The 72,089-nt window shown below is 35.4% G+C and overlaps 1 protein-coding gene across 1 annotated transcript; it reads right to left on the minus strand.

Moving 5' to 3' along the window:
• Positions 1-2,568: 2,568 nt before the first annotated feature.
• Positions 2,569-43,041, minus strand: LOC123524563 (tyrosine-protein kinase STK-like). The gene is made up of 17 exons (XM_045302850.2): positions 42,908-43,041; positions 41,512-41,945; positions 40,932-41,000; positions 40,472-40,536; positions 34,437-34,551; positions 32,921-33,032; positions 30,151-30,255; positions 29,914-30,005; positions 22,702-22,857; positions 20,330-20,476; positions 19,768-20,024; positions 16,578-16,734; positions 13,962-14,093; positions 11,067-11,276; positions 10,669-10,788; positions 10,266-10,406; positions 2,569-4,295 (listed from the first exon to the last, which is right to left on the minus strand). Exons 2-17 carry the CDS (start codon positions 41,933-41,935, stop codon positions 4,132-4,134), a joined length of 2,466 nt encoding a protein of 821 aa, XP_045158785.2. The 5' UTR covers positions 41,936-41,945; positions 42,908-43,041; the 3' UTR covers positions 2,569-4,131.
• Between the last annotated feature and the right edge of the window lie 29,048 nt (positions 43,042-72,089).

The following is a 72,089-nucleotide window of genomic DNA, read 5'->3' on the forward strand; positions in this document are numbered from 1 at the left end:
ACAAAAAGGCATGTCATGTAAAACACAAAAATGCTCGTGTATAAATATATAAAAAACAAACCTTAAGAACCAAAAATGTACTCAATGCCTTTTCAGAAGACAGAGCAACCAGAGAGACACCCTTAAGGGCCCGACGAAACAGGCCAGAAGACAAATATCAAAACAGTTCAGTCCTGGTAGGATTTAAAAACTGCCTATCATAGAGTCCTCCCCCTCTTCCGTCAGACGCAATCAAAGAGGGAAGCGTAGTGTCCAACTGTAAACGGGTTGAACACTAAACATGCGGTATGTCTCAAAACAGTTGGGTCGTAACCTCTTTTAATAAAACGTTTGATAATCTTTCCAAATACATTTGGAAAATTACCATGACCCAAGATCTTACGAAGTTTGTAAACCACATCCCCATAAAAAACGGGTTTAGAAATACCTTCACGCAGAAGTGTCTTTAAATTACTATTGAATTTTAAAACTAAATCAGAATTACGATAATAAAATTTAGCAAAATATTTACGCAATTTGTAATAACGGTAGCCTTGCTGAAGAAGTTTACCTGTAATATATTGATTACGTTCATTGAAATGCTTGACATGACTACACGCTCTAGCAAACCGAATTAATTGAGAAATATATACCCCATAAGATGTAGCCTGAGGTACATCCCCATCCAAATGGGGAAAATTTACAATCCTAAAATTAAAATCATCCCTCTTGTCATAAATTTTGGTATGTATAAAATTGTCATAAATAGAGAGATGTAAATCTAAAAATGAAGCATCAGTATCCGAATTGTTAGTTTTAATTAACTGAAGCTCCCTATGATAAATAGTACCCACCAATTGACCAAAAAACGGATTATCCATATTAAGAATATCATCTAGATAGCGTGATGTATTATTAAATGCCGTTATAATATCTGCCTGCGTATCTGGAGAGAGGCTCAACATAAAGTCTCTTTCATAACAATATAAAAACAAATCTGCGACAAGGGGTGCACAATTTGTTCCCATGGGAATACCAACAACTTGTCTAAAAACTGCATTCCCAAACCTGATGTAAATGTTGTTCAATAAAAAGGAAAGGGCTTTACAAACTTCGTCACAGGTCCACATTGTATCATGTTTAATAATATTGTTAGTAAAAAATGCTTTATCAAAATTGCAAGCAATAAATGTAGCATTCTCTCTGGCAAAAGTCTTTTGAATTAGGGCAGTTAATATGTCATTTATTAAGTTATGTGGTAAAGTGGTATAAAAAGTAGAAAAATCGTATGTACTGACTGTAGATACCTTGTAATTATTAATTTTCAACTTATCCAGGATTTCACCAGAATTTTTAATCGACCAAAATAAGTGTTTACCAGAGTTTTCGTATACTTTATCGCAGTATCTTTCCACGTGGGCTTTCACAGCAGTTAGACATGATGTTAATAATTTTGAAATATTTGTAGTTGTACAAGAGCTTGAATTAGTGATGAAGCGAGCTTTATATGGCTGTTTATGCAATTTAGGAATCCAATACATGTTCGGTAGTTTAATTTGTTGATCGTCTATGCGAACTTTTAAATTAGAAACTTCAGTGATGTGATCAGTAATCAACTTATTTTCAACAGAAGGACTCAATGAATGAGTGTTAGTGCTATACCCGTGATTGGTGGCGTATCTCAGATCTGCCATACCTCCTTCTATGGCCTCATCAATACCACCTTTCTATCATGAATATATGTTACAACATAAAACCTTGCGTGAACACCAAAAGGTGGTAATAAAGAATGGGACTGTCAGCATGTCCTTAGCATAGCTATAACCGGTTTCAAAATTTAAACAGATGAGAACAAATTACAGTTTATTCTATATTTTCGATTGTGGAACTAACTTAAAAAATCTGAGAACTTAATGCCGTGTAAGAACATGTTAAAGTACAGATAGACTACAGCTTTCTATTGTCTTTTTATAGGAAATTTGTAAGTTATATCAGAAATAAACTTAGAAGCCGTAATAAACAAAACGCAAGTCATATGCCACAGCGCCAACACTACTGAATAGCGTCATTACGGATACGATAGCGCCACCTTTAAAAAAATACTGGCATATTTATTTTTAAGGGATATTTAATTAATTCTAATGTTTATCTGTGTAAGTAACGTACACATTTTGACCATCTGCATGCGCAATAATGTTCTTATAAAATAGCAATGCATCGAAATATAATTTGAATACAGACTGATATCAAAATGTACAAACGTGCTAATCAGGGGAAAAACTCTTGACACCACAGTTTACATAATATTTCAACGAAATTACAGAAAACGTGTTCTTACACGGCACTACATTCTCCGATTTTAGAAACAAGACTTTTCAATAAAACTATAAGACAGAATGTAAATATTTACAACTTAAAACCGGCGGTAGCAGGCTAACGGAAAAGTTGACAGCTTCTTCCCTTATCACAACTTCTTGGTGGTGGCGCTAGGGTTGAGTAACCACGTAGCAGTTACTCGCAATGGCTTAGAAGGGTCGAACCGACAGATTAAAATGGAAAGGGGCGGATTGAAATCCAAGAGTAACACAATTACTTTTCAGTATTATTTTCTGTCCAGATCATATAACAATTATATATATATGCAAAAGTCTGTACCGGATCAAGTATATTATAAAGAAAAAATAAACAACATTACATGAGTAACATTATATTTGCATATATATATATATATATATATATATATATATATATATATATATATATATATATATATATATATATATATATATATATATATCTGTCACCTTCTTAGTGTTTCTTGCTCTTTACAGTCGCGGGTAAATAAAATATTAAAATAACACAGTAACTTGCTGTAACCACTGTACTAACAGAAATTTTATATTATGTTGTGAAACATATACACAATTGAAAAACTAAATTGATAAAGATTTAACTTATAATGCAAAAAAATAGAGTTTTTTTCCGAGTTTGATAGATCTTGTTTTCAGCTAGTTACACAAGAAAAAGAGAACAATATGTCTTCTTGGATGGCCAACACGTGACATTTTTAACTCGATTCAGGTGACATTGTTGCTTGCATTTTTTTCATTACTAGACGGATTTTAATAAGATAAAAAAAGATTCAAAAACAAAAGAAGTAGTGCTCGCTTCGGCACAAAGGGTCTGACACAAATTCTAAATACTCTTTTTTTTCAAACACTTGACAAAGACTCCATGTGCACGTTACTTACGTATTAAGTCCGTGAAAACACGTTTGGGCGAACTGTTTGAGAAAATTTTAAGAAAGTCTGATAGACATTTCCAGGAGGCAAACTTTTCCAGTTTACGGCTCTTTTTAATATTATCTAAATCGGTGAAGTCGTAAAGGGAATTATAGCAAAAATTGTACCTCAATCGGGCCATTTCCCCGTGTATATGTAACAAAATGTCAGGTGGGTTAGCCACCCTGTAGAATAACAAACTTTTTATCGGTTCTGCACGAAAAGCATATATAATTTAAAATCAATGCAAATGTTCGATTTGTTGAAGGATGACAATGATATTAATAAATATATACAATGACAAAACTAAAATAATGACGGAAGCAATGACATCACAATTACAAAAACGAAAACACAATCTACACGTCTATCTTCAAGAATCTATCAAACATTAGTTAAATGTTCAATCGAACCTCATACAAACACAGATTTCTGTGACACCAGCGTTTCTTCATTCACGCAATAAAACAAATTTCTTTAAATATTTACTAGCTCCATGGGGTAAACTGTTATACAACATAGAATACATTTAATGGTTTGGACCCGTAATAACAATCGGCAATTAACGTGCTCCCCCGTATGCTATTTCGGCATGTTCCGTGTTTCTACAAAAAAATATTTGCGCGATGAGCTATATTTACGATCGAAACATGTCGAATGGGTTAACTTAAATACGAAATCACAAGAAAACTGCCATGTGTCCGCTACCTTGAGCTTTAGGACTTTGATAATCAAAATTTGCATAACGTCACTACAAATTATGAAATAATCAACATTATTAAGTAATTTGCATAAAACTATTCTACTAGTAGTTCAAAACCGTGAACAGCTATAAGTTGTATATCAGCAACCAACTGTCTCAATCACAAGTTTACAGTTTTATTTCAGCGTAGTCGTTTTCAAATATTTCCACAAAATTTGATGGAAATAGGCCGCGAGTACCATTTGTTGTTGTTCCTATCCACCAATTTTCGTCTACTGGATCCACATTAGTTACAATGTCGTCCTTGCAAAACGATATCTCGTCGTCGTCTTCTAGATAAGATTAAAATAAAAGTTTGATAAGAAACTAACATGTGACTGAGATATTTCGACTGAGTCTTATTTTAAAATCAGTAATGGTGTAGGGAGTGCTTTTAAATTTTACCGAATGAATTTGGCAAATTTTCACAAACAGACCAACACTTATAAACGAATATACACATAAATTCTAGTTATTTGTGACAAATACATCGTGCTTAATGACACTAGTATGCTACCATCAAGGAAAAGGCCTGCTCCAAATCTTATACACATTTGGAAATCCGCTTAAAACTTAGGGACTTAACTGACTGAATTCGCTGCACAGTTTACAACAACCCACAGCATCTAAGCACTAATTGTAGGAGTGCAAAACAAGAAGTATGAAAGCACAGGCCTTTCCCTAATAAAGAAAGATGTCATAGCTCATGTGAACGAAGCATCCAAGGCTGAAATACTTAAAGAGCAATTCTTGTAAGTATCCAACCATGAAGACGGTTTAACTCTACTTAATCTTGGAAACAACCAGATTCTACAACCAGTAACATCACAATAAGTTGGTTTCGTAAACCCAGTTACCCCAGAATCCATCTCCCCATGTTTTTAAGGAGAACGTGGCACCAGTGTCAAAGGGTAAACCAGCACTACAGGTCTGTATCTTACAGTGTTTCGTTCGGGCCAGCGCCTGCTCCCTGTGAACGCAAAGCGCGACAGGATGATGGTGACAACACGACAGTGCGATGGCGAAGCGTGACAGTGCGATTGCGAAGCGCGACAATACGATGGTGACAGTCCGTCGTTGTGTCGCGCTTCGCCATCGTACAGTCGCGCTTCGCCATCATAGTGTCCCGCTTCGCCATCGCACTGTCGCGCTTCACCATCGTAGTGTTACCATCTGTCGCGCCTTGCAATCGTACTGTCGCGTTTCGCCATCGCACTGTCGCGCTTCACAATCATAGTATCACTATCGTACTGTCGCGCTTCACCATCGTACTGTCGCGCTTCGCCATCGCACTGTCGTGCTTCACCATTGTGCTGTCGCGCTTCGCCATCGTACTGTCGCGCTTCACCAACTTTTTCTGTTTACTTAAGGGTCGACTTTAATGTATAGGATTGTACGGTCAGACAGTGGGGCGTGCATTGGATTTATTTACTTACAATCTTGTTTAACATAAATCTACATTTTTATCCAATACGTTTCTTTTATTAAACCTTTAGGGTCAGTGGTAAAAAGACAGGGTTGGTCGGGTAAGCGGAAACAAACAACTGTATTCTAGACCTAATTAACACTTTTGCATAAAATATACACAAAAGCTTTAAAAGCAAAATTTATACAACAGTGCATTTGTATTATTTTTAGCTGACAATATATACTTTTAACGTTTCATGACTTGAAATATATGAGCTGATTAAACAACAGTTCCTCACAAAGCAAAACATTAATTACATGTAAATACATTTATAATCATCTATTTTTCCACAGAGGTTAATTTTGAATACAATGTTATTTTGTTAATAAATAACCCTCGATTGGGTGATATTCGTTTTTATCATTCCTCAAGTAAACTATGTAAGACAGCCATAGACAATGGAGCCTTTTTTGGAATAATACATTTCATATGAACGTGTGATATATTTTTGATATCATCATGCCGGATGATGTTCATTTGAAAGACACTCTGCCGGGGAATTTTCATTTCATAACGTCAGGTCTGGTGAAATTCATTTCAATAATATAGTCCCTGGCTCGCGGATTTTGCTTTTTCCGCGTTACCACCTGCACAAATATTGTTATGAGTGGAACATCGCGATGATTTTTCACACTGAATCACTACTGAAGACTGTGATAAATCGCGATGATTTTGTAAGACCCCGCGATCTATTATACATAAAGTGTTCACGGCGACCCGCGATGAAAAATCTCAGCGGGTCGCGCTGAAATGCGATGGATCGCGGCGACTGCCGGTGATTCGCCGCGATCCATCGCATTTCAGCAGGTGAGGTTTGCTAAGGCGCATATTTATACACTTAACGAATGATATTTTCGAACTATTTGCAACCGCGTTTATTGCAAATATCTTAAAAACTAATTAATGTGTCTTTATAAACTTTTACTTTTATCAAATACACTTTTATAACTTAAATGCAACAATAATAAAAATTATAATTTGACTTTAATCACGAAAACGTAGATTGTAATAGGAAATATAATAAAGCGGAGCCGTTATTTCAAATCTAGTCTATTTCCTTTAAATTGGTTTACTACAATTATACTTGGTATATAAAAGTAGTATTTTAATTATTTTCATATAAATATAAAGAACGGTCTGCGATGTTAATTTTTTAGCTATAATTAAACAAATCACACATTACAAATTAATGGAAGTTATTCAATAGTGTATCTAGACTTAACATTTAATAGATTTTTATATATACTAATTTAACCAAAATATTATAGTAAGCTAAATTTGAACACCAATTAATCTTTACACTGGTAATACATAATATCCAGTTTATAAAAATATATAGCGTGAGAGTCATTATTGTTGATGATAATTTAAAAAACAAATACTTCAAATGTTTATCAAATATAATATAAGAAACAATGTGCATTTCATACCACGTGTATCATTTTTTTAAATATGATCATATATCGGCAAAAGTTGTCAATTAACAACTTATCTATTGATAACACTCTGCCGCTATTGACACGCGTTAAAACAACATTGAGATATCTCGTCATTGTGAAAAGTAAAACACGTAGCCGGTCTAATGCATGTACAATGTAACAGTACACAGACAAACTTGCAGAATTTACACTTACGTAAATATTATAATATTATTGTTGAATTAATCTATCAACCACGTATTCGGCTAAAAGGACAATTTAACGCCTGCATGTGTCTTACATGTTTTCAAATGAGTATCTGGCACATTAAAAACTTCAGATTTTCTTGCGTATATTCATGCAATTTTTTATTCGTTTTCTTATAATTTTGTTTATCATTTCACCAAGTACTTCTCTATACAAAAACAAAGAGTTTATGCGCCAAATTTAAGGTTTACTTTGTTAATTTATTGCAATAACAAGAAAAGAAAAAATGTTAGACATTTTTGTATTTTACATCCCTTTCTTTCAAAACTTTCTTTATCTTTTAAACTTTTAAAGATTAATTCATTTCGTAATATTTATGTACTACCTTAAAATTTAGTTAATAATATTGTTTTTAATTGTGAAATGTAAATTTTGTAATAGTTTTGATTTGCTTTTGCCCAATTATTGTAAATTTAATTATTGTATTTATACATGTATCTAGCAGAATGTCATTCACCGATTTAATTTTAAAATCTCGTTGACTGTTCCTATTGCAGTTTAAAGCAACTGCATACATATCATTAATCTAAGAGAGGTTCTTTGATATATATGCGATTTATCTTCCCTATTCATTTATATTTATTATCATCAGATTTGACATTACCGGTACAGGTGAAACTCAATAATCTGATTTTATCCTGTTGCGTTATATTTCAATAGCTATGCATGAGCCCGCCCGCTTAGCTCAGTAGGTAAGAGCGTTGGTCTACGGATCTCGGGGGCGCGAATTCGATCCTCGGGCGGGGCGTATGTTCTCCGTGACTATTTGATAAACGACATTGTGTCTGAAATCATTAGTCCTCCACCTCTGATTCATGTGGGGAAGTTGGCAGTTACTTGCGGAGAACAGGTTTGTACTGGTACAGAATCCAGGAATACTGTTTAGGTTAACTGCCCGCCGTTACATGACTGAAATACTGTTGAAAAACGGCGTTAAACCAAAAACAAACAAACAAAGCTATGCATGATTGTATGTTTATGATAAAAACAACATTTTACCATTCTTTGGTAAGTTTTTAAACAAATAAAAAAATGAATTACACTGATATGACATTTTTTCATTATTTAATTATAATACTGTAAAAAAAGTTTTCACTAAATGCAGATATTACTTTTTACATGATACGGCCACACTGAAAAACAAACTTAACATATTATAAATGGTAAAACAAAGAATGCATTATTTTATATAAAGATAGGTGTTATCAAATCTTCAGATAAACAGATAACAGATAAATTATACATTATGAAAACACGTATAACTGAAATAATCTATGCAAAATATGTTTGAAATTATTATTAAAGATGATGAAAAGCCATTTACTTTTCATTTTTCCTCTAAATAATTAATGTTAAAACTCCTGTCAGTTCATATGCATTCTACACTGTATATAGCATTTATATGGTCATTCTCTTACCTGTAATTCGCGGCGATCCACTGCAATTCACCGCGAAATACCGGCACTTCACCGCGATGCGCTGCGATATATCTTCGCAATACACCGCAATCGATTTATTGCTTTTGGTCGCGGTGGAAGCTGTAAAATATATCGTGGGGATGAAAGAAAAAACGCGCATCCCTGCGGCTCATAAAAGTGTACGCACTAGGGTCCAATCGCAGGGGAAGCGCGGACTTAGAAAAATCCTTGAGGTAGGAACTGTACCTGTGCCGAAAAGCGTTCCAGTTATTTGATCATTGGACAGAGTTGCCAATACTATACGATACAGAGTTTAATTAAAGTCGGTCCTTAAGTCAACAGAGAAAATGTAGTGAAACGCAACAGTACGATGGCGAAGCCCGACAGTACGATGGTGACATTACGATGGTGAAGCGCAACAGTGCAACGGCGAAGCGTGACACTACGATGGTGATGCGCGACAGTACGATTGCGAAGCGCGACAGTACGATTGTGACACTACAATGGTGAAGCGCAACAGTGCGTGGTGAAGCGCGACAGTACGATAGTGACACTTCGAAGGTGAAGAATGACAGTGCGATGGCGAAGCGCGAGACTACGATGGTGAAGCACGACAGTACGATGGCGAAGCGCGACAGTACGACGGACTGTCATTATCGTACTGTCGCGCTTCGCCATCGTACTGTCGCACTTTGCCATCGCACTGTCGTGTTGTCACAATCGTATTGTCGCGCTCCGCCATCGTACTGTCGCGCTTCGAAATCGTACTGTCGGACCGTCGCGCTTCGTGTTCACAAGGAGCATGCGCTGGCCCTAACGGAACGCCGTAGTATCTCTCACGCCCATCGTCTGTAAATTCCTAACGCTCATCACATTCACAGAACGTTTGACAAAATTTCAGTAATTTTTTTAACAGTGAATAATTTTTGAAAATGATAATTAACGCGAACAATAAATAATAATCATCAGACAAAAAGTTATCAGACTGAGCATGGAAAAAGACATTTATAATGGAATCTTGATGGATTTGTAAAGCTGTAAAGCTGTGTTCCAAAACAGAAATTTAATTAAGCAGCTTGTTGGAAAAGAGCATTTGATACTCTCCGTAATATCTTCAGGATAAAACTAACAATTAGGACACAGGTGTTTCTTTTTGGATTTACATTTCTCTATGTATAATAATATCATACAAACTAAAATCTATGAAAAAAGAGATGCTTATTATTTCATTATTGTTAATTTTCCCCATTTAGATGGGAAATACCCCCGCAACATTTTATGGGATCTGAAGTAAGAAACTTTGGAACATAGTAGGGATAATAAGTAAGGGATTGCGCGCAAATAATTGGTTTCAGCTCCACAAAGGTTTGCAACGACCGTTCCAAGGCGGTAGCCTTAATGTGTTCCTTAATATGTTTTTTTTTATTATTGCCTATTTAATGCACATACGTACGCTGATGTAGGATTTTATTTTTGGAGGCCACCGGAACATTGGAACAAGGTCACTTTGGCCTTTTTGTACTTTTTAACATGTCTACACGCTTCAGTAAATCTAATTAAATGACTAATATATATTCCATTAAATATTGCACTACAACATCTCCGTCTAAATAAGAGAAGTTTTCTGGCAGTTATAATGATTTGTTTAATAAATATTTTAACTTGCTATTTATGTAGAGAATATACATGTACCTGCTTCATATTCGTAAAAGACTTTCACATCAAATCCACCATTTATTTTAGGCATTCCAGTGTTGTTTCTCAGCGGACTTTGTGCTGTTGATCCTATATTTTGCTCAGACTGCTGTGACTTTTGCGAATCTATTCGTTTGTCTGAAAGTGGCGGTTGATTGTACGCATAATATTTACTGGGATACACATATCACTGGTACTTCAGTTATCTTCAAGTTTATATCAAGCCATTGCATTGGACGTATGACAAACTAAAGACTTTTACTGTCTTAACATTTAATTATAGTCTTTGTTGATTCTTGAACACCACAAATGTCTACTATACATATCTATCTTCAACCTGGGAGTGTACAATATATAAAAATATACAGTAAATTAATAAAAAAATATTTTCATGCCTTACCGGGCCTTATGACACTACTGACATTTACATAAGTATGCATGTCTAAATCTGCTGGCACTTCATACGGCTCTTGTCCCTCTGCCAAAGTTCCTCTCCTGTATAGGTCTTGTATATCGGCATCTCATGAAATAAAAAAACATGTTATTCTACAAGTTATGCAAATATCTCAATACGTTTATAAAATGAATATGAGTACATCTACTTGTAAAATATATATAAGTATATCTACTTGTACTTTAAGGGACGAATTGTAACTATAAATTTGATTTTATTGTAATTCAATTTGACTCACATTAATTGTTCTTGAATACTTCAATGCGATGCAATTCGGTGAATGTGGTGAATTCTAATTTGAGAAAGAATTAAACTAATTGACATAATATGATAATATCTTGTACATTCCAAACGAGTTTCAGATTCTACAGCAACATCAAAATAATGAAGAAATTCTCCAAGGAAGTCAAATGTTGGACGACATTCCGGACGACGATGCCAACATTCTAGCATTGTAACATAAAAAGCGACAGGGCAAAGTTCAGGACCGCCCTTGGGCTCGGGTAGTCTGAATCCTTCTTGCAAACGGCTTATCGTATCTTCTTCAACCAAACCTAAAATGCATATATAAAACATACAGATAAAACGTAAAATATCAACTTAAATCAATTGAGGTATTAACTGCTACGATACCGACCTTGAGGCAACTGACTTTCTGGCGTACATTTAAGCTAGAATTATTCAAATTGAAACCATCCGTTAATTATATTAATAACTACACTATAAAATATTTAAAGGTTACGTAAAACGCTTCATGAAGTTTCATACGCTAAAATGTTCCAAGAGTTTTATCTACATTGTAATTAATTATATTAAGACAGTATGTAATTCTTTATTTTCTTGGAAAAGTCTATTAAATTTTCACATTAGTGGTGATATAGCCGATAAATTAGAAATAAGAATATAGAAAAAACATGAATGCGTAAATTCATACACTACAAAAATAAAATAGTACTTGAAAAACAGACATCGTTTTACTTAATTCTTTTCAATAATTGCAGAATAAGGCATGCAAGAAAATGAATCTATTACTGGCTGAAAGTGAGGAAGGAAATATCTGGCTCTCCGGAAACTACATGTTGTACGTTAACTCGGAAGAGCCTCGTTACCGCCTAAACTGTTACCATCCATCAAAAGATTTCCATATGAACATTCATCCAGTTAAAGTTTCTTCTACTCTGCTCGTTTACGTAACAAAAACATAAAAATATCGAAAAAATATAACAAAACCATGTTTCATATAATATCTTAATATTACGAATCGGTTACATGCCACGTGTATAATTCACTCTGCTGCACCATTGTGAAATTATTCCGCAGGCATATAAACTCTTGGTATCGAGTCGATACAGTAAATCATGGTTCTGCGTTTTAAGTTTGCCAGTATGCACTGAACGATTACGTTTTTCAATTAATTTTGAATGAAACGTGCTTTACTGTGGTTGCCAAAGTAAATATACTCTTTTCATTCCATTAACATCAGTGTCACTAATTAAATGGGGTTTTAAGTGTGTCATGCTTATTACGCAGTCAGTAATTATGTCTTAATAAGTTATTTGTAAATTATATATTTCAAGAATGAAGACACCTAACTGTTTTCAGACACAGTGTTTAGGGGTCCGATTACGCCTCCCATCTAATACAAGTCATTGTTATTTGAGACCACCCGAGTCTTATTTGTATCACTACATATAACAATGATATTAATAGACAATTTGGTAAAAAAATATTGGAATAACAAAAACGGAAATTGGTATATGGTCCCAGGATGGTGAATTTTAGCCCATATTCTATCAATTACTACAAATGAATTCGGCAAATGTGGGAAAATGTCTCATAAAAAGTTCTTTAGTTATAAAAAAATAAACGGAGTTACCGCAAGGGGCCTCAAATGAAAACAAAGTTCTTTAGTTATGTATTCTAACATAGTATAAACACTTTAAAAAATAATCATACAATATCTTGGATTTCAGAGGTACTAAGTACTAAGTAGGTAATCAAGCAGCACTTCTGAGCTATCAGATAAAGGCGGAAACTAAATCCTTAGGTTTTTCCCCAGTCAAAGTTGTATTTCCATGTTTTATGTAACCGAGTTTCTGGTTTTAATTCATTGTGGACCTATATTTGGCACTTTGATAGTTTTTCTCAAAGAAAGGAATGCTTGTTGGAAGTTGATAAAGAGATATTTTAATAGTACCCATCTTCTTTAAATATTCTATAATTAAATAAAAATGATGCACAACTTTCGACATATTTACAATAAAAAACAAGAACAAATATCAAACAAAGTTCGTTATATCTATATTATCATTTACTTAGAGTTACTTGCACTGGATATAAATGACAGAATAAAATGAAATGTAAAGACATCCTAGAGCTGCGTGGTCTAATTTACATTTTAGTTCCCGCATACTATTTATTCTCGTGGGAATGCCAGATACATCATCAGCACGAAAACTTCAAGGCTGTTAAAAGAAAGATGATTAAGGTTTTTTACTTCTCTGAAAATGATTATTGATTCTGATTTAAATCCGAATAAGATATTTATCTTTACAACACTAGATATTTTGTGCATCAACCTGCAAAATCTAATTTGGTTCAACTGGATTAGAAACTACCAAATGTAAATAAGTTTCATCAGCAAAAATACCTTTGAACGTTTTATATTTAAACAGTGAATACAAAGGACCAAGTATTGATCCTTGTGGAACGCAAGAAGTTATTGTCACACAATCTGACAATCAGATATCAGAAAACCATTGTTGTGAACTGTCGGGTACAGGAATCATAAAGTTTAACTAAAAGACCTTGGTGTGAAACTTGATTGAAGGCTTATCGTGTTAGCGACCTGTAAGATTCCGCTTTTTCATTTTGCTGATAACAAAACATACAACACTTATTTCGTTACGCTAATTTAATCTGTATTCAGAATTTCTCATCATTTTTATATTTGTCAGATATATTTCGCTCGGTCTACAGATTATATTCCTCGACACCAGAACTTAAAATATGTCAGGAAAAAGTTTTGATGCACTATAGAAATATTCTTAATTGTATTTGTATGACATGAAACGCGCCAAGTTCACGGTCCCTTCACACATGTGCGCATACGAGGACAATATATATATATACGTATATGTCGAAACATTGGTATCAATTATAAACTTATGCAATCAGCAAGATTCAGAATGATTCAAACCCATAGAAAACTCTGTTACCGTTGATTTGTTCATGGTTACCTGCATATGGTATTTTTCCAAACGTGATGAGTTCATACAACAATACCCCAAATGACCACACGTCCGATTTTGTGCTAAACTTATCTTCGTCAACTATTGCTTCTGGTGCAGTCCATTGCCATTCATTTTCACCTTATAAGAAACATATTTTATGATATATTCAGATGATCTTCACAAGAATCGGTCTTTATCGTGCTAGTAAATAAGAACCACGTTATCTAACTGATTCTTCATTTATATTGTCAGCATAAAACTTTTGATTTCATTACACGTGTGCAAAATGTCATTTTTGTCGTAATTTAGCTTCATTGGTAAACAGAGACAAAAATAACATATTTCACACGTACCAAAAGTCACACAATTACATGTAGATGAGTTTTCATATCTGCTAAAATTCATGTGTTTCGAACACATTTATCTTATAACTGCTAAAATAAATATTTTTGTCATTTTCGCTTTCATATATTGATCAGAAAGTAGTTTTTAAGTATCCGTGTTTGAAAACAGTAATAGTCCGATAAAGACATCCTTTGAAATTCGTATGCACAGACGTGAACGTCAGAGGTCCAAGTCCAAGGTAAAACATTGTAATAGACATTTGCGAATTAAGATGAAGTGGAATGTGAACGCCAAGGATGAACGATATTTCAAAAGGACGAACTCAGCAAAATTTAATCATGTGCGGTAGGAAAAACAAGGTTTAATTTATTATACCTCCAATTTGATTTGGCTTTGTCTAGTCGTATGTCCGTCTCTCTGTCAAACATTTGTGTCCCACATGTCGCCAAAAGTATTTGATATACCGTCATTATACTTTACCGAAATTTTATTCAACATCAAATTTGAGCACTTGAGACAAACTGCTCAAGGTGAGTTACTTTGATCATCCTTTCTGTCGTCCGTTGTCGATTTTCAACTTAAACATTTTCACATTTAACACTCTAGAGGTCATAATTCGGGCCCAATCTAAATATGACTTGGTCAGCACGTTTGTCTTGATAAGATATCGGAAAAGTGTGTACTGTGTAAATAGTAGGTCACTGTGTTAACTCACTAAATAACAGAGACCATGTTTTCTACTACATCTATATGAAACATGGTCTGAATGTTTGAAAATCTAGACCAGGTTTGAAACTGGATTGTGTTGGGAAAATGCCACTTTGCCAATCATAGAAAAAACATTGCTAACATAGTAGAGACCATACTTCTTTTTCATATTTATGAAACCTGTTAAGAATATTTTATTTCATAAAATCTAGATCTCAAAGAAGTGTCAAAACCAAAGTCATATAGATAAAAAAAACGCTCTTTAGTCCATATTTGCTACCTGATCTGAACATTGTCAGATGTATTCTCGTAAAATTTACGTCAAGGTCTAAACTGGGATATATGATTTTAAAGTTAATGTCAATGTGTCAAATAATACTTTACCATTCTTAAAACTTTAGAGGCAACATTTTCTACATTTTTCTCCTAAAAATTTGTCAGAATGTTTACAACCTTTGTCAAGTTTAAAACTGGGTTATATGTTGTCAAAGACAAGGTTATAATAATAATAGTAATAATTAAATATTTATTTGATGAAGATCACATTATATAGTGTATATTATATAAAAATGAAACGACTACTTATTACTATAATGGACTTAAGTTAACAACAACAAGACACTCGCATTTATGACAAAAATGGCATCATTATAATATTATGTAAAACTGGAAAGAAGTTATTCTAATCCCTGGACTGTAACATGAACGAACGTTGTTTGAAATTATTTTTGAATTTTTACAATGTCCTAGATTGGTTAATTTTAGCAGGTATTTACGTCGAAATACGAGAACGAATCTATAAGATAATTTGTACGAGGTCTTGTACGCAAAACAAGATTACTTGAGAAACTCAATATTTCAGTCATGTAGACAGGCACCATGTTTTGCAAAGATTTGTAAACCATCACTGCTAAATGATATTTTACACGGTTCTTAAATTTCAGCCAATTCAGATCGTTATAAAGTCGAATGCATTACACTTTAGAGGCTACGATAAATTCTGACCCCATATAGTCAACAAGGTTTTTCTATGATATGAACTGGTCACTTAGTGTTTGACCAAGATCGTCCACTCGCCATTCTGAGTATATTTCTGATTCGGTTAATTTTGTGACCTCTAGAATACTAACAGTGAAATTGGCAACGACGAACGACGACATATGACAACGGACGGCGGACTCAGTACTGCCACAGTCGTTCTTCTTGGACAATTATCCACATGAGTAAAATAACAAAAACTCAGATGTGCAACTCCTAATGCTAGATAACATTCCTATACAACCAGGACGGTTACTCAAATACTTTAGCGATATGTGTCAATAACATTTTCTGTGACTTACATACGAACAGACAAGTCAAATCTATATCCCCACCGCAAAAAAATGTGGCATTATAAGACAAATCTTATCACCATCACATACTTTTTTTTTTCCTACCGCACATACATGTAATATAATTAGATTATGTTGAGATGTTCCCCATCCTAGGTTTTTACACTCCACTTCGTCTTAACAAGAAAAATCAAGCAGTTGAAAGAATCATTCATTTTGTTTCATACTCAGTACCTACCTTTTATATGTTCATCATTATCACTAGCTTTCATCAGACCTGGTAAATTTGGATGTACTATCTTCAATTCGTTCAATCCACATACAAACACATTTTCGGCTTTTAAATGTCTATGAACAATCTTTTCCGTCTCTAAAAACGCCATACCATCAGCAATCTAGATAAACATTCAGTATGCTTAAAATACACATTCATTACTGGCATGAATATTTAAAAAGTATCAAACGACAAAATACCTTTAGACACTCCTCCGACTCCAGGTTTAAGTCCGTTAATGATTTACCCCAATCCCCTCCTTCTCAACCATGTCTCGAAGCTACATCGCGGTGTGAATAAAAGTTGATGATAAATAACAAACCATATTATACAGTACGCTTTTACTCAATAAGAGCAGATTAAACATCTTTGAGGACTCGACGAAACTTGCTACTCGAAGTATCTGAGTAAGGTACTAATTTACATGGTGCTGCCATCATTGTCTAAGCAGAAATGTTACATGACCCGTGATGTCTGTCATTTTATACAGAAAATATCTAGCATGGTGCCAACACTGTTTCTGTCCTACGATAGACGAAAGATTACCGATGCCCTTGAAAACATTTCAACTACGGGGAAGAAAATTCCTGGAATATTGCAATGAACAAATTTATAAACGACTCATAGAATATATTACCTGTTAATGAGCCCGGACTTCAATTTCTGAATCACCTTGGCGGTAATAAGCTTAAGATTAAATTCAAATGTCTGTCAATGAACAATGTTTGGCTTCTCCTCCCCATTTATATGAGTAAGTTATCATATACACACAATATTGGCTGACGATATCCTAAAAAGGTGCCTGATTGTTGTTTTTTTTTTCCTGCTTATGTGTGTGCGTTTGTGTCCTTGTGCGTCTGTGTGTCTTGGGCGGTGTCCGACCATGTTGTTATATCTTACTTGTCCGTTTATCTACGTAAGTTATTTGTGTATGTGATGCGCACGCGCGTGCGAGTGTGTGTGCGTGCGTGCGTGCATGCCTGAGTCGTGTGTGTGTATGTGTGTGTGTGTGTGTGTTTTGTACGTGAGTGTCTGCGCTGCTGTGGTTTACGTTGTAGGGTAACTATGATTAAGGAACGTGGCGTTTCGCTTTGAATATTCCCCCTTGTTCAACTTCCCCCTTCACCCTCCCACTTTCTAACCGTACCCATTGCTTTCCCATTTTTATGCCACCCCTCCCCCACCCCACCCCTTCATAGAAGGAGGGGTATATTGTTTTGCAAATGTCGGTCGGTCGGTCTGTTGATCGGTCGGTAGACCAATTCGTAATTCGTTTCCGGATGATAACTCAAGAATAGGGAGGTTGGTCAAAACCAGCAAATGGCCACTATTGATTTTGAGATCAGTAAGTCAAAAGTCAAGGTCACAGTGACTCGGAACAGATAAACGGTTTCCGGATGATAACTCAAGAATACTTTGGCCTAGAATCATGAAAGTTAATTGGGAGGTTAGTCATGAGCAGCAGATGACCCCTATTGATTTTGAGGTCAGTAGGTAAAAGGTCAAGGTCACAGTGGCCCGGAACAGTTAAATGATTTTCAGATAATAACTCAAGAATTCTTAGGCCTAGGATCACGAAAGTTGATAGGGAGGTTTATCATGACCAGCAGGTGACCCCTATTGATTTGAGGTCGGTAGGTCATAGTAACCCAAAACAGTTAAACGGTTTCCAGATGATAACTCAAAAACGCTTGGGCCTAGGATCATGAAAGTTGATAGGGGGTTGGGCATGGCCAGCAGATGACCTCTATTGATTTTGAGACCTGAGGTCAAGGTCACAGTGACCCAGAACAGTTAAACAGTTTCCGCCTGATAACTTGAGAATGCTTTGGCCTAGGATCGTGAAAGTTGATAGGGAGGTTAATCATGACCAGCAGATGATCCCTATTGATTTGGAGGTCAATAGGTCAAAGATCAAGGTCACATTGACTCAGAACAATAGAACTTTTGTATCCAGTGACCAAATACTTTCTGTTCCTTGTGCAATCACTGAATACATCAGGGGGGAGGGGGTTCGTGTTCTACGAGCTCTTGTTCTATTTTTTGCATAAGATTAAAATGAACTTGTTTGATTTTTTAATTTACCCGTCTTTAATATTTTTCTTATACAGCTTCTTTTTGTTGTGGGCCTATTTTGCGAATGCGTGGTTCTGATGCTGTGTTTGTGGTGTTCGGTGCTTCCGAGAAATCTACCCTTACCTATTATCTTTCTTTTATTTTTGTTTTCTTCATAATGCCAAGTATAGTAGATTTACGTTGCATTTGGAATTTGTAGTTTCAATCAAAGCTAAAACGCATTTAATGAAAGATTGCGAAATAATTGTTTTTAATTATTAGACTTTTCACACTACATACGAAATATGTACATGAATGTGTACTGGCTTTCACGTCGAACAAAATGAAAGTATAAAAATCTCTCCTGTTTGGTGTTGCGTGTATGAGGGTTTTTTGTACTGCAAAAAAGAAGATGTATTAAATAATGAAAGACATATATGTATCATTTTGTGTCAGTGAATGACATTTCTTTTCGGCTGATTAAGTGTGCACCAATAAAAATACACCAGTACTGAAGGTCTTTCCTTTTGAATGGACCGCCTTGGAAGCTGAAGACAGGCTCATCCTCTTCCTCTCAGCCAGACGCTTCACCTACATTTGTAGGAATGCCTTGGCTCTGGCTCAGTTCCTCCAGCTCAACCTTTCCTGATCCATTTTTAATAATAGGGTTCGCCTGGCTGGACCCTGGAGCCTCTGGCTCCTCGATCTTTATCTCGGTATCCTCCTCCTCTTCCTCCGTCTGGGTTGCCTTGCCTTTCATGGCATAGACCCGCTCGACCTCAGTCTCTTGAATTGCTTGCCGGAGAAAGGATATGCTCATTCCCAACCTGTAGTAGGCTCTTTCAACATAGCTCAGTCTCTCTTCAAACGTCATCGTTGTAACTGACAGAAAGTGCAATAAAGCCTATGGAGCGTTGCGCTCAGAGGCACACACGGACGAACGGAGACAATTACCATATCCAATTTACCTTATGAAATGCGGATAATAGATGAAATCCGCCATTTTGTTTAACGTTGCAATGGAAAAAAGACTGCCAATATTTTATCAAATATGGATATGTTCCTAACTGTCTCATTTTAAGTTTAAACAAAATAATACCTCAGCAGCCATTTTAGTCAAAGACTTGAAGGTTATAGTGCTTCCTCTATCTCTCTGCAGGTATGATTGTAACGTATAGCGAACCGTCTCTCCGAGTATAATCATAAAAGGTTTAGGTTTTATTACCACAGCTAACATTCTAACAAAGTGTCTGGACTGCTGGAATGTATATATAGTCTTCGCCTCCGCTAAAAAATGGTCCTGCGCAAGTTTGCACTTTGTCACGATAGTTACACCGAACGTGTTGAACAACTTACCTGTAAAAGTGAAAGTTGGGAACAATACTATGAAAACTTTAATAGCCTAAATAAATGCCCATTGCACATTCCAACGTTACAATTAAAAGATATTTTACTACAAACAAACATTATTTAGTATGTCTAACAGCGCGCACTGCAAAGTCCGTAATTTTTATCAGACTGTACAGTGTACTACGTCAAGTAATTACATTGTATTATATTCTAGTTTGATCACATTATTTTAATATTTTATATATTTTGCTGTGTAATTTGTAATGTAATTATATCATCTTTATTCAAAACATGTCTTCTTGTTTACATACCGGTAAATAATTCTCCATATTCACCAATTTTGACTGACTTGATAATAGCAACAGACTCCCTTTCAGTTTCTAAGTTTCTGGGATATACAACAGGATTTGGCCTTGGAGCTGGTTTCTCTAGTTTGCACGGAAGATCACCAGCTGTACCTGTTAAATTTAACAATTAATTTTAAAAAGAATCATCCATTTCGTATGTGGGTAAATGTTATCAGAAGTGGCACATTTTGTGATGATTAATTCATGAAAAGGGTCTGCATGATGTTGTAAGGAATGGTTATACCACATTATTTACGACTGTTAGAAAAGAATGGCTAATAGGGTTATTACATTTTTTTTTTGTGTATTAACATCTATAGAAACCCGAGCGGTTGTTGTTTCAGCTTCGGTCACTAACAAATTCCTAGAGCTTCTGCAGACATTACTATGTATTAACGCTTAAAACAACATGCCATGGAGTCAAAATGTATTGTTTCCATAGATGATGACTTAAGAGATCTATACAATATTTAATATTTTTATTCTGTTGTTCATGGAAACGGTCATATTGTTTTAAATACCCATAAAGGGATGTGCAAATCAACAACACTACCAAAAGATTGTAAAAATCATGTTTATTTCTGACCTATTTTGTAATCCACTAACAACTGGGACGACATAATTTCAAGAATAATAATTTTACACACGATTTATTTTGAGTAAGAACGTGTCAACCTGCTTCCAAGATTTATTTAAACTCTATGAAATATTAAATAACACATACCGATTAATTTTTCCCATCACTTCCTAAAATCATTGATATAAACTCTAAAAAGAAACAACCACATGTTACATGTGACTTAATACATTCGCGGTTTTCGATGAAAATTCAACCATCTTTCCCCAACGCCAACATGGGAAGAGAGTAGACAGAGTAAGTAACTGAGCCGCCGATGTACTAGTGTGTTTTTGAGTTGGTAACTAAAGTCTTTAATACATCCAGACATTTTATCGATTGGACTGCCTCATTGTTTGCTAACTAAAAGAATTCTTTACGGTAGAAACAAGGCGAAAATACCAGATTTCCATCGGCCCAGTCACAGCATTTCAAAAATGAATTTATTAACTGCACGTAAATTGTCTTGATAATACGCGATTTTTATCACGTTCTTACATACCCGTATCCTATGTAAAAGTAGTTTTTTTTTTCTTCAATAATAGATATGAAAACACAGGTACACAATTTAGCTATTATTATATGTACACCTTGTTTCGTCGATTTGTTTACAGAATATCAATTAATTTACACAATTATCAAAGTAAAAAAGTACAATCTCTGTTTTTTCAGCCCCCTTCGAGTATTTTTTATTCAGGTTCGAAGTATATGACTCTTTTAAGGTATTTTACTGAAAGAATATATTGATATTTAACACTTTACAGCTTATTTCGGTTTTACTATTTAAGGAAATATATACGTATATGATAATTGTATAAGCATACATGTATGTCACAACTTTCCGATTTAAGCTTAAAATGTACATGTTTCCAAAGTAACGCATTTTCTTTCATTTTAGGTAAGTACATATGATTACCGGTTTTCAGTGTCATTTTTAGTACCTTAATGCAATATAAAGCAAATTAGCAAGTACTTAATATGGTACTCTTAAAGTCCTGAGTAACGGTTTAAAATAATATTTTTAAAAAATTGCCTTTTTTTCGAAATTTCTTCAAACAAAATTAATTTATTTTTCCTGTTCTATGTCACTTGATTTTAAATAGACTTACTTTTTGAAGAAAGATCAATTTAAGTTAAAACCTTGAGTCCAAGCCTTTTAACTGATTGAAAATAATCTTATCTACTTTTCAAACGTCCCTCGTATTGTTTAAACAGTATAACACACCATCCATGTGTATTTCAAAATTGATAAATTACAAGAAAAGCAACAACATAGAATATTATAAGTTTGGCATGAAACGAATTACTGATATAAAATTAATCAACTTCCAATTACAAGTAATAAGGTATTTTATAGATATCTATATAATGAGCCTCTCTAATAATTATAGTTTCTTACGCACTTGCGTCCACGTGTGTTTGTTGAACTTTCGAATTTGTCATTTCATTCCCTTACCCGTTCGAAAACGACTCTAAACTTACAGCAGCTGTCCCAGTAGTAATATTTTGGCATTAATTTTGTCCGGCTGAGCAATTGAAGCAGTTAACTCGCCTTGTCAAACACCAATACATAAATTTTCTCTGTTAATGCGCGCCCGGATCCAGTAAAAAAGTAGATTTTTATGCAGACTACAATTATATAATGTTCTGTTTCGAGATGACTCGAGAATTATAATTTGAACTAATTCTTTTGCCGTAACGAAGTGAATATAATACTTACACTGATAGAAATGAATAAGATCGAATATGTCAGGGAAAAGTCTTCTTAAAGTTATAAATAGCTGTCCATTGTGTGACTTGATTTGAATGTGTGCGACACGTTCTCCTCTGGATTCCTTGCTTGGAGCCAACATCGACAGTACAAGCATACGTCCTCCTGCAATAAATATAATTATAATAACTCATGAAGAATTAAATAACACATTTATTTTATGCCAGACAATGACATTAATTTTACCTTTTAAACGTATACAGTCGCAATATTTCAATATGAAAATAACAATTCTGAGCAACTGAAGGATGTATTGCCAAGCCAGGAAGACGCCAGGAAGACGCGATTGTTTGTAAAAAAGCACCAGTCGTGGAAATCTAAATTTCTCTAACTGTGGCACATCTCTTGTAGGAAAGATGAGATGTATGTCCGTGGGACATTGGTGCCCCCACTTCCATTCAATGTACGACTGTATATTACCTGTTGACAGTGCAAGACAAGTAAACTTTTATATAATCATGTAGTTAAGTTATCAAGGGGGACGGGTGTTTGGTTAGTGAATATTACAAAAAAAATATCAAGTAACACAAGATAAAACAATTAAAGTGTTAAATCTATAAAAATAAATTAGAGGAGGGAGTGGGGTGGCTGGTAGGAGGGTTTTATCCCAAATAAAACCCCTGGTGCACAACTTTTCATGCTAAAGAACATTCTCATAAAGTTTCATTACTCCATGCTAAATACGTTTGAGATACATGGGACATATAATTCATATTATTGACTAAGTCAATGGCTATAACTATGGTCTTTTGGAGTGAACAAAACAAAAATCCCAGGTACACTACTTCACATCCTACGTAACCATTTCCTAATGTTTTATGACTTTTATGCATATTTAGGACTGAGTCAAGGGCCATTACTCTGGTCAATTTGATTACAATCGCAAACAAAAGCCTAGATGCACATCCTCACATGCCAAATAACATTCCTGCAATGTTCCATTATCCTGAGTCGTGTACCTTCTGCGAAACGTAATACAGACCTTTAGTTCCTGCAATGTATATTTAGACTAAGTAAAGGCCCAAAACTCTTATCAGTCTAAGTACAGACCAGCTCACGCTGAAAACCCATTCTACTCGATCCTCGGAGGATGGCCAAAACGAGTACCAAGGCTCCGACTCGAAGTTTCTTCGAGTCAGCCAGTTTCCGTCAAGGAATTTCGCTGTCTGACTCCGAGGATTTATGCGAAGTCACTCGAAGGAAAGCCTTGAAGTGACTCGAGATGAAATCCAATTAGCGGAATACACAGATGTATTGGTTTCTTTAGTTCCCGAGTCATTTGACGGAATTCCTTCGAGTGACTCAAAGACGAATAAATAACTACCTATACAAATTTAATTGGGTCTTCAAGTACCTTCGATGACAGATTTCAGATTACATAGAGCAAGATAATTATATTTTACGTAGTAATACGCGAAAAACAAAAGTAATTTATGAACAATTATAATACTTAGTATCTTTCTATTATACATTAAAATCAACCAGATATTTTTGTTCACTAATAAACATTTTATGACTTTTTAGTGAATACGGCAGCAATTACTTTCCCTTTTTATAATTCCTTCCAAATCAATAATGAAAGACCATTTTCATAATGAAAATTTATAATATTCTTATAATTTTCAATAAAAAGATCGCTATTCTTTGACGGCCATAATCTTAAAGTTTATCTTGTTTTAATATAGTTCTTAATTTAGTATAATTTACATAAATCTGTTTCTGAATTTGATTTGCACTATCAGAAACTATTTTTAGTGAATACGGCAGCAATTACTTTCCCTTTTTATAATTCCTTCCAAATCAATAATGAAAGACCATTTTCATAATGAAAATTTATAATATTCTTATAATTTTCAATAAAAAGATCGCTATTCTTTGACGGCCATAATCTTAAAGTTTATCTTGTTTTAATATAGTTCTTAATTTAGTATAATTTACATAAATCTGTTTCTGAATTTGATTTGCACTATCAGAAACTATTTCAATATGATATTTAACAAACCACTATTCTTTTAACGCCAGTAATTAAAAAGTTTGTTTAGTTTTATATAGTTCTTAAATTTAGTCCATTTTACATAATTTATTTCTTATTTAAAGAGCATAGTCAGAAAGTATTTCAATATCATACTTAACAATTAACAATTTAGCGGGTGTTATTTTAAAGTTTATCTAGTTATGAATTATGCTTAATTTAGTGCATTTTACATAACTTTATTTCTAAATTGAATTCACAAAGTCAGGAATTATTTCAATATCAAAACATTTAACAAATCGTTTTTCTTTAACAGCGGTCATTTGAAAGTTTATTTAATATTATATGATTAATAATTTAATCCATTTTACATAAACACGCTGCTTCATCTAATTCGTATGGTCAAAAACTATTTCAATACCAAAATTCATAAATTTTAAACAGTAAAAAGAACAGACTAATTATATAAAAAATCCACCAAAGTAAGTGAATACTGCCTCGAAATTTCGTGAAATTTCTCGCTTCTCTCGAATTGACCAATTAGTTATTTATTAAAGACTCGGAGTCGCGCGGAGAGGCCATAAAATACTGGAAATCATTATAGTGTTACCTGAATAATTTCGACTCGGAGTTCCATCAAGTAATTTCTCGGAGTGACTCGACGAAATTCCGCTAAAGTAACAAAACTATAACAATCGGTACTCCGTGTCAGAATAAGGCAGTACTCGGCGGAATTCCTCGCTATGCAAGACTTTTCCTTCGAGGAAAAACGGACGGTGGGTTTTCCGCGTAAGCTGATCTGAAAAATCCCAAACTGAACCACAGATATACAACTTGACATGCTGATTAACAATCTTATGAGGTTTTATGACACTCGGTTAAACTTATTTTGAGATGTGCGCGACACAAATGGACAAACATACGGACAGGGACAATCTAAGTACCCGCCCCCTCCCCCAACACATAAAAATTGGGGGTGGACAATGAATTATTGTCAGACTGTAACACTAATCAAATGTGTTGTGTCTTGAAAGCAACTACCCAGGCTTAATCTAAAATTATTCTTATGAAGATGGCAGCGTTTCCACAAATTTAGATAACAATTTTGAAAAATGGAATACTGAATTCAGTTTTTTGTTTGTTTACATACTGATTATAATGATAATTAATTACATACTGGTAAGTCTAATAACTGTAATAATGCCACATTGTTGTTTTTCAATTACTAAGTAACTATTTTACTCATTGAGGTAAAAAGGCAAAATTTAAGGCCAAAATATATAAGCGTGTGGGCTAGATGGAATTCCATAACTTGCTCTTAAAATATCACGTCTGTAACGTTTCTACATTTACTTCTAATAAAGGTATTGTCCCCCACATTATGGGTAAAGATATGAGCCGTGCCATGAGAAAACCAACATAGTGGGTTTGCGACCAGCATGGATCCAGACCAGCCTGCACCTCCGTGCAGTATGGTCAGGATCCATGCTGTTCGCTATTAATCCCTATTGTAATTATAGAAACCGTTAGCGAACAGCATGGATCCTGACCAGACTGCGCGTAGGCGCAGGCTGGTCTGGATCCATGCTGGTCGCAAACCCACTATGTTGGTTTTCTCATGGCGCGGCTCATATAATAAATCTTATACTTACATACATGTATGTAAGTCTGCGTAAGTTGAAGCAAGTAATCATAATATAGTCGAATACCGTTACCTCGATATTCAAGGGACTGTAAAACATTGCATCGACATATCCGAAGTTCGACGTAACGATATCGACGATATCTGGGACTACTTTGTACTTTTGTCGGACGTCTATATTGCCATTATATCCAATGCTTTTTCCAGAGAGTTTGAAAGGGGAAAGAAATAATTTAAAACGTAAATACGATTTTAATTTATTGACAAATGAAGCATCTTAATTTATTCAAATACATACATATAACTTTTTAATTTTTCAAAATATACATTTAAACATTAACATTTTTATTCCTTCCCTAAACAAGTCTGAATGCAGCGATAGTGTTCCTAGTTGAGTAGTCATTTTGACGGTGCTTCGATAACGAAAATTTGCCAGTAAAATACGCATATTGTTACTCAATCCTAAATGGCAAAATTTTACCCCGTCAAACAGAAAATATTTCATCCAAATTAGTTGTTACATTGGAAACAGCTTTCCTGCTTTTATAAGACTAATTATTTGGAATTAAGTAACCTTTTGACATTTAGACTGGATAAAAGATAAATTAACAAAAAAAAAAACCCCAAAACACACACACACAAACTGACTTGAATATGATTAATACATTGCCGGACAACAATAGGTTGATTTTCACACCTTACAAATAACATGGATATTTTTTGCCAATCTGTGATATCGACAAAACCAGGTGTAAAAACTGTATAGGTAAGTTGACGGGACTGAAAAATCTCATCGAGCTAAACAAAATATCGAGCTAATCGTATCGAGGTAATGATAAATAATTACATTAAGATAAAAAGGGGAAAATCGGGACCGACTCAAACACATCGTACTAACCGGAGTATCGAGCTAACCGATATCGAGGTAACGATATTCAACCGTGATTATGTTTGACATTTATTGTAGTATTTCAAATTCTAGATAAACTACTTCGGCTGAAGAAAACTCAAAACTATTTGATGAACAGATTTTTTTCTGGGCGAAAAGGAGTATCTTTGATTATGTGTTTATATTAACATTTATTATTGATACATGGAATAAATATAAGATTTTTGCCGACTTTCGAAAAGCTTTTGATCGTAGTAACAAAAATAAACTTCGGAAACTAATTAATGAATCAGGGATTTCTGTTAAGATGCTAAATGCAGTATAATTAATTAATATGTCTCTAGGTAAATGACTACACTACTTACTGGTTTCAAACACTTTGCGGATTAAGACAATGGTTTATTTTGTCACACTATAAATGATCAAGCAGTTTAGGGTGTCATTTATAATAATGAATGGAGTTGTGTTCTTTATAGTGTTAGCTAAATGCAGAAAATTTTACAAGTTCTTGCAGAGTGCTGTTTTTGCCTGGTGTAATTTAAATAATATAACAGTCAAGGTAAAAGTACCATCATTTATTTTAGGCCTGGTGCATTGACTAGGACAACTTTAGTATTTAACTGTGGTCAGGAAACCACTCATTGTGTTGAAAATTATAATATTATAATTAGGAATGCCTTTGGATGAAAACCTTGATATAAACATGACAGCTAAAGCAGTTACTCAAAGCCCTAGCCATGTCCTTGGATTAGTAATAGATAACTGTTAATAAGTAGGTGGCGCTCCGTTTTCTTAATTCAACGATTCTGTTGTTTGGCCAGTAACTGGCTATGATTCAGTTACTTGGGGTTCAAAACATATGCCTGCATTAATGCCGTGCAGGAATCTTTTTCTTGGCGTTGATATATATACTCCCAGTTTGGATTTAGCTGGCGAAAATGGTTTGTATTCTTCTTTTGTAGACAATGGAAAAGTACTGCAAATTACTGGCCACGTCTTACGGTTATGAACGAATGGCGTTGTGATAAAAGGATTGCACAATTGTCGGATGCCATAGCGGTTTTGAAATAAAAGTACTTAATGCAATATTAGGAGCCTATACCTAAATCATGTTTTTAAAAATTGACTGAAAATATATTTATGTGGTCTTCTGATTAGAAACTGGTATATTCAATAAGAAATGCCTTTTTTGGCGACTTGATGGAAACTGAATCTCATGTGCCCCTTGAATGATTTTATATGATGACCTTAGAATTATATTATTTCACTAATCAGTAAATTAATATCCGGATATCTGCATTTGATTTAGTGATAAACTAATTTTCATGATCCCCAAAACATTTCGTGTGCGATGCATTTAGTTGTCGCCTTGATATCCGTGTATCTTAGTCCAGATAACTCATCCTACAGTTTTAAAAATGAAAATATTAATAAATAGAAATGTATCATTATAAAGTGAACTTGCGCACATTGTCGGGACAATGCCCGGTTTAAGAGTTATGATCTTAAAATGTTACAGATATTGTATATTGTGCAATACAAATATCAGTCTTGTTCGGATATCTACTCCTACAATTTTCAAGGTATCTGGCACAAACTCACAGAACTGTACTATTATGAAATGTACTTGAGCATATCATCAAGACATAAATGTACCATGCCCAATTTAGGAGTGCTGGCCCTTTAACTTTTTACAGAATGATTTATGTAGGTCAAAACTGATATAACAAAATAAAAACTGGAATGTATAGATTTCTGGGAAGCAAAGAGCACAGCAAATACAGTCAGAGTCACACATCATAAATTAGGCCCGCCACAAATAAAAACTGTAGTGAAATGTTATAGCAGACAGGTTTCTTTAAATACACACCAACAAGTGCATTTTAATTATATGACAGATATAATAGTAAGGTTAAGAAACGTGAGTATTGAGGAAAGGGAAACAAAGTGATGATTGTTCAATAGGGAAAGCCACGTTCCAAAACGCTGTCTCCCCGAATCACAGCAGTACAAGCATGGACGTGCACTACACGCACATGCACGCACACACGCACACACACACACACACACATCACCAACCCCACCTACACACGATGGGACAGCCAGTTGCAAAAACTGCAGTCCGGAGCTCGTTAAAATACGTTACATTAACAGAAAACATACGTTTGAATTTTGTTATCTGTAAGTGATTCTACAGAATTTTACCTAGCACACTTAAAATTTAAAAAGAAAAGATAAAAAAAAATCAAATATAGATTCTGGACAAAGCGTCTCAAAACTTATTTAATGTATTAACGAGTAGACACAAGTATCTTAAAACTGTCTTTAATTAACTATATTGGCGATTGCTTGCGGGGTTGGGTTGCTATTTACTTGGAATTAAGTAACTTCCATATATTTAAATCATTGAAAGCTAGAGCTGCTTACAAGATTCAAAAAATTCGGCGTCTATTTTTTTCACCATTAATTGCTTAATAAATATACCGGCTAAAACAACGCACGGCGATGGTAAGGTTCTTACGTAACGTTAATGTGACACAATACCCGACTAAGGATCAGTATGATGTTCACAGATGAGACAGAAACAAAGATATACATATATTCTCCTGTAAAACTAGGAAGTTATTTGCGAAAAACGCTGAAAGAAGTAATACATACTGTCAGAAGGTCTAACAAGGTATGTTCCAAGAGGTCTGTTTGACATTCTAAGCAATACCTCCGCACCTTCCCTGCTAAGGTCATGCCACCAGCTGAAAGTAATGAACATACTTCAACAACAATTATGAAAAAACAGTTTTGATGAGTAATAGCACAAATATAAGCTTGCTGTAAATTGTTCACAAGGTCACTTTTAATGGTCATGAATCTTCAAATGGAAGTGAAATGAATACGTACACTTGAGCCTCCATTGACCTGATATCTGCAGTGACATAGGCTAACGGAATATAGCCTTTCTTATCCGTAGTCAAGTGTTCAGCATAACACCAGTCAGAATTTCCGCTGGAATTGACAGATAGACAAACCAAGTATTAAATACCAAAAACAAGACATTTGCAAGGATGGTGCAACTTGGATAAATACTTTTAATAACAGTCATTATTTCTATAGAATGTTTGTAAAATTAACTATTGAATTTCAGTTTTGCAGATCTATTAACATTGGTAAGAGTCCAATCCCAATGAAAACTGGCACACGCATGTGCTGGCTTAAAGAAGGTCGAACGTTTCATTCTAACTACTACTATATTACTTCTTAGAACTTTCAGCATTAGCTAAAGGTTTAGGTTATAGTGCTGAACTAGGTATTGATTTAGACCAAATTTTAAACAGCGGTTTAAGACTATACATTGTTAGGTTTCAAGTCTGAGACCTCAGTTTCAACAGTGAAAAAAGGCGATTTTTAAAAACCATGGTCATGACCTTAACTCTACGGCCTCAAAACAACATTCTTGTTACAAAAAAAAAACAGGGAAAAAAACCAACAAGTCTGTCCCTGCCCGGGATTTGAACCTCGACAACTCATTGACCAAATGGCATCAAAATGACATTTTAGAAAAGAGGTTAGGCCTGATGGGGATTTGAACTGCAACCCATCTGTTCGAAATCCGTCCTGGAACGTTGCCTCCCACAGCAGCGAATGAATGCAGAACACACTTGGGATCCGCCTTGGAACGGTCAAAAACAACAGTGGGAATTCAAACAGGTTAATTGTGCGCAAATACACACTGTTTACCTTCAACATGTTCCACAGTTACAGGACAGTGTAGCCCGCCCGCTTAGCTCAGTAGGGAGAGCGTTGGTGTACGGATCGCGGGGTCGCGAGTTCGATCCTGGGTGGGGCGTATGTTCTCCGTGACGATTTGATAAAGGACATTGTGTCTGAAATCATTCGTCCTCTGATAATTCATGTGGGGAAGTTGGCAGTTACATGCGGAGAACAGGTTTACACTGGTACAGAATCCAGGAACACTGGTTCTGGTTACGTTAACTGGCCGCCGTTACATGAATGAAATACTGTTGAAAAACGGTGTTAAACCCAATACATACAAACAGGACAGTACAAAATAAAAGCTATACCCCTCAGGTTAATCCCTTGCATACGTATTTGTAACTAAAGACAATATACAAAATATAAAATTAGCTTCTAGAAAAAAAAAGAACCAAATACGCATGCAGAAAGCAGACCAACAATGAAAACAACATTAATGGCCGACGAAAGAGGCCAGAACGCAAGAATTAAAGCAGGCCAGTCCCAGTAGACTTTAGAAATTGTCTGTCATGGAATCTTCTGCCTCTCCTGACAGATACAATCAAAGAGGAAAGTAAAAGAACTGTATACAAAACATGCGATGTGTCTCAAAATAATTGAATCATACCCTCGTTTAATTAAACTTCTAATTATATTTTTACAAAAACAGTAAGACAAATTCCATGACCCAGAATATTACGAAATTTGTTAATAAAATGCTCATAAACATCAGGTTTTGATAAACCTCAGGGGTAGTAATGTCTTTAGATTTCTAGGAAATTTTATATCTGAATTCCAACAGCAACATTTGATGAAATACTAACGCAGTTTATGATAGCGTTAACACTATTGAATGAGTTTTGCTTTTGGTAATATACTGGATACGTGCATTGAAATCTTCAACATATCTACATGCTTTAGAGAATCTTATTATTTGAGAAATATATGTCTTTTATCTAGAACTATATTATCAGGGTTGTCATAGATTTTAATATTAATAATATTATTAGATATAAGAGAGACTCGACAGTATCCGAAAGACTAGTTTTATTTAAATGAACCTCCCAGTGAGAAATAGTACTAACCATTTGAGCAAAAACGGAAGAAAAACATCTAGTTAAGGTAATGTATTACTAAATGCAGTAACAAAGTCTGCATGCAGATCTAGAGAACGGTTAAACATATAGATATTTATAAAAGACGATTAGGTGCGCTGAATTAATAAGTACCATTTGGGTCGAATTTCTGCTTTAACTGCGTGCATATTTCAAAATATATGTGCACGTACAAAACTATGCGTGCATGCTTAAATATTTACGTCCTCATACATATCTTTATAATATGTAAGTGCACGCTTATATAGACGTGCGCGTGTATATATCAGTCCGCTTGTTATTGCGCATACACTTGCATGTCCATATATGCGTGCACCTATATATTATATGCGTGCAATATACACGTGGACGTATAATTCTACGCATGAGCGCGTAATATCTACGCGTGCACCTTTATATTTACCAGTGTATACGTAAATACAATGTTGACGTATAATTTTACGCGTGCACGCGTAATTCTTGGTGCTCGTATATATGGACGTGCACGCGTAAATTTATACGTGTACGCGTAATTACAGGTGTACGTATATATACACGTGCACGTACATATAAGCTTCAATCTACATAATAACGCATGCACGTATAAATATATACAAGCAGACGCATATATTAATGCGTGCACCCATATTTTTATACGTGCCTTTTTTACCCAAATGGTACACCGTACTCGAGGGACTAGAGGGCTTTACAAACGACATCATAAGTCCGCATGGTATCATGTTTAACAATACTGGAAGTAAAAAAAAATATATTTAAGATATAAGCTCAAATGATGTACGTTTTGAACTATGCGTATAAAGTACCTCAAAGTTTCTCCACGGAGTTTCAGTTGGTCTTCTTTTTTGAAGCTAATTTCGTCCTCAGAAAAATGATTAAAATCAAATAGTGCTGTTACTATCCTCGCTCCTGGGACGGCTGAAAATTAAAGAGACAAAGTTTTTCTCAACAAAACATAATGTATTGTTTATATATAACAGAACGTAACATTAACATGATTAAGTTTATTGTAAGTTTGTACATCATCACAAATACATAAATTATACGAATTTATACAAAGAGATAATGCACATTTGATATAACATGCTTTGGCTTTTGTACATTCATGTTCATAGTTACAACACATCTATAAATTTATTACCGATTGAACTATGTAATAATCGTTTAATGTATAACAAGGATTTTAAAATATGTAATGGTGTTCATCTTCCATATCATATGTTACAGTATTACATTATGTGGGCTGAAGGGCGTGGACGGTAGCTTGCATTTCCACTGCCTTCCATGAGCCGAGACTGCAACATATTATTTTATGTCGTGTTGGACGACCTGTGATTTTACACTTTTTCTATTTTACTGTTAGTACAATAATGTTAATTTCTAACAACTTTATCAATACCATGTCTACCAACATGACTACATAAAGAGAGGGAAAACATTCTCACTTTACAGACAAAGAATCTTGGGTAGTATGTCTAAACATGCTTTGTATGAAATAATGCCTTTGGATTTGTATGGAAAGTTAAATCACCGTTTTTCTCCGTGTCGGCATGCCAAGTTTAAAGAAAGTATCTACAACACTTGTTTTTAGGCCAAGTACACCGGTGCTAGAGACTTGAATGGTATTGCACATTCCGCTACTTACCTTTCATAAATAGACTCAATCAAACCGAGTCTGCTATTATCCAGCTTGATTGTGTTGATCATATTATAGATTTCATTAAATCTTACACATATCCCTGGCTCAATAAATCTTGAAGAAAATCTTTTGCTAGCATAGAACGCAACAAAGGAAAGTAGTCAGAGACAAAAATAAACAGAGGCTCGAAATCAAAACAATTCAGTCTATTTATGTGAGGTAATGAACAAGATTTCTCGTGCCCCTGCCCACCCAGCCCAAACACCAGCTTAAGAAATGAACATTGAATAGACTACATACTATTAAAAGATCCGAAAATAGAACAATGCTTAATACAACAATGTTCAGTCAAAGTACTGGGCGACTATTTATTGCCGTTAAAAGTTCTAAAAACAGCTGTTACAATCGTAAAACTCCGTACAAATCTACTACTGACACACTTGATATTTTGTCAATATATTTAAAATTAATTCATTTACAATTCTTTTAGCAATATAACTAAAAAAATTATATTTACAATCCTTTTAGCGTAATGTTTTGCCAATAGAATATATGAAATCAAATAATGAAACCCTAAAGTTTAATTAATTTTATCACTTCGTCCAATTCTTTTCAAAAATGGCCAGTAATAATAACGACATTGAGTGGTAAGACTGAAAGACAGGTTCAGAGAGACATCTTACCATCAGACCTGGTACTGTGCACTTTCTTAGGATCAGATAAAGAGTAGTCAAAATCGTCGTCATCGTTATCTTCACCGTCATTGTGTGAAATGGCTTCATACAAAGGCTCTTCTTGCTAAAATAATTGCAAGTAACATTTTTGCTTGTATCCTTACTGTCCAACTTATTTAATGTAAGAATATTTATATCACTTAAGAAATAATATATCTCAAACAGTGATTTGTCGTTGAATAAAAATCATTATTTGGAGTTCAGATACAAAGAAATTGTATCACGAGGGCGCCGCCAAGTGATATCATAACAGGCGTCTGAACGATAAACAGTAATTTTATTCAAGATCAATTATCAAGCAGGGGTGGCCTAATGGGTAAGGCACCTGCCCCGCAATGTTCGAGCTCTGTCATGTATTGTCTAGTTGATAAAGACTGACTGGTGACCCGCCAGCTATTAAATAAAATTTACCGATTGCCTACCTATCCGGTGCCTGGCATTAAAAAAGTAGGAATCGGAATTTTAATGCTGTTCAATGTATGTAGGTGTCTCATAAGCGAATATGACTAGCTCCTTCAGTTGCAGTGACACTCGTGTTACTAATGGACTGACTAATGGATTGAACGTTTGGGGTAGGTGGGGTAAGAGTTGGCAAATTTCATCTAGTAATACTTGGTTGGGACTAACAAATATATCATAACTATTCATAACTATTACCACCTTTTATCTCCAATTTGATTAACAAAATCATGTCATTCCGGAAGGCGAAAAGACGTCGTTTGGCGGGGCTACGTTCGGCGGGGAGACATTCAGCGGGGCGACGTTCGTCAGGGCGTCATTCGGCGGGCCGACGTCCGGTGGGAAGATGTTGGTCAGAGCGCAATAACGACGTTCGGCTGGGTGTCATAACGGCGTTTGTTGCCGTACATTAGGAAAATACTATATGTTTGCCTTATTGAGATTGATTATTGGAAAATGGCCATTGACCCCATCCTCCACTGCCCCCCTCACTCCATCAAGCCAGGTAGAGATTGACCTTTCAGATAAAAATATTATGCTTAATCACGAAAATTGATATCAATGAGCCATGTATGAAGTATTTTCCAAATGTAAGTACGTAAGTTAAAATATGACAAACGGACGGACAGAAGAACCTACGGACGTACGGACTGAAGTACGCACAAACCACGCACGCACGCATATTGCCTTGTATCCGTATGTCATGCAAAAGCTTGTTATTTAGAAGTTACATGTCGTTACACATCATGTCACTGACGGACTCACTGATGGATTGAAAGTTGGGATGGGTGAGGGTCAAGTTTAGGGGCGGGTGGCGGGGGTGGTGGGGGGCTGATAGGAGTGAGCAATTTTCTCTTGAAATACTTGGTTGGGACTAACAAATATATCATAACTATTCGTAACTATTACCGCCATTTATCTCCAATTTAATCAAATTGAATACAATAATGAAATTCCGAGAAGCAAAAAGACGACGTTTGGCGGGGCGACGTTCGCCGGTGCAACATTTAGCGGGGAAACTTTCGACGGGGGACGTTTGTCGGGGCAACATTCGGTAGGGTGACATTCGGCGGGACGGCATTCGGCGGGGTGACGTTGCTGGGGCGACGTTCGACGGGACGCCATAACGACGTTTGTCGGGGCGCCATAACGAAGTTTGTCTGTCGCATCGACAGAACGAAATGGCATAAATCAGCCACCATACATGATTGATGACAAAAAAACAGTAACATGTATTGTGATGGAAAACTGGCATATTTTCATGTCTGTTTGACGTACCTGAGGCAAGCATAAAGAATTTTCCAAACGTTTGGCAAAGTTATAATTTCACGAACGGACGGACGGAAGGACATACAGTCGTACTGACGGAAGCATGAACACAGGCACGCATTCACGCACGCACGCACATATATTGCCTTGTATCCGAACAGGACTTCTTCAGATTCAAGCCTTGTCAGGTGGAGAAGAAACATAAAATCGAATAAAGTCACGACTAAACTGACGTACTTAAACTGATGAACTTTTAAAATGTTTTACGCACATTTTAGATTGAACAGACTTGTCCGCCCAGTCCGTCCGAATCAATTTTCATCTACTAGTATTTTCCGTAAATGGTGTTGATAGAACTACAAAATAATAAGAGTATCAGCAACATGATTCATATCATATTTTTACTCGCCCATGCTTAAGTAATTGTTATATAAATATTACATTATTTTGAATGGAAGAGTAAATATTGCATGAGAAGGATATTTTCAAAGGCCCAAGGCTGACAGCATTTTTCCAAATGTTGACAGTGTTCCTATTCATCTAAAAGCAATGGCATACTTGTTAGCTTATACCTTATACAATGTATATAATTGGTCTATGATATCAATTGTCCGATTAGCTCAGTTGGTAGAGCATCTGACTTGCACACAGAAGTTCGCAGGTACGAGTCCTGTATCGGGCTGATTATTTTTCCGCTCCTATTACAAATTGCCGTGAGTGTGGTCACTAGCCTTGGAATCCTAGAGCTAGGGTGAAGCAATGGCTGGGTTAGTCAAAATAATCTGATTTTGTCTTTGAAAACAGGAGGGAGGAATTTAGAAGTGTGTATATAATGTATATAATTGGTATATGATATCGGTTGTCCGATTAGCTCAGTTGGTAGAGCATCTGACTTGCAAGCAAAAGGTCGCAGGTTCGAGTCCTGTATCAGGATGCACAGTTTTCCGCTCCTATTACATACCTAAAAAAGAAAGATGAATGATGCGTATTTGTGTGCACGTTTCTTCAAAATAAATGACCGAGAAACTGTTTTTAGGAATAAAGTTCTGCTTCAAGTCTCTTCAAGACATGTAGCGCGCAATGCTTGAAACGTTCTGGTATATGTGACTGTGAAATCTGTTAACGCATTACTCGTTTCTTATTATGAAAATAGAACGACACCAAAATAAAGATAAATAGGATAGTAAAAGTAATGGAAAATGCTATATGGGTGTTTTGTTTTGGAAAGATTCTTTTTCTGTGTTAATCGAAGCATGACTACTTCAAAAGAAACCACTATGTTTAATTAATATCATAATATTTGAATTTGCCTCATATGAGTGAAGCCACCAGAGGGTCTTCTTAAAGGTCCTTTAATTTTTTTTTACTCGCACTTACTACGAGGAACATTTTTCTTCCATATCGGCAAATGAATGAATTTAAAGCGTACATGGTAAAAGAACTACCACAGGCATTTAAGTATTCAGTTGCTGCCTTTCGTAACTTTGACATTTGCTTGTAGACACTATATCGCATAACACCGGATCAAGCAGTTCTAAGATTTTGCTCTCAATAGTTTTTTTTCCTTGACTATTATGAACCATAGAGTTCCGTTAAAGCAGTTGCTAGGGGGCGTGAGGTGAGGGGGTGTTGTACATTCCATTACAACTCATGAATAGACTAGTCTGCTATTATGTTTTTGATTGGTTGCGTTCTAATGGTCATTCTATCTGTTGTGGTGCCATATGCTTTCGGAAAATCTACCCTTACCTTTTATTTTTCCAAAAATCATGAGACATTGGTACAGGTAAAATTCAAACTGACGAGATAGCTAAAAACCTTGAAAATCGTCCTAGTATTGTTGCAATGGAGGTAAAAGTCGACACACTTGCCACAACATTACTGAAGCCTCTCTTGCTTTTCAAAGAAGCTCTCTTAGACGGTATATCATGACATGTACAAACGTTTAATATATTTCATTATTCTGTGAGGCAAAGTTACACATATTTAGATTGATATTTTCGTTTATACGCAATTGTCAATTGTTCGGCTCGTTAAAAAAATCTAAAAGTGTCCGTCGCTTGATCATAAATAGTCGGGGACTCTGATTTTATCCAAAAAACCAGTAGGTTAACTCAACTCGTTCAGTAAATTCAGTAAACCTCGCTTATAAGGAACAGCTTGGGACCTCTAAAAATTGTTCCTTGTAACCGAGGTTCCTTATATCCATATAGCGAACTAGTTCCTTGTAACCGAGGTATGTATAACGAACACAATTTGTATAGTGAACACTATTTGACTGACGTTTGAAAAGGGCTATGTGTTCACACACCGGGCCGACCATAAATCTTTATGTGAAAAAGTTGCGAGTCTAGTAGTAGTACCGGTCCTTTCCTGGAGAGTGCCTGCATGTATATGACTGAAATAGTGTTGAAACACTGCGTTAAACCTAAACTAAGTCAGTAAGAATGACCGTAATCGCCTTACCGCCACACTACAATGCAAAGACTGAAATCAATACATTGAATGGTTATAAAGTTATGACACGAGGACAAGTTGGCGTTTGAGCTCTAATGTTTCCTTGACATTTGACTTATTAACCTGGGTCATGCACTCTGCACATTTTCCCATCTCCAGTGACTTATATGCCAAGTTAAAAGTCAATACCTTGAATAGTTATAAAGTTATGCTCCGTAAACGAAATATGAGGAACAAATTGACCTTTGAACTCCATTCGTTACCTTGAACTTTGATCTGGCAACTTGGTTCATATGTTCAGCAAATTGTCACACCTGGTGTTGCATGTGGCGCGGTATTCGAAATAGCGTAACTCAGATTGTTGTTGTTTCCTCGTGTTTAAAACTCGCGACTACGTACATTATCGGGGTATTTTTAGAAGGCTGCATGGTTCCTGTCTAATTTAAGTAAAGAATGCTCAAAGTGAAACTTAATGTTTTCCAAACTCAAAAGATAAGTATACATACCATTATTCGACAATGTTTTCTTATGACATTTTATTCCTATATCATTATAACCCCACAATGTTATAAAATGAAGTTTGATTTCTAATTTTTTTCTGTAGAGAACATGTTAGCCCATGGTCACGTGATCAAAGTATCCCTTGTCAAAATCAGGAAGACAGTGTTCGGAAGAATGTAATTATGTTATTTCCGAAAGTGAAGAGCTATGGCAAAAGCTGTAATGATACGTTTGATAAGTATTTTTATTATCAACAGTTAATGATATTTTTGCTTTCCAGAGTAAAGTGGCTTACAGAGTCTACAATGCAGATGTCATGGCTGATGCATACATTGCAGTAAAAGATGATTGCATACTTGTTAGGAAGACTTTCAGATTATTTAGTGTGCCAGAAACATCTCTGCGTAGATGAGTTAATGGCAGTGTTGATGTTGACTGTGTAAAATCTGGACCAGACCGACTTTTCAGCATGGGACAAGAAACAAGATCATGTTAAACTGTTAGCGCAGGTTGGATATATTCTCGCTGAAAGCTCTGTAACCTTGCTACAAAGTTTGCTACTAATCTCGGCCTTAAGTATAGGGAACATCCACTTTATTCTCCGACGGAATAGAAATTTTAGGAGACGATGGCTATAACTGACATGCAACATCTTAAACATCTGCTGTGAACAATTACTTTTAGGAATTTAACACCATTCTTACTAAATATCATCTCAAGGGCAAGCCTCAGAACTAATACAATATTAATGAAAAGGGTATCACATCAGATCATACTCCCCCTAAGATAGACTGAAAAGGGTGATGCTCATATGGCTGTAACTTTTGGTAATAATATACGGTTACAATTCTTGGTGCTGGCAATGCAGTTGGAGCTCCTATTCCTCATTACTTTATCTTTCCTGGGAGGAGGCTGAGGACTGAGCTTATTGAAGGTGCGGCTCCAGCAGCAAATGAAACATTCAGTGACAGCGGTTGGATCTATGGAGATATATTTCCTAAATATCTGCAGGAGCACTTCTTGACATATGCGCAAGGTCATGATTCAACACAGCCTATTCTTTTGTTGAACTGATAGACTGGACCAAAGCAAACAACCTAATTCACTTTGTTCTGCCACCTCATACCAGCAATGTTTTACAGCCTAGATCTTGATGTGGGTTGCTTTAGTCCTTTTCAAAAGATCAATGACAACTTACGCAACAAGTTTATATGGTACAATCCTAAAGTCGCGCAATATTTCCGCTGCTGTACAATTAATATTTCTCGATACATAGATACTAATCTATAAATACGTACCTGCTTTAAAGCTAGCTTCTTTTTTACAATTTCTTTAATTCGTTTGAAGAAACCTATACGCTTTCCTGGATCAAAGTAAACAGAAACAAGTAAACATTTTTTGAAAATAAGTCATAATGCAGACTTCTTGAATAAAATTTTATGTTTGACTAAATAATCGATTTTTTTAGTTTCTTACCAGAGAAAATTATATTAGAAAATACTAGATATATTAAACATTTTTATTTCGATACGTCGCTGAATAGCATGTAATAAAATGTATATTTTACTTACAAGGAAGTATAATTTTCTGTAGTATCGTATTAAAGTGCAATGCATGACTGGTGATAACACCGAAACTTCAATTACAGGTATTACTAATTATAACTGGTATGATTCTAACAAGCACAAAAGTTGCTCAAGCAAATACAAGCTAGTGCTGTTCTTAAAGAAATGACTAAATACGAAGTATACCAGTTACCTTTCTTTGGTACATATTCATCGCTTCCCAGTTCGTGGTCCTCGTCATCACCGTACAGATATTCAGGATCTCAAATCATGAAAAAGAAAACATATGTTTGGGACTGGTCCTAAGTCTATTTTACTATTTTACTTTATTTTTTTTAAATAAAATCATAGAATGCAACCAAGCGAAATAGCAGTAGACTCATTTGAGTCTGTTAATGAATGGTAGTGAAAAGTGCAACACCCTTCACGTCCTCTAGAATCTGCTTGACAAAGATATTGATGGATTCCACGAGCTCATAGGACCAGAATGTATAACAACACTGAATCTAAGTATCGAGAGACTTTGTAGACTGCAAATAATATCAGTAGTGGTGAAAGGTGCACCCTATTTTCACAAATATTATATAGACTCCATAATAAGCCAGGGGATCAATAATTATTCTACAATTTAAAGTATTTTATGTTTTCAGACTCAGTTGGCGATTGCCATATTACATGTGTTTTATCACAATTACTGTACATTCACGTTTTTTTCTGTATAAACGGGAATTTTGCTTATCATATCGTTGTTTAGTGTTTTAGCTTTGATATACCTTCTACTAGAGTAAGTTCCACACTTGAACTTCTATTTTCGTTTGTAAGAGGTGTATCTTGTGTCATATCCTCATTTCGATCACTCACTGTTTTTAAATACTTTACAGATCCCGTTTTATTAACATTGGTTCTTGCACCAGACTCTTCCTTTTCACTTTTGACAAGTGTCTCTTTATTTTTATCGTCAGCAGTCTTAACTTTATGACATATATCTTTAATCTCTGTCAACACGATTTCTCCGTCACTTTCCTCTGTCAGTTGAATCACAAGATCATCTGCAAAAATAATGTTGTCCTCCAAGTGAACATCAGTAGCATAGTTCAGGATATTCATCCTTGTCAGTTTACCGCCAACATCTAAGAACCAGCATTTGTTTATTTTCTTCAATTTCCATTTCTTCTTTCTTTCCGTATCTGCTTCCATTCTTCAATCCCTGCAAAAAGATATTTGTTTTTTGTGAATGATGCAATTTGTTATATCTAATGAGCTTTGAAAATTGTTTTATCATGAGTGGCTTCAATTTTCTTTTTATTCTATGCTTTTCCGCGAAAACAAGACAAAATTACCGATTTGTTTTTCATTCTGTTCTATTAAATGTTCCAAAATATATTATTAACAAATATCTGTCAGCAATACTTTCTATCAAAATTCATGATGAAATCTGCGTTATATTAAAAATGACAGTTATTAGAGCTGTAAAATTCAAACATTTAAAACTTTCTTACTACAAAACAGCCGAGTAATATCTACATGTTAATCAAGTATTGATTACGGCATTCATATTGGTGAAGCTCTCGAAACGAGGAAGGAAATTTTGTGTCATTTTCAAAGAAACTATTTCTTGCTCCTGTAGACAAAGGCATATCCGATGCTAAAACTGTTTCATTCAAAATGTAGTTGGAATCGGATAACCGAACAGAATTGACTGCTGCCGAAATATGCATTGAAAGCTTTCATCCATATATGGTTGAACGAATTACTGCACTAGTTGAAGCGAAAAACAATAATAATCGTTTCTAACCTCTTATGAATGCTTGACATTCCATTTTGAATTCATTGTCTATCCGAGAAAGCAGTATAATGATCATTATTCCTGATCGTTCAAAGGACATGGGTTTTATACACACCTTTGATGGTAAATGTTGACCGTATATGTAATAAATAGCAAAAAAATATTATTTTTCAATAATTGTTATAAACATTAGTATGTAGATTCAGGACAAAATTTTAACTCCCTGAGGCCGATATTTTAACATACCTGCTGCGGCGGGATAAGAATTACCACCTGACGTCGAAGAACATTATCTAACCTTATCATAATCACACTCGCGTACAGTCAGTTGAAAACATGCAGGGAACATTTATTAACTAGGGTGTAAATTAAAATATACTTACAAAGTACTCGAAGTTTGAACAAATATTTTTTATATCAAATTTCGTCCGTAGCTTATATCCAAATAGAACAAAATTTTCACTAAACAGTTTTAACACACCTATTGCGTTTAATAGATATTTGAACATTAAATTCTAATAAATAGAAATGCATCACTGAATATTTACATCAGCATTACATAAATTTACACCCGTTTTTGTGTGAATATCAGTGGTTTATTTTGATGTATAATCTATTTCTAAACATGTTCACAAATGTTGTGTGTCACGCGCTGAGACAGTTAAGTTGTAATATTTACATCCATCTTTGAATAATTATTAAATTTACAAACATGCGTTTATTTACATATTCGTTTTTTTTTTGTATTTTATGAAACATGCTTTGTTGTGTTATTTTTAACTATTTGTATCGTATGTGATGTAAGTGTACCAATATTTCAGCCTTCTAAAACTTAACATTTTCCGACATTCATTTGTCTGATAATGGAATCGCATCGAATCATCATCCGACGGAACTGATATTTCGGAATCAGCATGATAATAAATAAATATTTTCTTCATTTTAAGAAAGATCTCTGGCCGACGACATTATTCTACTCTTTTGAAATACAGTATGAACGAACACAGCGGAGATCGTGTTTTTATTTCATTTACATTACCGCATAGTTACAACCATTCATTTTAACAAGGTACCTAATTATTAGCTCAACTAGTTATTACAGCAAAAAAAAAACCAGCATGCAAAGTATTTTTGCTTTTGTCAAGATTATCAAAAATTAACAAGTACTTATCGCAATTATCATGATCTCGGTGCCGCGACTATACTCGTCAATCGCCGTCCTGGGGAGTCCTGATAACGCGCGTATAGTCGCATATCGACGCAACAGGGGTAGAAAATATAACGCCTATAGTCGCATTTCGGCCCCAGGGAGTTAAACAGCGAGGCCTGAAAGTAGAAGTTAGTAGAAAATCAGGCGATTTGGGTCATTTCTCTAGTTTGAATTCTGGTATATGTGTCACAAATATTGTATAATGTCCAACACAGTGTTTTATTACAATAAGTGCCAACATTCACAGTCAATACTCATGTGGCAGACTCCTCACCTCGTGGTTTAGAACCCTTTTAGGCCACAGTCTTCTTCCAGCTGTTTTGAGTTTCTCTCAGTAGTAGGGAAAGGGAGTGTGATTAAATGCTTGTTGCGCTCTGATTTGTTTTAGTTATTGTTGTTTTTATTTCTTGTTTTCCTTTATTATCTTTTTTGTTTGATTTATTCATTTTTGTTTGTTTATGTTGCACTGTGTGTAGTTACAGTCTTTTCAAGCCATTACTAATCAATCGAAGGCCCAGTGACATTTGAATTTTTAGGCTTTTTTTAAATTTCATGTCGGTGCCTAGATGCAATCCAAATCTTATTTAATTGTTTTGTTTTATAAAATTGGGTCTTAAATTTCAGGCCCGGATGTTATTTTGAAGATGTCTGGATTTTCATGGAGAGTTGTGGTTTTTTCTTTCCTCTATTTTGCTTTCTTCTTATTAATATTAGTTTTAGATATCAAGTTTTTGGCGAAAATTTTCCATACACTTTTTAATGAATATGCTGAAATATTTTAAAGTTTTGCATCAAAATTTACTAGCTCGTACATATATAAGTGCCATGTTAAATTTTGGTCAAAGTACATGCATAAAAATTTTGCATATGGAGCTATTTCGAGGACTTTTCTAATTTGGTCATTTCAGCTTCGTTACCTGGGAGAGTTTTGATCTTTTTTCTTTGGCGTTTTGGGGTATTTTTAATCATATCATAATAGATCGCAACTTCGCCTATTGAGTTATTACACTGGTCAAATGTCCTTTTCAATTCAAGTAGGGAAAAAGCTCATTAACTCCATTTCATCATGTTGGTCTATGTTATTGACCTTCTAGATATAATAGTGTTGCTCTTTACGTTTTCTAATCATAAATTCGGGACTGTAGTTTTCATAACTATTAATATTTTATAATGTTGCACCAGGAAATTTGCCACATCTTTATCCATAAACATCGGTTCGTTGTCATTGGTGAGTGTACGTACAGTACTAGAAGATTTGCCTCTAAATTTATTGACAACGTTCTATACTTCCTCTGAGGTTGTATATGATTTACTTGCGTTAAGGACTGTTCAAAACTGATGATCTTGTATCATCTCTACTGCCTTAAACCGTAGTGACATATTTTCCTGGAGGTTGTTTTCATTTTTGTTTCTACTATGGTTTTTCTTTTTATGCTCCCATTGTTTAACCGCGTTCGCGCTTTCCTCAGTCCACCAGGATATAACCTTTGTTATTTTCATTATTTCTAACCAAAGGCACTCTTTCTGCTGACTAAATTTAAATTATAAATTGCGTTTTTTTTCGCCCGCTATCTTTTCCTCAGTGTTGTATTCAAATTTATGGTATTGATTCCAATCTGATTTGTCACTTTATATCTATGGCTGATATGAATAGCCTCATGTTTTTGTTGCAAATTCAAAACTTATACTATAGGGAAAGGATAATTGTCAAATTTGTAATTAATTACTGCAGTTTTGTGGGTATTGTGCCAGTTCATGGGAGACTATAGCCAAGCCTGTTAATATATCCCCATAGTTTGCACAATTGCTTTTTCTTGTTACATATCCGTTAGAATTACGAAAATAAATTCAACACAGTTTTAGAGGCTAAGTCACACCTTAGGTCGTCTGGAGGATTCAATGAGGCGTAGGGGTGGTAATATCGAAGTCTGCCTAATCAGTTAAACTGACGGGGTTTAAGACTTTCTGTTATGATATCTTGTTTCGCTGACAGTATATTTGGAGTGGAGGAAGATGGTGCAGGTTTTTGTTTATGTTTTTTTATGGTTTTGCTCAGATAAGTTAATGCACTATGCAAGGTCCTCATCAGATATTTTCTCGATGACTTAATCATCAATTTGTCTCCCTTGTAATGTTGGTACTTTATTCTTAATAATTTATTTCAGCTACGATTTATATATGCAATCGTCATTTTCTTAGGTTTATTCAGATGTCGGGTTGAATTTGCTTGCTATGAGCGTGTAAGACCTGAGTATTGTATTCTGGTTACCTATTTATCCTAAATAACCTGATTTCTCTTATTTATAATTTCTATGTAGTTTATATAGACTACACGACCCTTAAAGACAACGCTATGGGGCCATTACATAGTACGCATTGTTTGTGTGTTGTAATATTTACAATCAAAGTGTGAGTGAGGTCCCGCGCAATGGGTGCAGATTGTTTTGGCAGTGCACTTATCTTTTGCCGGATGTCCATGTTTTGACACGTGTTGCTTCTAAGTAAAGATAATAGAGATTGGTACACTGAAACATCTGTGCCATCATTTTGTTCAACATATAGCGGGGCTTTCTCTGTATTGTATATAAGTTTAATAGGCGATGATGGTATTTTTTAAAATTGATCATTTCAAAGTCTCTGTAATATACCTTGATTTTTTTCTTTTGCAAATTGATTAACCTTATCATTATAGTTGATATCCTGAACACAGATGACCCTTATTGACCGTGTTGTTTCATTTTGTCATAACGTTTTAGCTACGTCAAGCGGTTCAAGTACATAATCATATTTTCTGAAGGTAAATTGCACGACCATGTCAGACATGGGCCCTGTATAAATCATCCCTCATCGTAGGCAATGAAGGTAGAAGATATTTATTGTATCTTATATCTTGGGAATACATATGCTTCCGAGCTACAAAGCATCAGGTAGCAGGCTTAACCAATGGCGTTGGTCCCTTTGGCTTCCTGGGTGTGCCAACTGCCTTCTGGGTCGGTCTGCACCGACATGGTGGCCGATAGCTCATCACTAAGATTTGTGGCTTAAGGGGATGCAACATAGCTGGTGTGTGCCTGTTGTCCCGGGTGGTGGTAAATATGGGTTACCAACAGTGGTAATATAAGCCTCTGATGTAATCGCTGGGCTTACGATTGTGAGTTACGTTGACAGGTTGTATCCGGTGGTGTACTTTGCTTCATGTCTGACAGTTGTAAGGGATAGTGACCTTCATTAGAATTAGTCTTATACCTAGTTCACATTTGGCCTGCGATGCGTCTGCGGAGTCCGAAGACTGCCCGTATCATCCTTTCCGTGCGGCTTCCGTGGACAGGCAAGAGGGGTCAGCGCGGTTTTTGTATGGATTCACGAGCTCCACAGCCTCTACGATTTTGTTTCGCGAAAAGTTATGCATATTAGAAAATATTGCAGCCTGTAGATATATCGCAGGTGGCATTGCACAATCCCTGCACGGATATCGTTAGGAAGTCGCGCGCTGATCGTGTACCTAACGCAAAATTGTCCGTGGACATGGTTCCAAAAAAAATCGTACGAAGATTGCAGACTCGTGGGAGCTTCGCACGGCCCTCACACAGCTGCCGCAAAGTTGCAACTCGCTGCCCGTGCAGTACCCATGAAATCGCACGGATATTGAGATTTTCGTATAATCTCCACGCAGCGTTCAAACGGATTTCTCACGTTCTTCCCCGAGAGCCTGTTCAAATAATGGCACGAGCTACCTACGAGGAAAATTGTAGACTTATTTATCGCACGGCGCCCTGGTCAAATGTGAATTAGACATTACTAGCCAGGACTGGAAAGTGCTCAGTATCTTTACCCGTTACACAGAAAGGCATTTCACCATCTGGTGCGTTGGTGGGTGTGGTAGTGTGGAATCCTTAAAGCGGCCTTAACATTGACATAGTTGGTGTATGGGGCATACTAAGTATGTCTGCTCTCTCCGGGGACGATATACCAGTGTAATTACCGACTCTTGCTATAGATGGAGGGTGCTATCAATCATGAGCCTTCCTGGACTGTTGTTGGAAGTAGGTTCATCAGCATCGATTACCGGGCTTGGTGCCGAGTAAGCCACATTGCTTATGGGGCGAAGCCTCGATGCGGTTAACTCAACGGACCCAGTTTGAGTGGAGTCGAATAGCGCCTTGGCTTTGTTTGCTTGACTTCCCTTACGATGAATTTAGAAACGTTTTCCTCACTTTTTTTACAGGTATGCATAATGCTAATTGGTGCGAATCAATCCACCGGGGCCAAATCAGTACTCAATAGCTCCATAGTCGTACCCTTTACTTTTGTTCTAGTTGTAGTACCAGGTGAAACCCCTGGGGTAGAGACTTACCCTACGCCCTCTTTACACAAGGGAAATAATATTTTATAGAGTGAAATTGTTGAGTGGACACCGTTTGTCAGTCATAATCTTGCGCATCAAACTGGTTTCCGCTTCAGGTGTGAGGCACTTCCGTTATACTTTTTGACAACAATAACAAAACACAAAATGAGTCAATAAAGTCACTTTTAAACCGACTGCTACTTAGATCAGTGTAAGTATAGTGGTTGTTACAACATTATACTTGTTCATTACGTTATGAGATAAAGTTTTTCTTGAACTGCATAATCCATTAATTACGTTTAGACGATATTGCATTTACAACTTATCTGACCCCGTTTTTACGTGAATGACAGCATTCTCGTGCGAATCGTGCAAACAGAGTTACGAAAGGTATGGTGGAGAATTCAAGGACAAATTATAAATGACATTAAAGTGAGGATAACTGTATATTCGTCCAGCTTTGATCATTGACATTCCTGCTGTGTATTAGTAAGTTTTGTGAACAAGATTAGAATGTTACTTTTGCACATATACACATTGATTGGACCTCTCAACCAAATTTCATACCTTATTTTAGGGATTTTTAAGACAATACATTTTCAAAAGTTTGTTGAATGTGTTTTGATATTTAAGTGCATTGTAGTTCATGAATTCCAAGTTGAAAATTAATAATGGAAACATTTCTAGGCCCTTATTGTAAGCCACTCGACTTGTGTAACGATAAATGTTTAATGTATTAAGGGGAATATACTCTTTTAGTTTTGAAATGTGGCATTCCTTGACCACCATATCTTTTCTTATGCACTACTTTGTAAACAAACTGAATAATGTGTTTTAGTTTACATGTGCAAAATGAAAAGCAAGACAGTGAACTTATTTCACTTTTTTTTCTTAAAATTAGAATCTGTAGGAGATTGATAAATGTTTGGACAAGGTAAAGCACTATTATTTTCGCACAAAAAAAATCAATTGTTGACTTTGAATGTACACAATAAGTCTTGTGTAATTCAACAATAACTATCTTTTTTCAGTTTTTCTCATTTTTATTTTAGTGAGCAATCCTTTGTGTACTTATAACAGTTGAAACAGTATCCATTTCATGTACCAAACCTTTGTACTTTTTTGCAGGTAAATTTTATCATACCCCACCCACTTTTTTCTAAATTCAAAGTATGCGTCCCCTTAATTCCTGTTTTCCTTCCCGTAGTTATTATCTATTCATTTTCGTTGTTTAATTGCTTTATGGTTTAACTTGAGTAGGATGGGATATGCATGTTGATGCATATACTCCGCTAATTAATTAAATTAATAGAAGCTAAAAACAAATCGTCAAAAACTGAAATATTGTGCGTCTTTTATGCCCTCAATATCTAATTTCTAACACAGCTCTACAAATCTAATGAAACGGTGTAGTGTCTATTGTATTTTACCATAATGCATAATGCCTTACAATAGAGGTCGCCACGCACGTATTTTATACTATCAAGTATGGTGGCTGATTTCTGCCAACGTCAACATTTCGTTCGTTCCGGTAAACATGTGGAAGGCGAACGTGTACGTAAAGAATGTTGACCTATGAGTTCATGGGTAGCAGAGTTATGGAGCGGACACAAAACAGTCACGGTTGGCTTTTGATCTTCAAGCTTGACATCAACCTTTGAGTTAGGGGTCATAATCTTGAATGCAAAAACATTGTGTTCTTATGGTGAATGTTTGTGCAAAGCTAGTTAAAATGAATAATTGCATGGCTAAGTTACTAATGAACAAGAAAAATGACAAAAAATCTTTAAATTGTTAGTGTGACCTTTACGTCTTGAACAACGAGTTGGGGTTTTGCGCATGTTACATTATCTATTCATGGTTAATATCTGTTCGAATGTAGTTATAAATACCGTACTTTGGGATATTTTCGTTATGGTTAATTTTTCATATGAAGTGGCGAAAATATAAAGCTCAAAAATATACCTATGTCCAAAAAAATTTGACACCATATAAACGTTAATACTAAAATACCTGTTTGATTATCGATTGCAAATACCTGACATCGGGTATAAAAGGATAATTGTTTTTGTTTTACCTGTATTGTTACAAAAACAAGAAACCCGAGATTTTCTTACCTTGACCATTTTTTTTAAATGTATTGAATACGTGTAGTTGATAATTAATGGGCGGTTAGAATTTCGATACACTTACTGTACATGGTTGTCACAGTGTGAAAACAAACATGTCTATTCTCAAATATTTTCAACAAAACATTTTAACGAATTTTATTGCTTTTATGTTTTAATTCAATTTGCAATAAATTTCAGTATGTATATACCAGATATAATAAAGTCACATGTACGCAGTTTGTGTTGTTGGATAATCGCAGAAAAGTAACCTAACATTGATACTCTTCAAAAATGCGGGTAATGTTGTTGGATTTTGATGAAAGTTTTGGCAAATGTTCACCACCTATGTAAGATGGCGAAAAATACACACGCCAAAATAAAAACACTACATTTCGGATTAAAAGGGCAAAAATTTGCCGACACGACAATATATTCCAAAGTACGGTATTAAAATCCTTTGACAGATAGGATAGTTATGAAGTAGTTATTTTTGATACCTATGAGATATTGGTTTAGGTCTTGAAAGCGGCAAATCTTTGTGACGAGGTCTACATTTGTGCCATTTACTTTGAAAGTCGGTCCTTACTTTAAAACGTTACAGAGTGGACATAAAGTAAAAGACGGACAGAAGAGCAACACTTCCAACTTGTTAGGGTCTACAAACCTATAAAACGAGTGTATTACGTGTATAATAGTATTGACAATCCGAGTAATAGTTTTGTAACAGAAATGCGTTGGATCTAGGTGGCATGACTTGAACAAATTTGCTAAATGACCATTGCATAAAGCTACATGCCAAATATCAAAGCTTAAGGCCTTGAGATTTTAGACAAGAAGACTTTAACCAGGCTGAGGCCACTTTCAACCTAAAGAACATAATTCGAACAAATTTGGTGGAGGATCCCTAGACAAAGATATATACATTTTCCTATATAATTCTTTGTAAATCTTGTGAAAACCGCAGCCGAACCGAATTTAACCCTAATCTTAGTGAAGGCTACATGCCAAAAATCTAAGCTCTTGTCCGTAAAGTCTTTTCAGAAGAAGATAAATAAAGTTTTTCTTTATGGTTGCCAGGGAAGGGAATTTTTTGAACAACTTTGGAAGACGACTATTCAAGGAACATCCAAGCCAAAATCAAATGGTTTCAGAGGATATGTCGTTTAAAGAAAATTGTCACCTCACCGGTAAAAATAACGTCTTATCGCTACGAAGCCTATATGGTGTATGCTCTGATCTACCTATCCCAATATATAATACTGGTTGAGGTAATAAACTCGACACAGTTTGCTTTTATTATATTTTTGCAATGTTTTACTCATCTCTGTAAATCTTTTAGAGTTTTGCACATCATAACAAACTTCAGCTCTTCGCTTTTTCGGTGACACCTCTAAGTTATAATATAAGTATGGAAAACTGTCACAATACACTCCCGTAATAAGAAATTATTTCTGACTTTTAAAATACTTACTGCGCAAACTAGTCAGTTTTCTAAAATTTGACAAATTTAAGGGTCATAACTCCAGAGGGACAAAATCTATCCAGCTGAGTAAACACTGAATAAGAACTGATTAAGTTAGAGAGTGGACACAGTCAAATTACGCAGTTAAGAGTAACTGAAGAACCTTAACTAGAAAGACACTTCAAGGATCCAGATGTATTGAACATTGTCCGAGTTATCATACCTTTAAACACTTGGACTTAATTTGGTCAATAGGGGATAAGTTAGACAGCGGAAACTGTCCATTTTTGCTTTTTTAGTATTTCAAGGGCAATACCTCTAGCGCCTGGTTGAACTTGGCCGAGATATGTCTACGAACATTGTTATCAAGTTTGGTGAAAACTGGAGAAGAACAGTTCAAACGATGAGGCGGACAATATAAGTAAACGCCGCCCACCACCCACCGCCCGCCACCCGCCACCCGCCACCAACCCGCCGCCACAGGTGAGGGCGTGTGAAAAGGACATGAATCATTAAAAGGCCAAGATAGTGGTACCTAAAATTCGCCTTGTTGCAAATTATGCCCATAAACAACACTTCGCTAAAGTTTGGTGAGCACTCAAGTTAGACAGCGGAAACTCTCCATGTTTGCAATTGTTTTGTAATTCAAGGGCCATAACTTCTGATCCTCTCGGGCGATCCAACTGGTTATTACATAACAGAAATATTATGTCTCTGAACATTGCAATTTAGTTAAATTAGTGAAAACTGGACAAAAACTATACGAGTCAGGATGCAAACAACTTTAATAAACGCCATGCACCAGCCGCCGGTGTAACGTTGTAAACTGACCCCCATAGAATAATGACCCCACGGTCATTATTTTTATAGAATAATGACCCCACGGTCATTATTTTTATAGAATAGTGACTCACCGGTCATAATATTATGACTCCCCCACACGTAGATAAATGACCCTCAATTAGAATTGTGACCCCCTATAGAATAACGACCCCCTAACCCAAACCCTAACCCATCTAAGGTACACTTAAACATATTTATCCCCCGCCGAAAGGCATCGGAGGAGAAAATGGTAATGGCACCCGTCCGTGCGTGCGTCCGTGCGTGCGTCCGTGGAACATTGTTGTGACCGCAACTCCTCATTCATTATTGGACGGAATTGATTCAAACTTTCAGGGATTACTACTACCGATGCCTAGTTGTGCAGGAAGAAAAGAAATTTGTATTTGCTCCACCTGTTCGGGAGTTATGGCCCTTCGTTTCTTTTTTCTTATATATACCTGCTCACAGTTGGTCTCTGGTCATATGTTGACTCTGCTCACAGTTGGTCTCTGGTCTTATGCTGTCTCTGCTCATATTTGGTGTCTGGTCATATGCTGCCTCAGCTCACAGTTGGTCTCTAGTCATATGCTGTCTCTGTTCACAGTTGGTCTCTGGTCTTATGTTGTCTCTGCTCACAGTTGGTCCCTGGTCATATACTGTCTCTGCTCACAGTTGGTCTCTGGTCATATTCTGTCTCTGATCACAATTGGTCTCTGGTCATATGCTGTCTCTTCTCAAAGTTGGTCGTTAGTCATATGCTCTCTCTGCTCACAGTTGGTCTCTGGTCATAATAATTATACTGTTTCTGCTTAAAGTTGGTCTCTGGTCATATGTTGCCACTCCTCAAAGTTGGTCTCTGGTCATATACTGTTTCTGCTCACAGTTGGTCTCTGGTCATCGCTGTCTCATCTCTTATTTGGCCTCTGGTCATATACTGTTTCTGCTTATATTTGGTCTCTGGTCATATGTTGCCTCTCCTCAAAGTTGGTCTCATCTTGTAGTTGCTCTCTAGTCATTTGCTGTCTCTGGTCATATGAAGTCTCAGCTTACAGTTGGTCTCTGGTCATATGTTGACTCTGCTCACAGTTGGTCCCTGGTCATATGTTGACTCTGTTCATAGTTGATCTCTGGTCAAATGCTGTCTCTGCTCACAGTTAGTCTCTGGTCATATTCTGTCTCTGCTTACAGTTGGTCTCTGGTCATATGTTGACTCTGCTCACAGTTGGTCTCTGATCATAAGCTGTCTCTGCTCATAGTTGGTCTCTGGTCATTTGCTGTCTCTGGTCATATGCTGTCTCAGCTCACAGTTGGTCTCTGGTCATATACTGTCTATGCTCATTGTTGGTCTCTGGTCATATGCTGTCTCTTCTCATGGTTGCTCTCTAGTCATATGCTGTCTCTGCTCACTTTTGGTCTGTGGTCGTATACTGTTTTTATTTATAGGTCTTGGTCATATGCTGTCTCTTCTCAGAGTTGGACACTGGTCATATTTTGTTTCTGCTCACAGTTGGTCTCTGGTCATATGCTGTCTCTGCTCATATATGGTCTCTGGTCATATGCTGTCTCAGCTCAAAGTTGGTCTCTGGTCATATGCTGTCTCTGCTCATAGTTGGTCTCTGGTCATATGCTGTCTCAGCTCACAGTTTGTCTCTAGTCATATGCTGTCTCTGCTCACAGTTGGTCTCTAGTCATATGCTATCTCAGCCCACAGTTGGTTTTGGTCATATGTTTTATCTCTGCTCGCATTTAGTCTCTGGTCAGATGTGGTCTCTGGTCATATTAGGTCTCTGGTCACATGCTGTCTCTGCTCACAGTTGTTTTAATGTCATATGCTGTCTCTGCTTGCATTTGGTCCCTGGTCATATGCTGTCTCTTCTCATAGTTGGTCTCTGGTCATATGCTGTCTTTTCTCATAGTTGGTCTCTGGTCATAAGCAGTCTCATCTCATAGTTGGTCTCTGATTATATGCTGTGTCTGCTCACATTTGGTCTCTGGTTATATGCTGTTTCTGCTCACCGTTGGTTTCGGTCATATGATGTCTCTTCTCACTGTTGGTTTTGGACATATGCTGTCTCTTCTCATAGTTGGTCTCTGGTCATATGTTGTCTCTGCTCACATTTGGTTTATATTCAAATGCTGTTTCTGCTCATAGGTGGTCTCTGCTCACATGTTGTCTTAATCACCCTTTCACTTTATATTTTGTAAATCTTTCTATAGAGACCAGGCTACAGCATATCGTGTTGGTTATATGCTGTCTCTGCTCACAGTTGTTTTAATGTCATATGCTGTCTCTGCTCACATTTGGTCTTTGGTCATATGCTGTCTCTTCTCATAGTTGGTCTCTGGTCATATGCTGTCTTTTCTCATAGTTGGTCTCTGGTCATATGCTGTCTCATCTCATAGTTGGTCTCTGGTTATATGCTGTGTCTGCTCACATTTGGTCTCTGGTTATATGCTGTCTCTGCTCACCGTTGGTTTCGGTCATATGATGTCTCTTCTCATAGTTGGTCTCTGGTCATATGCTGTCTCTGCTCACATTTGGTTTATGTTCATATGCTGTTCCAGCTCATAAGTGGTCTCTGCTCACATGTTGTCTTTATCATCTTTAACATTAAATCTAGTAAATCTTTCAAAAGAGACCAGGCTACAACATATTGTGTTGGTGATGTACAGCATAACTTGTAGGTTTTGTACAGCTTGCGTTGGTGGCGTACAGCATAGCCTGTGGGTGGGTACAGCATATATTGTGTGTACAGCAGTGCTTACTGGCGGGTTGCAGCATAGCTTTAACGTTTGGTGCAGCATATTGCGTAGGTGGCGTACAGTATAGCTTGTTGGTCGGGTACAGCAAAGATTGTGTGTACAGCAGAGCTTACTGGCACGGTACAGCATAGCTTGTGGAAGGGGAACAGCATAGATTGTTGGGTTTAGTGCAGCATACAGTGTGGGTAAATTTTTTGACAACGTCGTACTATACATAATTGCATACGTTCAAAATGAGTTTGCAATTATTTCGGAGCTTACTGGCGGAGTGGAGCATGAATGGGGTACAGCATATTTGTTGGGTTTAGTGCAGCATATAGTGTTGGTAAAAAATTTTGACAACGTTGTACTATACATAAATGCATACGTTCAAAATGAGTTTGCAATTATTTCGGATTTTCACGCATGTTTCCATTAAAATGAGCAATCATATTTACATGGACATTGGTAAGCATTAATCAGACAAGTATCAATTATTAGTAAAGATATTTATATAAGGAAGGTTACTTACAAGGCTTACATAGCATAAAAGTGGCATGCATACTAGCAAAATCAGCAGAAACAACAGATATAAGCAATGGAAACACGACAGTGACTTGAATTGATATAAAATATGTTAGTAATAGGTTCGGTGGAGGGGGGTCAATATTTTATAGATAAAATCCGGGGGGGGGGGGGGTCATTATTTTATAAGAATTTTTTTTATAGTTTTGTATAATTTTATAGAAAAGGGGTCATTATTTTATATAAAATAATGACCGGGGCTCATTATTCTATGGGGGTCAGTTAAAACGTTACACCGGCCGCCCGTTGCCGCAGATGATCACATATGTCCATGAAAAGGACATTATGTACTAAGAGGCCCGGAAAAGGGTACCTGAAATTTGTATTTTTATCATCAAAAATCGAAAAATTAAAATGGTTGCAAGTAATAGTTTAATGTGCTGACAGTGGTTTCTTGTATATTTGACCTCTTGAATTGAATCTATTTATCTGCAAGTACAACGTTTTTGGATTTGATGGGAAAACAACAGTAAATTGCTATTAACTAAATTTCATAGGAAGTTGTCGTGCTTGTTTCTTACCAATATATATCGGTTGACTGATTGCCGAGTTGGAAGCGCATATATTCTAAAAATCCGCGGATGCCCTCAGAAGACAGCCATTTGCACATGCGTACTGGAAGCGGAATCCAGCGATCACAATTTAATTCTTTTGATTACAAAATGCCAATGTTTACCTATGCGGCGAGCATTAAATCCATTCAAATGCAAGTCTATGGAGGAGAGTATTTTTGTTGTTTTTATGGGGGTGCATGAAAATATACGATCCCGTTTCAATTACGCAATTCCCATTTGAAACGCAAAGCTCGTCAAGTTGTTACTCTGCATATGGAACAACTGGTAATCGATATAATCTATCATGCACCAGACACATGTTCTCAATGTTTCTACAAGTTTCAATAGATGTCTATTTCGCTCAGATAAACCAATTTGTGATTTATCCTGTCTTAAAACCTCTGACTACAAGAAATGTGTTGAATTGAAATACGCACGGTTTCTACTTTCAGAGAGAAAGGGATGGATGATAATGAAATTGTTGTTGGGTTGGTGAAATATTATTTCCTAAAATGATACCCAATGCTTCAACATGCAAAAACGTTAACGCCCTATCATCTCAACATAGGGTGGACACCATGTGTTTTATATTGATAAAAATGTAAAAGATATTTCAGTGTGCGATAAACATTTCAGAGGTATAACAGGGCATTCTATGAAATGAATACGTTAGTACAGGTATCTCAGAAACTACACTAGTAGGGGAGGTTTAATATATGTCAATTATTTGAAATTGATCTAGAAAAAATGGTTAACTTTAAATTATTTACATGGTATTAAATTTTCCCACGGCTTCTGGGCGATTGAACGGTAACTATAATCATACAACGGTGGACAGCACATAGCAGCAAATACATTTCTTTTTTCAAATATTGATGTTTAGACTTTCTTGTTCGAAAATGAACTCTATTCAAATAATTATGTGTGCTTAATATCTGCAATTTATTCATTGTTGCAGTTGCATTTCATATGTTAATATTTAGCGTATACATGTACCCTATGCTAAGATTTTTAACAAAGTTTGTTCAATGTGTTTTGATATTTAAATAAATTGTTTTGTTGGTTTTTCCCGTAAATTTCTGGTTCAAAATTGGTAATGGAATCATTTCAAGGCCATTTAAAAACTTCTGTATCCATTAATTTTTATGCATACTGGGGAATTTACTCTTATATTTGAATTTTTTATCTTAATTAAGGTGAGCATTACTTTGTCTACTTATAACAGTTGAAAGTGTATCCATTTCTTGAAGCCGTGTACTTTTTGCATCCTATCCATGTTTTTCTAATCCCATGAAAAGGTCAAAACGAAGATAAAAGACATCTAGCCCTTTACTGAGTTACGGTCTCGAGGAAATCGCATCCACGTTTTCATAAATGTCAAAAAACCTAAGAAGAACCTCGTACAAGGAAAAGTTTATATCTACAGTGGTGTTTGGGCAAATTGAATATATTAAGCTGGTTTGACTTTCTTAACGATGTTTCGATCAGTCATAAATAAAGAATATCGAACATGACGGACCACGTACGTGATCATATATATCACCATTAAACTTAAACCAATACGAATGTACAAAACTTCCCCTAATATCAATTTTTACGAGATTTTCAACTATCATGCAACTTTTGCCTTCACATTTACTTCTTCTTCAGTCGCCCTTATATCTGTGCTGAGTATTCTAAATTTAGTTACAAGTACGAAAGTTGTTGCAAAATGCAGCAAAAGGAATCTCCGCGCAAAACAAAGCAGTGTACGTAGTGCTGGTAGAAACAGGAGATGATATAATGATACTGGTGTCTATGTTGTAGACCCTAGGCAAACAGACAGTCTGATGGGGTTTCATGAATGCTGGAGAAAAAAACATTGCCTTTGTAGTGTGAGCAGGATTTGTGTTGTTGTATTTAGTGACCTAATTATTGACTGATCATGACCCATATGCGAAATTGGCCTCTAAGTTTTGATATATGGAATGAAATGTATTGCATTTACAAGGTTGTGCTTAAATTCAGACTTAGGTAGTTGTTCACCCGAAATGACTGAGTTTCATACTTAGCTCAGATGTTGTCAATACCATTATAATTCTGATAAATGCCTAATCAGGAATGTGGGCTCTATATGATACTTTCATGTAAAAGGATGAGGAAGGACTAAGATGTACAATGAATGAAACGCAACAAATATCATTTTATCCCGCTTAGGGACGTGAAACCCACAGTTTAAAAGGACAAAACCAACGTGGCTATTTAGATAACCAACTTGCATAATTTAACATTGAACTAAAAATGGATCACCTTTATTATTGTTTAAGGTAATGCACACGTAAAACAGAAATTTATCGGAAGATAAAATCGATTTGTCTTTAGCGCAGATTTTTTTACCAAACGCGCAACGCAGCTAACTTGTGCGATTAACAAATGTAAGTAAGGTTGCCAGATTTGCCAATCGTTGCACTAATCGCAAATTCATTATTTGCGTTAAGCAGTTTACAAAACCCGCAGATTGTTTGTTTGCGCGTAACATTTGCGCAGCTACTGCAAATATTATTATGGAAACTGTAATTATTGCAACACACTGAATATAAAAATATTTGGATATGCTTATATTTAAAATAATATTGGTAAGCCATCAATATAAGCTTGAGAAATGCATGTTTTAGAGTTTTATGGAAAAAACACGCTTATCAAAACTATTTCTTTCTGGCTGAAAACGAAAGGAATTTTCCACGTGATGTCCGACAAAAGTTGCTTTCTTTTCTGCTGTTTGATTTTTTTTTCTAGTGAAAGTTATTTTTCTTGTTTGTGTTGTTAAATCTGACGACATTATTATGTGTCAGATCAGACATTAAAAATATAAGATTGAATTTTGCAAATCGAAAGGAAAAAATGTCATTTACGACATACACTGCTCTCACAAAAAACCATCACAAATACTCCGAGAATAACCTTATATAATACAATTTAATGATATATTTCTTATAATTCTAATGTATTGAATGCTTGTGTACTGGTGTTAAACTATGTTAATATAAAACTTCTTGAATATACTGTATTGCATGTACACAGATAAGGCTATAAAGAAATGCTAGTGTTAATCCAGCCATTAATAATTAAAAGATCAAAAGTGATAAATATCAATGTCAACATATATCAACCATAACAAACGAAAAAAAATACGATTTTAAGGATGTTGGATACGTTTCAGGCCAATTTGTTCTACAATTTTTGAATTAAGAATTTTTTCATACTTTGCATGTTTGAAGATCTTTAGTATCTATTTCATATAAAAGCAATAAAACGGCAGGTCACCGAACTCCTTTTCATTATATCGGCCATTTTCTACACACACTGTCAAGACAAAAGTGAAATTTGAAAAACATGGAAAAATTAGGGGTACATTTCAAAACACAAACTATCTTTATCAGTTGTAAAATAATTGTATTTCTAACAATTCAGTTTGAATATGCTATGAAGTCAGTATGAAAATTTAATGATTTTCACATAATACTGTTACTCATTTTCACAAGGCAATATAATTACCCCGCCCAATTTTTTCCATGGGACAGTACTTGTATCAGTCTAAAGATAGCATAACATTATTTCTACAATTAAGATTTTTGAAATACTTTTTGTATATATTGTGTCTCAAAATTGCTTCAAAATAAGGGTAAAAAAATTGGGGGTCACGAACATATAAGTAGAGATATTCTGTATTTTATCATGAAAGTACCAAAATTTTAGAATATTGCGGTTTTGCTGGCAAATAAGCTATAACAACAAATATTTTCATGAAAAAAAAATGCCTAAACAATATGAACATGTGTGCAAAACATAATTTTAAATAACAAAATAGTTCCAAACCATTTACATCGACATTTCATCATAAAAAACAGATGTAATATTACCCCACCCACTTTTTTAAAGTTAAGTATGAATTATATAGCATTGTTAACACTCCAGCATGAATATTACTAAACAATCTTCACCAAAGTAAAAAAAAACAATATGCATGGCTACATAATCTGGAATGTGTTGCATTATGGTGATGATCCGACCAGTATATCAAGAGTAATGTGCCTCTGATATAGTAAAAAAATAGCAATATTTACCCATTTTTTACAACTGTATCATTTTTATTTAAAGAAATCTCGAATAAACTTAGAAAATTGTCTAAAACAGACAATGTGTACGGCCATAGGGTCTTGCAAGACCTAGATTTCAGGCATTTTCAGACTAGCAAGTCCAGAGTTATCTGTCCCAGTTATATAAAAAAGTTGCAATATTTGACAATTTTAACGCTCTAGTTTGAACATTTTCATAACAATTTTTATCAGATTTAATGGCAATGTATATGAGCACAAGCTCTTGGAATAACTCGATTTTGGGTATGATCAGACCAGCTTGTCCAGAGTTATGTGCTCCTGATATATCACAAAAGCTGTCTGTTAACTGCACACTTGGAGGGGTTGAGGAGATACAGAGCAGACACAAAATTGAAGGCTTTGAGTTGTGACCTTGACCTTGAACCGACATGGGTGATTCATGGGTTCTGCATATTGTCTTGATGAGGTGATCATTTGAACCAAGTTTCATGAAAATCCTTCAACATGTTCAAGGGGTTTAGAAGATAAAGAGTGGACACAAAATGTTACGGAAGGACGGAAGATGGAAGGACGGAAGTAGGGAAGGATGGGCAGAGACCATTCCTATAACACCCACCACTTGTGGCGGGGAAGTTATAAACACCACGACAATAACCATGGAGGAAATGACCTTCAATTCAGCACCTATAAAATTTCATGTTGTGATAATTGCCTACAAAAACAAATCCCAGTACCGTATCGTATTATCATTTTCTAACAGATGGTTAACCACCTTAAATATTTCTAACAGGTAGTGAACCACCCAAAGTAATCTAAAATATTTCTAATTGTCACTCAAAAATGTTCTGGTATGTAGGACTCTAAATGAAAATTATCTTATATCATATAACAGGGGTGTAGTTGGCATTTTATAAATTGCAGGCCCGATGCGCCGAAGAAGCGACTTTGGTAGTGGGGTATTGGGGTATCCTCCCCACGAAAATTTGGAAAAACTAAGAGTGTCTATGGTGCATTCTGAGCCATTCTGGAGGAATAAAACCAATGCTAAGCGAGAGAGTTTAATTCAATAAAAACACACAAAAAAACGATCAAAGTTCAGTTTATGACTAAGTTATCATAACCAAGTATAACTGACCCAACATCAGTATTATCAGTTCCATATCAGTCACACTGTGAGTGATATAGGTTTTCTATTTCTTTTATTAGCACTCAGCAAAACAAAATAAACAGAATTTGTTTGTTTTGAGTGGATATGGAATATATCACATTGACAGCTGATGCAATTAAATATTTTCATGAGCAGGTAGCGCGAGTTATTGTATCAGTTCTCGATGTGATATTCCATATCCATTCACAGCAAACAAATTCTGTTTATTTTTTGCTGAATGCTAATAAAAGAAATAGCAAACCTATATCACTCACAGTGTGACTGATAAAAAATATGTTCCTGTATTTTGTTGATGGATAAAATGATGCGAATAATTAAATCACTCATGTTACACACTCCTGATTTAATTACGAAGCATCCGAAGTTCTGATTATATTTATTCACCGATAAAATGTAGTAAATCATTATTTATTAAACAGATGCACATTTCAATAATTATTCAACTGAAAAATAAGCTGTATACGCACTTCAAGATATGCATTTTGTACTATGAAACAGATTTTACAGCACAGTCTAGACTTCTTTAATCAAAAACAATACTTTTCAAACTTTAATAAACTTGAAACAGTTTATGTTTTCAAAATGCATTAGATTCACGGATTATTGAGAGGCAACCGAGGTGTAGGGTAGAATTAAATCAGGATTTTTTCCCCTTTCATAATAGGGGCCGCTGATAGGCCCCTTCCCCTCAGTAAAATTTCTTTTAAATCATGCAGTTTTCCACAAAAATTGACTTTGCATCAGGTTTTTATTCCCCTTTGCTCAAATACCTAGCTATTCCCCCTCCCCCCACCCCTCAAATAACAGGCCTTGGCCCCTTCCCCTCTTGGTAAAAAAGCCCTGTAAGTACCGTCGGACTCCTAACCCGGAGGTCGCGGGTTCGAATCCCGTCCGCGTAATTTGATCATGACATTCGCAACCCCTTTTTTCGGCGCAGTACTGTCTATTTGCAACATATATAAAGTTGTGGGGCGATAATTTGGCGGGGCGGTTGTATACGAGCAAGAATATAATTAAAACTACTGGTATCTATTTTATCTTTTTAATCATGGAAATATCTAATAAATACGCTCTAATTACATGTTCAATATTGGTCAGGCGCGTATCTGGGCATACGCCTATACGCCTGTGCGTACAATTGAAATTCGACACAAACTGTCAGCGAGAACATAACGAACATATAAAGGAACACAGTGGGAACGGCACAGGAACGGCCGGTGGCAACACCTTCGAACGATAAATGTGTATTTTTCTCCTTTCTAAATTACACATTGCTTATAAAGCTGGGTATACTGATACTGCTTCATTTCTGTATATCATACTTATCTTCTTTGCAGTTTGCAGTTTCATATGATCAGTGGCATCTGGATTATTGTGATCTATAGCGTAAAAGTGAACAAACCTATTAGGGAGTACGGACATATCATTTGATGGTCGAACATATATTGTGAATCGTTTTAAGTTTCGTATATTTTAAATGAATTCGTAATGTCATATGATCTTAATTACATATGTGTATATTGTGCCATCCGTTTAGTTGAAGTTTCTATACATGTAGAGACATTTCGCATAGATATGTCTCACAAGACTAAACATTCTGTCTGCCTAAGTGACAAACTTAAGTAGAAACAAGCAAAAAATGAAAGTAAAGCAAGTGTTTTAATGCCATGGAAAACAATTATGTAGGTAAACTCTAAACAGTTTCAGAGGTTTAGTATAAAATCATCAACTGTAATTTTTACAAGTACGTGTTATGTCTCAAAAGAACTGTCCAGCTTTTAACAGTGTTTAATGTTGGAGGAAGACCCCGGATGTCTCACTTCGTACATAACTTTAGGCCATGAACTGATGCCTGGATAAAGCCGTAAATTGTTCAGAAAGCCAACCTGATGTATGAACTGATACCTGGATAAAGCCATAAATTGTTCAGAAAGCCAACTTGATGGTTTCCTCACAATGAAAAAAATAGACACCTCGTGCGAGGTTTCGAACATACAAAGATACAAGCGGATACAAGCTAAAGACTTTCATATTTGAAAATATGAACAGTTACTACATATAGTTGAGGTAAACATAAAGTAACAGGTTTATCTGTATTAACAGTACTATATGCCCTAGGTTTAAAATAACACGTAATGCATGTATAGCTAAACACAGTATAAATATTTGCTGCTATTACAAAAAGTTTAGCCAATGATTTATATTTAATTGACACTAAATCTCAGCATACCATGTATATTAGCTGGATGTTTGGATGTTTTAGATTTAGACCACCACTTCAGGCGAAACATTTTGCCACAAACCCCTAGTTGCGATACTCAGTCAAAAGCGAGATTCTGTTGTGCATGCAAGTTTCTACGGCAACTACCGAGCGCTCGTTTCTCTACAAACATACCTACATATCACTTTGCCCATTAAACATCGGTATACTCAATTTGGGCATGTCGGAATCTGTTTGCACAAAGGATCACCCGCCTGACTGCTATTCAAGTATCAATAAGATGCAATAAAACAGAGCAGTGGGAGAATAAAAATGATAGTCTTCCGTTATCTCGAGTAAGAAAAACGTGACTGCTTACGTGATATCGAAGACTTTATTAATGGTTGCAATAACATCTATCAATCTATATCCAGATCTGAATGCAGAAGTACTTTTAGCAATTTGCGCAGTTTAAATTTGCATTTGCCAAAATTAGATGTTTAATGACTAAAAAAATGTTAAGTTCCCCATGAGAAAACTTGAAACGTTTTCAATGTGTGCATAGATATATTAATCAAAAACTTGCCAAAATGTTGATGCAGACGCAATGCATTAAATTAAACACTGACGAAGATTTCAAATACGATTACAACAAAAGTAAAAAAAAAACCTAGTATACCTTTAAAGTGCGAGGTATCAAAAACTTACCAAAATGCGGATGCAGACGCAATGCATAATTCATGACGAAGATTTCAATACGATAAAAACAAAAAAAAAACCTAGTATACCTTTAATGTGCTAGGTAACGTTCCATTCATTGCCTATGTAAGCTTGACATTGTGAGGATGATTAAATGAATAATAAATAATAAATAAATAATCATAGTGACAGCTTTGCACACGGTTCGAATATTCGATGCTTTCAAGTGTGTAGCAGTTAGATGCAGTTACCCAAACTGCCATAGTGTTAGGCCCCTTTGGCGTGAGCGGGTCTTGGCAGTTGTACAATAAAATATATCATAGAATGACACAGTGTTTCAGTAACACAAATATTTTGAAACATAACCATATATCTACTGTTACTATTGATGTCTAATGTATGAAAACAGGGAGTATATTGTGTAGAACAATTCACAGAACTCTAATTCTTCAACGTTCTAAGCCTCAGCCGTGCTAGAGCGATACACAATTTCATGGTAAAGTTAATTAGAACTCTTCATTGTAAATAAAGTATACGAAAAATGGTTGTATTCCTCAAAATATCCTGGGCTGCTCGAGTTTTTGCTTTTAGACAATGTCACGATCCCTGCCATTAAGCATGAGCGGTGTGCTAATCTTTGATTTTAAATGATTACCTCCGTAATATGTAGTACAAATGTGACAAACAAAATAGATTAACGCTGGAATATAGCAAGAGAACGCATCTCTTGCCTAAAACATTCACTAAATCTCAATTTTCTGGGAGATGGAGACCCCCTCCCTGACCTACATCATACTCGCAGCATCGCTGCTTCGTCCGTAACTATGTTCAAAACCATCCAGGTACGCTCCCGTTAGTGACTGATTCATTACCTCCTACAGCCTAACCCCTTTACCCTTCGATTTTTATTGCATATTTGGCTTTTTTTTTCACTTTCTCGGATAATCTGCAGGCCTGGGCCTGCAGTGCCTTATAGAAGCTACGCCACTGTATATGATAATAAATCACCTTAATGTCCAGAAGTTGTGTTGAGCTACCTTAAATAATTCTTCCTATAGTAAGTTATTGAATTTAACCAACGGCAACAGGCTACTTCTAATCGGCATGTTCTAATCTCTGGCCTGGCCTGGCCCGATGAGCCCAATTTTCGAGTGGGCCGGGCCAGGCCAGGCCAGATTTTATTGCACATAGAGAAATGAATGGCATAAAATCTAAATATACAATTACAGTAGCAGGCAGTATTAACCTGTATTGTTTTTTGCTGCAGATCAAACAAAATGAGAAACCAGTCCTCTGGAGAATCATTAATTAGCCGTCATTCATCTTATTTGAAATACAGATTTGCACTGAAGAAAATGGTGTAACTAAATGATAACTACCCATTTTTTCTGTGATCAAATCATTTAAAGTCAACTTTAACACTTGGTTTTAAAAGTAATGGCTAATTTCATTGATACGTTTACCTGCTGCACTATAACTAAATATTTGCATGCAGTGTATGCATCTCTTTGGGAATTGTAATTACAGGTTGTGTCCCTACTATCCTTAGCTGACCTCTTAACTGAACAGTTGAACTTTTAATGTGTGTTTGGTTTAATTAAGCTGATGTTAATTTATGGAAGAGTAGTGAAAATAATATTCATTGTGGGACCTCTAACTCATTGTCAGGGTGTTGGCATTTTAGATTGTTGATATTTTTCTTGCACAAAAAATAATGATGCATTGAGTTTATGTTATTTCTAAGTGATATATTTAACGCCAAAAGATGCTCTTGAGCCTGTTTCACAAAACTTTGTAGGATTTTTTTTTCACATACTTAGATCAATATAAAAACAGTCCTACAAAAATATTCAGTATTTGTATAACGGTTAAACTCCAAAATTTATTTATCGCTTCCCTGCATCATATTATCCCAGATCCTAGAACGGAGATATAAATTGAAAGTTGTTGTCCGTTAGTATTGACAGGTGCCACCCATTAATCTTCGCCAATATTTTCGGGTGTTTTCTTTATTTTACACCATATTTGTAACCTGAAAATATCTAAATTGACCAAAACAACATGCATAGTTTACCAATGGCACAGTGGCGTCGCGATAAGTTCTCTGACTTTCACGCATGTTACCGTGGGTTCGATTTCGATTTCAATTCAGATTGTTTTCATTAAATCAATATAATGTCATTTTATCGATACTGTTTTTATTCTTACAACATTTTACGGTAATAACTTGTATGTAGAAGAATGTCAAATACTTGTGTATTTCTTTCAATAAATGAACAATAAATCACGATAAGTGACAATTTTCCTCCATGCTAAGTTTACAGATGAAATTAAAAAAAAATGATAATGAAAATGGTCAATCAGATGTCTCGAACTCACAGTCCCGAGATTGGTAGCTGAACGTTTTGTCAGCACAACTATATCTGCATGTACGACCTGGCGATTAAGAAATGTTGATATTTTATTTGGTTTTCAATATTTATATTTTTATTTATGTTTAGGCACCGAAAATATATTTACGGAAGCATACAGAATATTCTTGAGTGATAGTTCAATAATTTCGGACAATACTAAATAATCCTCAATAGATAAAATAATAATAATTAGTTACGTTATTCAATTGGGGGAAAACCAAGCATCCAGTCAAGAGGTGGAGATCCCTTGATAATAGTCATAACAATTAATCAGGCATCACCTTTTAATTAGACTTAATAGTTATGTTAGCTACAGGCTTATTCCCAGGTGTATAATTTTACAGAGTGGGAATTCAAAATGTATTTATATAATGTCTGAAATATCCAAACTTATTCCTCAATTAATAAGTTCCAAAAGTCAGATTTAAAAGATGCTATAGAAATTACTTTCACCTTTTACAAAATTGAAATCTATGGCCTGGCCTGGCCCGGCCCAGTCGAAAAATGGGCTCATCGGGCCAGGCTAGGCCAGGCCAGGCCAGAGATTAGAACATGCCCTTCTAATCAGGCCATAGAAATATATATATAAAGTGTGTAGTGTACCAAAAACCTATCAAAGTGTCTTTCAAGTTCAGAACTGACTAGTACTGAAATAAATAAATTTCTTTTTAATTCACTGCACAAGATATTATATTTGAAAATTTCTATTAATTGACTATTTGAGAAAAGTACCTTGGACCTTTCATCAATGAAATTTACCAAAATTCTCTAATATAAAGCAAAGAAAACCTGTAATTTGTTCAGGATAATATTAAACAGTAATGTTCAAATCAAATAAAAGTACATGAATTTGTATACTGGGTATAATTACTCAAACAGATTTTCTGAAAATCTATTAATAGAACAGTTTTACTTTATGCTAAAATTAGTTAACCACTGGACCAATGAAAGATCAATACTACCTTGTAATGAGGATGGGGAAAATTGCTGGAATCCCAAAATGTGTACTGTAACTAATAAATGGGGATCCAGAAACTGAATCAAAAAAATAGGACAAGTCTAAAAATAAATTCCACTGACTAAGATTAGTAACAAAGTACTGGCTTGTTGAATATCTTTTAATTGTTAAATATATTGTTTTTAAAAGAAATGTTTATTTTGATGGCAATTTCAATAGATTTAAGAGATAAAATTTAGTTTGAAAAGAGATAGATAGAAGATACATCCAAAGAACTACAAAATACATTATAGCTATTTGATACAACATGCAGAATCCTTCACCAATTATAGTTTAATTCTGTTAAAATCCCTTTTACCAAGTTAATGTGACTTGTGAATTTTCTTTCTATCTTTTACAATAGCACATCATCTTGGCTGATAGTGATTCTTTTTTTTTCATTTGTACTTTATTGAAATCACTCAAAAATCCTAACTGATTACTGAAATACTAAACAGTTGTAAAGTTTCAACATCCAATTTTGAACAATTTTGATTGATTTAATTTTACATTCACTCTAAACCTGTATGATATAATGAACACAATTCTCTCAGATCACTAGCTGTTTATTGGAGGAATCACCGTGTAAAAGTCAAATCAAAATAAGTGTAGACCAGTCTGTAAATACTGTCTCTTCTGTCAATGGTAAACCTGTTTCCAAACTTTTCTATACACTAAAAGTTTTCATTTAACTAGTATAATCTATGTATGTTGTTTCGTCAGAATCACCGGATTTTTTCCTAAACTCAGTGTTGTCGACCTCTGTAATTGACTTTATACTTCTGTTCTGTCACCCACTAACATTATTCATAAAATTTCTTCACTTGACAAATTAATCACCACATATGTATAAACATCAACATATGTGTGAAGTCTGGAGTACATCTGACATTGTACTTATAATATAAAATTCTGGTTCATGTATTTGTTAAGAGTATCCTGCACAAAGCTCAGCAAAAATTTCTCTCATAACTGATAATTTATGAATTAATGTTACTTCAAATACTTGTCAATCTGACTGCACATCATTTAACGACCACACCTATACAGTTGACACCTCATCACGAACTCTCACTGGGGCTGCATTATTGTACTCGCCCGTACTTGGAACTTTACCAGTTATAAGAAGGAGAAATGTGGTCTGTTCTGCTCTTTATTATTTCCTTAGTATCTGTTCTACAAAGACATTTCTCAAACTGTACTCTACTCATATCTGGTTCTGAAAATAGACATAATCATATCTGGTTCTGAAAATTGACAATCAATACAGTTCGCATTGTTACAGAATACTAACTTGATTACTTATAATTAAATATTTTAAAATTATGTATACTAGGTCTTTATTAATTCATTCATAAATCATAATGATAAAACATATTAAAGCACACTGGTCCATTACTCCAGAAAAGATAAAAGAACCATAAGGCCTCAACAGACATTAAGTTCTAGTTGTACAACACTAATTATCTCAAAGATGTACAATTTTAAAATTGTACATCTTTCACATTCAGACAGTATCCCACTCCCATTTAAATAACAGAGCTTTACCTAGTAAACATAGTGCATTAGGTACTGAAAAGAATGTAACCATTCTTAATAAAAAAATAATATCCCATGAATTTGATTATGCATGACACAAATGAGCCACGCCATGAGAAAACCAACATAGTGGCTTTGCGACCAGCATGGATCAAGACCAGCCTGTGCATCCACGCAGTCTGATCAGGATCAATGATGTTTGCTTTCAAAGTCTATTGCAACTAGAGAAACAGTTTCATAGCGAACAGCATGGCCAAGACTGTGCAGATGCTAGTCGGAAAGGCAATATGTTGGTTTTCTCATGACGCGGCTCAAATCTTACAAAACAGAACATGTCCTAATCTGTAGGTCAAGAAAGATTTACGAAATCAAGGAATAGCATCGTACACACGATAACATTTGGCTGCACATCTTAAATTTAATTGGTGTTGTACAAAAAAAAACCTACCGTCTGTTGAGGGCTTTAGAATGAACTAAAATAATTAATAAACAATAATTGAGCTGTGCCATGAGAAAACCAACATAGTGGGTTTGCGCCCAGCATGGATCCAGACCAGCCTGCGCATCCGTGCAGTCTGGTCAGAATCCATGCTGTTTGCTAACAGTTTCTTCGATTCCAATAGGCTTTCAAAGCGAACAGCATGGAGCCTGACCAGACTGCGCGGATGTGCAAAAGAAAAATGTATAAAAAGTCTACTTACTAACTGGAGCAATGATATAAAAATAAGAACTCCTACTATAATTTTATAGTACGCAATACTTTATCAGCAAATTTTACATGCATTTATACAATGTATGATCACAAGCAAAGACAGTCCTTTCAACATGTATCTGCAATATTGATTTGGTAATATTGAACATTTATGAAGACACAAAATAAAACTTCTACCTGCTACTATAAAACTTTGGTTTACCTACGTCCATATAAATACTACACTTTAACAAGTTTACCATTCATAATTTAAACTATATTGGCTCATTATCTATTATGAAACATGAAACACAATCCATGCATTTAATATATACAAATAGTTGTCAATATTAAACTAGAATGTGGAGACTATTGGACATATAATTTGACGAATTAGAAATAAATTATTTTCCCTTAAAGCGATTGAAGTCTCCGCTAGGGGTCGCTATATGTTGCGCGCGAAGTTATCGAGCGTATCAAAAATTGATTGTTATTTAGTTTTGCTTTGGGTTTCTGACAAAACGCTACACAGGAAAAAAGTTAAAAATTGAATGTTATTGTAAAATTCTAAATACTAATGTTACATAGCAATTGAAGTTCATACTTTGTTACTATGTTTTGTGTATGTGTTTGTCAGCGATGCGACCCAAGTGCTTACCTGTTACTGAAATGAAAATTTCGTTTGTTGTTCTTTGTTTAATCTCTAAGGAAACGTGAAAAATGTTATAATATATAGTGTACGCCCATGTCGTTACTCGTCAAGATTCGCGTGCAGATATTTACTAAAGAGGGTGAGTAATTTATATGTGGACCGACAGCCCAGTCGGTAAAACATGTTTTTTCTTTTTGTTTTTTGACAATATAGCCAAATGGCTTTGTTCACCTACTACGTTTTTCTTGCATGCCTCAATTACAATGTAACCTTACTTGCTTATCTGAAAGAGAAAGAAAATGTTCGTATATTTGGTAAGTTCGTTTGAAAAGGTTTATCACTATATGTCAAAAGCATTGGAAGAAAAAAATTCCAAATATTAATATTTTGTAAAACAATTGATAACATAGTCTGAAGAGTTGAAAAATTGAACCTGTCAATATATGAAAATATCATAAATCCAATCATATCCTGTACTTATAGGGAAGCTTTTCTTGAGAACGAATTGTCTCTATAAATTCTTCTATGTTCTTGCGACATTTTATTCTCAAATCTTTCCTCTCTAACAACAAAAGTGAACGAACAGTAAAGTGTGTCACTATTCTCTTATAGTAAAACTTCATAAAATTGTGTTCTTCTGAGGCACACGATCCAAAACTGCAAATGCTCGGTTGCTATGGGTTTTTTTATTTAAGTTATCTTGCAAAATTTCAGTGCTTACACTTCGTTTTAGACAGTGTTTCAGCAACTGGCTATAGCTCTAAATCAACTACAAAGTTTCAACCTCGCGTCGTTTGAGTTTTCCTTCTATTTATATGTGACCGCATCACACAAAAATTCCGGACGTGTACAAAATAGTCCCATATTTATTTCTATAATCTTGGTATTTTGTGAGTGAGCAACTGATGCTACTGTGTTAAACAACAAAAACAAGCAGCGACGGATTCTAAATAATTATGAACTTTAAAATCACATTCAAAATATTCGAAATCACTCCGCTTTAGGGTTAGGGTTTAGGGGTTAGGGTTAGGGTTAGAGTTGAAATTGGCCCCACCCCTGGGCAAACTTAGTTTTACATAGAGTTGTATAAGGAAAACCTTTAAAAATCTTCATGTCTTGAACCAAAATGCATAGAGCATAGATATTGTCATGACCGGTCTATGCATAATGAAATGTTGATTTTTCAGGTGTATTGGTTGAAATATCACACAATAAGCACTGGCTATCAGTCCTTTCATGCAGGGCTTAGATTGAAATATGTTCACATAATTCTTAAA

Source organism: Mercenaria mercenaria, chromosome 3 (genome assembly GCF_021730395.1).
Source record: "Mercenaria mercenaria strain notata chromosome 3, MADL_Memer_1, whole genome shotgun sequence".
Classification (NCBI taxonomy): Eukaryota; Metazoa; Mollusca; class Bivalvia; order Venerida; family Veneridae; genus Mercenaria; species Mercenaria mercenaria.

What these genes read in the sequence shown, in the direction of transcription:
- LOC123524563 (XM_045302850.2), bottom strand. Translation starts at nt 41,935, where the DNA reads ATGGAAGCAGATACGGAAAGAAAGAAGAAATGGAAATTGAAGAAAATA. An exon ending in GGAACTTACTCTAGTAGAAG is followed by an intron (nt 41,001 to 41,511) that starts GTATATCAAAGC and finishes TCATGATTTGAG; the next exon opens with ATCCTGAATATCTGTACGGT. An exon ending in AGAAGCTAGCTTTAAAGCAG is followed by an intron (nt 34,552 to 40,471) that starts GTACGTATTTAT and finishes CAATTATTTTAG; the next exon opens with CAAGAAGAGCCTTTGTATGA.